This window comes from Prinia subflava, chromosome 3, assembly GCF_021018805.1.
Source record: "Prinia subflava isolate CZ2003 ecotype Zambia chromosome 3, Cam_Psub_1.2, whole genome shotgun sequence".
NCBI classification, from domain to species: Eukaryota; Metazoa; Chordata; class Aves; order Passeriformes; family Cisticolidae; genus Prinia; species Prinia subflava.
This window is the reverse complement of record NC_086249.1, coordinates 79167493-79239581: the sequence shown is the minus strand read 5'-3', so window position 1 is coordinate 79239581 and position 72089 is coordinate 79167493. Positions and strand designations below refer to the sequence as shown.

General features: G+C 38.7%; 1 protein-coding gene and 1 long non-coding RNA gene across 4 annotated transcripts; both read right to left on the bottom strand.

The window, feature by feature from the left end:
* Positions 1 to 12684: 12684 nt before the first annotated feature.
* On the bottom strand, positions 12685 to 46812 carry MRPS9 (mitochondrial ribosomal protein S9). 2 transcript variants are annotated; one of them, XM_063392652.1, is made up of 12 exons: positions 46702 to 46776; positions 46143 to 46310; positions 39713 to 39892; positions 31143 to 31205; positions 31023 to 31053; positions 28695 to 28774; positions 22351 to 22433; positions 19601 to 19676; positions 16769 to 16937; positions 15246 to 15354; positions 14267 to 14436; positions 12685 to 12889 (listed from the first exon to the last, which is right to left on the bottom strand). In XM_063392652.1, the coding sequence occupies exons 2-12, from the start codon at positions 46158 to 46160 to the stop codon at positions 12798 to 12800; spliced, it is 1071 nt and encodes a 356-aa protein (XP_063248722.1). In that variant the 5' UTR covers positions 46161 to 46310; positions 46702 to 46776; the 3' UTR covers positions 12685 to 12797. The 2 variants fall into 2 exon arrangements, with proteins under 2 accessions (XP_063248722.1, XP_063248721.1); XM_063392651.1 differs by lacking the exon at positions 46143 to 46310 and having other exon boundaries at positions 46702 to 46812.
* Positions 46813 to 58583: 11771 nt separating this feature from the next.
* LOC134548660 (uncharacterized) lies at positions 58584 to 64354 on the bottom strand. Of its 2 annotated transcripts, none has more exons than XR_010079855.1 (4): positions 64113 to 64354; positions 63559 to 63625; positions 62449 to 62759; positions 58584 to 61471 (listed from the first exon to the last, which is right to left on the bottom strand). It is a non-coding gene; the product is annotated as an uncharacterized LOC134548660 (long non-coding RNA). The 2 variants fall into 2 exon arrangements; XR_010079854.1 differs by having other exon boundaries at positions 63559 to 63622; positions 64113 to 64349.
* Between the last annotated feature and the right edge of the window lie 7735 nt (positions 64355 to 72089).

Here is a 72089-nt window from a genome sequence, read left to right as displayed (position 1 = left end):
AATTCTTATTCAAACAACTCAGTTAAGTTTCTGGAAGTGAATTAAGTTCACTTAGCTAGATTTACAACTAAATCCCCCTACTGTGAGCCATGATTTCTGTATATTTAGGGTTTCTGTGTGAATTAGTTGCTCTCTTCTTTCCAAGAAACAAGCTCTACTGAATCTTGGAAAATCTGCAGAAACTTTGCAGTTGCAAGCCATAGAAATTTTCAGGTAGTGTCTTGTCTTTTTGCTGGAAGATGTCAGACAGAAACATGCACGTTAAAAACAATTGAAAAGCAGGAAGAGATCTGCTGCAATTTGTGCAGTATTTGTTACGACAAAGATTTTTCTCAACTACTTCCCTATAATATCTTGCCAGACACAGTGAAGAACTGAGAATACATTGAATGCCAAAACATAAAGCTGAACAGTTCTTGTCACAGTACATTATGATATGATGATAGTGCTTTTTCTGAATTGTTCCATTAGAAAAGCTATTCTAAGGGGAAAAAAATCCGTGGTTAGCAGTCAAAATATTAGGAAGAATTCTTAGTAAATGCCTTTAAAAGTCTACTAGAATAGCTATGGAGATTGCACACATATGGAATGAAAAAAAACCAAAACCAAACAGTACTTGGGTTTGACTGAAAGATTCAACCTACATTAGTACTGCATAGGTGAACAGGAAAAAATATGTTTTCTAGAAATATTTATGGATTTGGGTTAAAGGTAACTAATAAAATGAATCTGTAACTGAGGATACATGCTTATACTGAGAAATATAAGTAGGCCCCACCCTAAAAATGAGAAGCTGTGGAAACATCAATCCAACTTCAGTCATAGCCATTGCATGGTCTGGAAACATGACCTGAGACAAATGTTTTACTCTAGGTTACAAATGAGTACAATGAATTTTAAAAACTCACACTACCTCATGCCCATAAGGAGGTATTTGGGTTGTGGTGACTGGTTTTACAGATACACAAGTCTCTGTTCCCTATTATCATAGCACCTGGCACTGAATTCAGAATCACAAATACTGAAGTTCAGTGGCAAAGAAAAATCAGATCCCAACAGGTTTCTCCACTAACTGCAGATAACCACTCCTTTCTGGAGAAAGGAAAGCAAAGCTGTACTGCCAGAGCCAGCACAAGATGGTTCTTGCCTGGAGAGGTACTGCAGGGCCAGATGTCAGGGAATCTGCAGACACCACCCCCTGCGTGGTGAATCCCTTGCCAGCTCTCATGGGGGCACTGCCAGGCTCAAAGTTAAGGTCTGGCAGGAGCTCCAAGGGAGTGAAACACCGATACCTGGAAAGTGAACATGGTGCTATCACAGGAGAGCCCTGTCCCACTGCTGTGGGGTGTTGCTGGTCAGACCATCGACCCTCTTCATTCAGGGTACTTCACGTGAGGGCAAGGAATCAGAATCCTGGTCATTACTTAGGGTCTGGGTATTTTCCCCATTTAACAAACCAACACCCTGTGTATGTGTGAATTGATTATGGTATCAATCTCAAATCTACAGTTAAGTCATTGTTATATTTGTAGTGAATCACTTTGTAAATGTTAAAGTACTCAATGATTAAGTGCTGCTAACCCCTTTTGCAACCTTTTCTTTGCATCCATCCCCTTGGCACACTCACCCCTTTTGCATTCCTAGCTTCCATGGAAATAATTCCTACAGGTACAACACATCTATATGATTTTTCATTTGCTTATATATATGCATATGCACCTATATGAATTGTCACTATTAATGACTGATGCCTACAGAGAAGCAAACTGGGCATCACATGGAGGTCTCATATAACTGTAACAAAGTTTTTCCAGATTTGGGGAGGGGGAAGAAGGGGAGAGGAGAGGGAAGGAAGAGAGAAACTGCACGTGAACATTTTTGCTTGGGGGGATTAAAGGCATTTAAGGGACCTTTACAAAAATCACATTTAAGAGACCTCTCGTTCATCTTGCAAATAGTACAAGAGCTTGCAGGAAATGATAATTATCTCCTACTACCACTTGCTGGTACACTATAAAATATTCTTTTAAAATATCTAATGCGTTGAGGTGTGTCAAGTAGCTTTTTCACCACATGATGTGTGATAAACAGGATATCTCTCGTAATCAGAAATCTAAAGCACGCGGGATGTAAAGTTTAAAAGAGCAGTGTTTTTCCTTAAATGAATGTAATCAATGTGCTTATTAGTTTGCTGCGGCAGAAGGAGGGAGTGGGTGGGTGTTTCAGAGTTGGCACATGTCTATTTGGCAACAGTGAATAGCCTGAGTGTTTATAGAGAGAGTTCTGTGGAATCCCTAGATTCTGCAGATTTTCTTACCAATTTTGTCTCAGATAATTAAGGATTTTAAATAATAAAAGAAAAAGTTAAAGAGGAAGTATGAGCTCCAGCTGGATCAAATAAAAAATAATAAAAAAGAAAGAAGGGTGTTTAAATTCTCAATATTGCCTTAAAACTAAAAATCAGCACTAAGGCACAATTTGGCTCTTAAAAGTAACTATGGAAAACTGGCACCTGCTTCCTTCAACAGATCTCCTCCCTGGGTCTATCCAGAGATATATCTTCTTAAACTAGCGATTTAAAAAAGTTTCTACAGCTGTTGGACCTGCAAGATACAACCCATAAATGGGACAGGACAGAGCTAGAGATGTCCTGGTCCATTCCTGGCTGAACTTCATCACTTCACTGACACTGCAAGCAACAACCCCAATGTCTCGAAATCCCACCTTCTCCTGAAAGTAAAGGATAAAATGTTACAGCAACCCTAAAATGAAAAAACACACCTAAGTTTGCACAAATGCAGCCGAGCTGCTCTCTGGTCATGGCAGGGAGTAACTGTGGCAGACCTCCAGGGGGACAAAGCTCCCCTTTCCTGCCTGACACAGGACAGCTGAAGCTTAGGCACAGCATCACCTGTGGGAGGAAACTTCTGGCTGCAACAAACTGGCCACGGTGTTAGTGCCTCTCTCATGCACACGAGAGCCAGCTTGGGCACCAGGGCTGGCATCAAGGACAGGGGAAGACACAGAGAAAGGATATAATTCAGTTCTGAGCAATGATACACTGCCACCCCAAGCAGTGGTCATTCATGGCACGTCCAGCATTGCTGACGACAGTGGAAACTAAAGGTCTGGCCTGGCCTCCTGTCCCACCTTTCCTCCTTTCTGTAGCTCAGCCTCTCATCCTAGAAACACAGTGCTCTTTCATCTACAGTTCCAAAAAGCCACAGGCCAGTTTTGGACACCAGCTAAAAGCTGTGCAGCCATAATAGGTTCAAGAAGTCCCAAAAGCCCGTTGAACTGAGCCCTTGGGGGTCTTGTGGCAAACTTGGAGCAGGTGAGGAGGCAGCGCTGCTGTTCTGTGAGAGCAGCATCTCTGGTACCATCAGACAGAAAGACAGCCCAGGACAGCACGAGTGCTGCAGCAGAAGCTGCAGGCTGCCTGACAGCAGCCATGAGGATGGACAGACAGGGCCAGGGTGTCTGACATTAGCATGCTCCTATCTGCATTCTCTTCTGAAAGCTTGGACACAGTAATGAGATAAATAGATCCCCTGTGCCATGGCCTCTGTTTAAGTACTACCAGATGTCTGCAGCTCATGGTCAGGCAGTGGGCAATTCCTCCACAGTCACATACAAGCTCTAGAAAGGAGCTCAACTACGTGCTCTCCCAACATCATAACAGCTTCTTAACTGCAACTTTATTCTGAATTGTTCCAGTCCTTGTAGCTAAGTCATAACCACAGCACAGTCAACAAATTGGCTCAAGGAATAATTTATTTATTTAAATCAGAAAGAACTATGTATCTTCCCTTGTTCTAATAGATACAAGTGTGTAATATTTGGATGCAAATGTGTGTTCATGTATAAATGCATACAATACACAGATCAAACATTATTATTAGGTGTTAGCATCTGGTTGACCCCAATCTGTTTCCTGCTACTGTGACTCAAAGAGATTGATACTCTCAGGCAAGCTATTATTTTGCCACTTATATTGAATTAAAAGCTAAGTCATATCAGCAGCAACTCAAAATGGGGGAAAATCTGTATATGGTAAAAATGTTGTATCTCATTTTGTCTAGTCAGTGACTAAATGAATTAGATTCTATTCAATAAAACAAAACATATTTCTTAAAATATATACCTACTAGGTGCACTTTGCCCTTTATTATTTTTAAAATTTAATATTCAAAAGTTAAACTGAGCACTAAACCATATAACACCAAGGTTATGTGTTATTTTAATTCACACATCACAGGTCTCTGCCAGACCCCCACTAGGGAGACTCCTTCTTTCATGAAGGCAGCTCATTCTCAAACACTGGCATCCTCCTCCTTCCCCACAAAAAGAAAGATCACGTGTTTTTATGCCCTCTCCAAGAGCCATGTTCATGCAGTGGTATCAGACCCAATGTCCAGTGCCAGTTTAAAATAATCTTTGCTTTAAAGCCATTGCACTGAGGCCTCCCTGCCTTAGGGGCACTCTCCCACCTGGCGAAACACTCTCAGAGCCCCAGCCAGGGACCCCAAAAGGCACAGCAAGGCTTGCAGCTCTCTCGAGGAGTTCAGCACTCGATGCTGCATCGAAATGGGCGGTCACAGCTTCAGAGGCTTTGCCCGCTCTTGGAGCCTCACCAGACTTTTCTGCTGCAGGGCATGGAGGAGCCTCTTGGCTCAAGACATTTCTCTCTGGTGGGATGCAGAGGGAGACGGGACAAATCTCCAGCTCATTCACTCTTCACTAGAAAATCTGAAGGAGTGCAGCCCATAAACCACACTGTGCCACAGGCATTGATGGGAGTTGATCACAGCGATCTCAAATTCTTAAAAATGTAAGGATCTGATGTAAATGTTTCCACTGACTTCAGATCAGTTCCTGAGTGTAGCACACAGTGGGATATTGTCCTTAGGCAAGTCCACAACAACACTCATCTGGAAGAGTCAGGCTGAGGAAAGAGGTGTTGCTCATCCTGAGCTGTGGGGTACAGCCAAAGCTCCATGCTGCATCCTTTCTCTGCACACATAGCATCTGGATTGAACACTTTAAACCATATCCTTCAAAGCACTTCCCCAACTATTCAGCTTTGGCAGTGACCATTTTCTCATGAGATTTTGATTACCCCTACCATTTCCATGACCATCTATTATAAATAATGGCCATGCACAGAACTGTGTAGGTGAAGCACATTAATTTTGATACCGCTTTGTGATGGGGGCATGTGAAGCTGCTTCTTTGGAAAGGTCCCTCCTCCCCTCCTAGTTTGATTTTTCTGCTTCTATACTTGATGACTAGCAATAAAAATGGGTAAACAGAGATCCAAGGGAAATGAAATTACATCTGCAGAACATTCAGAGCCAAAATACACAAGGTGGATAATTTGCATGCTGTATGTAAAAAGTAGTTATGCAGCTTTCTTCCTACTCTTTATATCTCCATAAAACATAATAATAGATTTCTAATTATACATCCAAATAATAGGCAAGCTGCAAGATGCTGGGAGAAAATTAGAAAGGGGGAAAGAAACTAACCAAAGGTACAGATGTAACGAGGGTAGTGACATTTCTATAAAGACGCTTTAATGGTTGTTAAGTAGTCATTTTGAAACAGAAATTTTTAAGTGTCCTAATAGGAGTTTTCATTTTCAAACAATTTGCTGTGCAGTTAAGTGATGTCAGACTACAAGCTGCAATCTACTACAATGACCAAAGAAGAGCTGTTTTCACACCCATCACAATATATAATTGATTCCTAAATTGGCTTTATAGAAAAGAAACCAATCAGATTTATGCCAAATTCAGGCAGTGGATGAAGTCTTGACTTTCGATGTTAAACATCTGATAAACTTTATGCAACATAATGTGCTATATTAAATGGTAAGTTCCTTAACATAAAAATAAACTCACAGTGGATCATGAAACACAGCCAGTGTCCCCTTTTTATTGGCAAGTAAAATCAGCTGCATTGCTGTAGGAAGGAGTACATCTGCCCAGGCACAATGTGAGAGTTCCAGCCAGCAGTTCCTCCTTCCCACAGTGAAACCCTTCCCAGACTTTGTCCTGCCAACCTGAGAGCAGCCCAGCTGCCAGGTGGGGGAGATCTGGAACCCCATCCTTCGTGAATGAAGGGTGATACCCCAAACAGTTGAAGCACTAGACACCATCACTCAATGAGTCCCAAAACTTCCACACTGAAGCAATTCACCACCAGAGGTGGCTCCTCTCCTGAGGTGGCTCCTTTCCTAGGGCTTCCCCAGACTTCAGCAGCTGGCAGGGTTGGCCTGGTGCTCTTGGAAGTTCAGTTGCCCCTGACCCTCTATAGCTGCTCTCAGCTGTTCTGCTTCCTGCCCAGTTTTTGTTTCATACTTTGGAGTATCTTCATGGGGCAGCTGTTTTGCCTGTTCCTGGTCTGAGGCACGAGCCTTTCAGAGGGTTACGTGTATGCCTCGCACACTCAGCCCATCAATATCAGCTCTATCAGCACACCAGCTATCCCTGATGAATTAAGGCAGAGATCAGACAGAAATCTGGCTGTTAGAGAAACAAAGAACAAATGGTTTTCTAATGAAATTCTCTAAATATTTTTTCCTTTCTCATTTTGCCTTGGTCAAATAAAATCATTAAGGGATCTTCACAACTTAAGTACAAATGAGTCTTTCAGCTTTGGAAGCATGACTTAGAGAAGAAAATAATCTGCCCATTTGTTAAACCTCTGAAATTATATAGAATTCAGAGATAATACAGGGGGAGGAATTAGAATAAGTCTCAAAGTGACTATCTCACAGGGAAGGAAACTCTTTGAGGGAAGCTGATTGTTCAACCTGTGTCAGCTCTCCTAGCAGAAGCAATAGCTACCAGAGATATCTAAGATGAAAGAATCAGGAGGGACCCCTATGGCCCTGGCTCAAAAGCATCCAAGAGATGCCAGCATGCAACTCAAGGTCTCACTAAAGAACAGGCATTTTAATTCCTAAGAATTTAACTGCAGCTGAGTGAGGAGAAAAGCAAATTCCTCACTGCCTTGCAGGTGACGTAATCCATGGGCAAATTTTTAACAAATAACAGATCCAAGATCTCTATTACATGAGCAGGGGCAGCCCTTGCCTCAGTTTTGCTGGGGTCCCTACCCACCAGAACACTGCAGCCTCAGTGAGATCTTTCTGAGCCTCCCTTCCCTCTCACAGCAAACCCAGACAGCAAACACACCAACAGCGTGCCCAAACTGCAACACACCCTGCAGCAGCTGCCTGGGGCTTTCCTCAGCTGTCCCCAGGGTTTATTACTGAGATGGGGGTATCCAGCTCGGGTTGAGCATGGCAGGTGACACGTAGCAGAAAGGTGTAAGATCCTGACAGCCCAGCTGCCCTATGATTTTATTTGTGAGCTAGCAGGGAGGATATTGTATAACCATGTGCTTGTGTTCTCCTTTTGCACTGAAGCTGAAGGAAGCAGATGCTTTGTCTCACACAGCACTGTCACTATTCATGTCACAGCCTTCTTAGGCATTGTTGTTCCTGCCTAAGAGCACTCATTGAGAATTTTGCTGGCTCACCTCACACTTGCAGAGATGGGCATGCCATACTCAGACCAAGTGTGAAAAGAGTTTTATAAGACAGAGACACATGGTCCTTTAAAAAGGAACGACCTCTTTCTCTGTTACGCAGTCTGTAACAATATTTTTATCATTTTATTGTTACAATGCATAATCTATACTCCTAATTGCTTTGTAAAATATTTTCCTCTAAAACCTCACTTAATGTTATATGAATACAAGTTTAAACAAACAAAAATATCCTGTTGTTGTATCCAGTACAAAAGCATCACAGCTGCCAATGCCTATATGCAATCTAGCACTCAAGGAATTAGGTATCTATGGCCAAAGTTTTAGTGGTGCCACCAATCTAAATCCTGCAGGGCTGCTCTGGGACTTGAAATAAGGACTGTACATGTAATACACGTAATTTTTAAAAAATAATTTCTTCCCTGGTACTGTTAATTCAATCAATTTTTTCTTAGCATTATGTCAGTTACAACAGTTACTAAGGTAAAGTATTACCAGAAAAGCAGGAAAAGTGTCAGGACTGGTTCTGGAAGCAAGGAGCGTTCGCTTTTGTTGACTTCAAAGGCAAATCAGCACTTTCAGAAAGGTTGAACCATCTTGTATCTCCTGCTAACTATCTCTCAGTCTGAAATTGCTTTTGTGATGTACTAGTCTGCTCAGGACATGTGACACACACACTGCTCTGCTTGCATTGTTTATCACCTCAGTATCATCAGCAACTGAATGTGACATTTATTGAAATGATGAAGAATAGTCAGGACACACCTTGAACCCCTCAAAAATTTAGTGTGTTGAAATACACTGGGCACTTGAGTGGAGCACTCAAGGTTTCCTCCTTCCTTCAAACTGAGCAAGTCCCTAGCAGAGCAGCAGAGTATCCATCACAGCTGATGTGGCTGGTAACTAGGAGACAAATGGCAGGTGCACTGGAATTGCCCACCAGAAAGACTTCAACATTTGGGTATTTAATACTGAGAACTAACAGTGAAGGTGATTTCTGACACAGTGGCTGAGGGCAGATGCTAAGCACCATGAAATCTAAACCCATTACTGCCCATTTGCTTGCTTGTTTCATTCTGCTCCCACACTGTTTACGTGGGCAGGTACAGAGGCAGTGATTTATGTTTACTTGTTTGTCTGGACATTTACTAAGATACCACAACCTATATCCACAGTGTGGTAGCACAGCATTAAAAAAATTGCTTCCAATTCCAGCCCATGAAATTTTATCCATATAAAATATCAGTGAATACTGGGAAAATTAAGTTCAATATTTACAAGAATTTTATGAAACTGTACAGATAAAATGCAGTTTCAACAACATCACCCTCCCCTAAGCCACAACTGATTTCTGGAATTTTATTTAAACAACTATATTTATTACGTTATGTATACGTTTGGTATGAGATTTCTAAGGGTAGATTTAGGATAGACATAAGGCAGAAATTCTTTACAATGAGGGTGGTAAGACACTGGAACAGGTTGCTCCAAAAAGCTATGGCTGCCCATCCCTGGAAGTGGTCAAGGCTGGGGCTTTGAGCCATTTGGTCTAGTGGGAGGTGTCCCTGCCCAGGGCAGGGAGAGTGGAAATAGATGACCTCTGAAGGTCCCTTGAACCCAAACCATTCTGTGATTTTTGATGACTGGCACAATTTTACAATATCATTTCCAAACTTCAAAGAGCAGCTGGTATTTCTTAGCATAATGCACTATTAATTTGAAGGTATTACTTCCACACAGAAATTAGATTGCTGAAAACTAGTATTAACTGACATTTATTACTTCTCACTAAAACCTTTTCTCTTGTCATGAGGAAAAAAAAAAAAAAGGTCCTGGAAAAATAATTCGATTATACCCTTTTGAAGCCAAATGCATTTATTCTCATATTACCCGCGGTTCTCCGGGCAGCGTTTCTGAGGAAGATTCCTCCTCTTTCCCAAGCAGCCGCATCCCACTCCCGGCTCTGCATTCTGTTGCGAGCTGCGCCACCTCGTGGCAGCGCGGCCGCACTGCCCGCACCGGGGACAGCCCCAGCATCCCCTGACCGAGGGAGCGGCACAAGGACCAGCGGCACAGACATCTTCCACTTGTCCCACGGGCAATTTCGGCATCTTAAACCAAAACCATCAATTTGGGAGGGAGGAAAAAAAAAGGAAAAAAAAAAAAAAGAGCCTGGATGAACCACAACATACACTGCCCAAAAAGCACGGAGAGCTTATTTCTTTTTGCCCGAGTTCAGCAAATATTTTAATGTTCAGTGTATAAGCACCTGTCACAAGACAATAAATTATGAAATCTTGTTGGCAAGGTAAGTTGGTCCACATTGCACGTGCTCAAAACGGAGACCTAAGAAGCTTGGCTTGAACACAGAAGCCAGGGTTCAGGGCTGCTTCTCTCAATAACTTTGGAAATGCAATGGAGTAAGAGGAGCGGGAAGTTAAAACAGATTATTCAAACTGATGAACTGATTCTACTGCTGTGTTGCTGTCACAAACAACAATTAACAACCATGCTGAATTCTCTTATATGGTTCTTCCACATGACAGTATGATAGCTGTTCTGATGTCTGCAAAAATGAGTGAAAAAATGGTAGTTTTCCCTTTTCATTAGCTTTAACACTACAGATATAGTAATCCTTCTTAATACAACTACTTAACTTCCTAACTCCTAAATGTTGGCACATATTACAGATGATTGAGAGGAACTTCATACAAATGAAAAATTAAAAAACCCCACCAAACTGTAGAATTTTGTGTTGGTTTTTTTCCCCCTTTTAAGAATGTTTTTCTCTTTTGGCTCACTTTCAGATAGCTATTAAGCAAGAGACCTGGCTGCATAGCACTACCTAGTATTCCTAGTGGCTTTCCTAAAAAGTTGTGGTAAATTCTGAAACTTTATCTCATTTTCTTTACTCAGTTAAAACATCAAAGGACATTTTTTGTAAAGTAAAACACTAATAATTCCTTTAAAACATGATAAAAGACTTTGCATGTTTTAAATGCTGATAGGCTATCGCACTTGTAGCTTCTTGTCTAGTAACAAGGAGGCAAGCAATGTGGCCAAACGGATCAATTCTCATTTGAAAAGATACTAAGATAAAAATTCTACTATTTATTCTTCTCCACAATCTTCTTCAGCCAGCACCTTCAAGACCATGTGATTATGTTCATTTCATTATGTGAGCACAGCAAAGGGATCCTTGGGTACCTGTCCCAGCACGGCTGAATGTTTCCATTACAAATCACAACTTCTACTGGCACATGACAGAGTTATTTTGCTAGACACAGGCAATTCAGATTTAAATTAAATGAAATGCTAGTTAAGCCTCTCTGTATTTGCCTTAGTGAAGACTCTCTCATGTAAAATGCCTGGTTGTTCTTCAGGGGGACAGGTGAATTGCCTCAGCTGTTGAATTCGATTTGACCAGTCACAGAATCTTCTGCACTGGAAGAGACCTCTAAATTCAGAGTGTGAGCATTTACCCAGTGGTGCCAAGTCCCCCACTAAACCATGTCCCCAAGCACCACATCTACATGTCTTACAAAGAGCCTCAGAGATGGAGACTTCACCGCTTCCCTGGACAGCCTGATCCAGTGCTAGACAATCCTTTAGGTGATGAAAGTTTTCGTAATATTCAATCTTAAACTCCCTGGCACAACTTCAGGTGGTTTCCTCTCATTCTATCACTTGCTACTTTGGAAAAGAGGCCAACACCCAACTTACTACAACGTCCTTTCAGGTAATTTTAGCCTCATGTATTCTGATTAAGATGAACCACCTTAGCAATGAGGAATCTTGTCCAAGTTTACAGAGTATTCTCATGGAACAGAAGTTAAAAAGAAGCAGAGACGTTGGGGAGCGGAATCACAAACATGTCAGTCAAGGATGCATACCCAGTTTCTGACCACTGTTTTGCTCAGCTGATGAAGTGCATTTATTTGTTGCCCCCTGAAAGCTGCTTGGGAAAATAATGACCTGTACACATCACTTATGGTTGCTTATCACCTGGAGTGACCTGCTGGCATTTTTTGTGACCTCTGAGGTGTAACTTTTGGTATGATCTACAGCAAGTAAGAAGCAAAGCAGATACCCTAGTACTTCAAAAAATCTGGGTGGGAGAAAGAATTCCAAGTACTGAAGTGTTCCAAATTAAAAGAAAGTTGGAAAGTGCCCTGTTGTTAAAACTACTGAGTTGTATTTTTCTGCTTTTCCTGGTGAGATAAACTTTATCTTCTTTTTTGCTGTGACCCACTTTCTACAGGACAGATGAAGGATATGCTCTTCCTTGAAAGTATTTGACCTCTGTCCCAGGAAGGAAGTTGGCAATAAACCAAAACCTTAAGCTTTTGGGTGAGCGCTGTAACCACTAATCTATTCTGGAAGGCTACAATTATAGACAGGAGGTGGGCAGCACTGTCATCACCTCCTGCTTCTGATTTTAAAACAGAAAAGTTATGACTGTATTTGGCAAAGAGTCCAATGCTATCTTTGTGCATTAGCCATATTCGGAACACGCCTCCTTGAACAGGCCCCTTGAGATTTAAGGGGTGGAGAAGAGTGTTCTAAAAGACAACTTCAGCTTAATCCCTCCAGCTCTTTCTGCATTTGGGGGAAGAACATAAAAACTGACTCCTCCAGAGGATGATTCAGAGAACCTAAATTTAGGTACTTGTTCTGAATCACTCCCTACTTAACCTGGGGAAGCATCCTGGAGAGAACTGATTCCACAGGCAAAGGTTATCCTCTGTGACAGTTCCTCTCTCAACATCCCCTCAATTGTCAGTACTATCCTCACTGGCTTCTCAACTTCACCACAGTTCAGGTAGGAAGTTGTTGCTTATCCTCAGATACCTGCGAGGCAGAAAGACAGGATATCCAAGTACCTGGTTAGGAGCTGCCTAACTTCAGAATTTAAACTGCCAAATCATTAAACAAACAGACTGATTTTTAGAAGTTATAATTCACCAATAGTTTTATAAATTGTTATTGACTTCACCGGAGTTAAAATGTAAAGTTGGCATTTGGGTGACTATTTTAGATTTAACGTTTTATCAAATTACACTATGATTTCCCACAATTTTAGATAAATTTAAGAGTTGTTTGTTGCTTTTTAAACAGAAGACGTAATTATAAAGAGAAAAAAAAGTCTTTATTACTAAATATATTCATACAACAGTTTTAAATCATAAATCAGTTTTGAAGTTTCGGTAGCACTTTGTCATTCTTTAAATACTCAAGACTCATCGCTTTTTCCAGGTGAATTTCCGTCTAGGTCCCTCTTGACCAGGCTTTTTTCGTTCCTTCACACGTGGGTCAACTGTTAGCAATCCAGCTACAAAACACAGGAAAGCACCCATTTATTTACTGCTATTAGTTAATATTACAGGTAACTACCTGTGAGGAAATAACTTTGAGTTCTACTAACAGTATGATCTGTATCATCTAGAGGGCAAAAGGTTCAGAACCACAAACCCTGAAAGGAGCATCATCAGATCCTGTAACTTTTTAACTTCCCTTTAATACCTGAACTTCATTCACATTTTCCTTTACACACCACTAAAATAACCACCCACTCTTTTTAATCTACCCATATTGCTTAAGCCCTTAAAGCAGTGGTCTCCAAACCTTTTTGATCATGCAGTCCTAATAGTATTTTTGAGCATGTATTCCCAAATATATGTATTTATTAACTTATGAATTATATGCAGCACATTCTTACTGAGTCCCAATGGATCAGTTGCACATTCCCCACTATGAAGACCATTGTTTTGTGGTATATTTATAAGTACGGACAAATATATACATATAAATATAATTAAAAGTATATTTGGCAATGTCCCAAACATGTTCAGAATTATGGCGATCTCAGTAAAGACACCAAACTCATTACAGTGTCTATTTACAAGGGTTTTCCTAGCAAGTCATACTTGCCACTGCTGAAAAGGTACAGTCAAAGAAACTTGTTGCAAAGTAGGAAGACAGTTTTGGTTTCATGGCTGGCAATAGAGTGAAAAAACCCCACAGCTGTTCTGCTACCAATACCAGCAGGTGTTCTTGCTACTAGTCCAGAAAGAGCATAGTTAAAAGCTCATCGTTCATAACTCTGCATTTGCTGAAACAGCATGGACATCTCATCACCGAGAAGCATCAAATCCTGCAGCTATCTAAATAAACTCTATCTTTTCCAAAGTAACTTGTAAACACAAAATAATGCAAGAGAGGAAAGAAGCTCCCTTGGTTTGGCTAGTTGCGCGCAGTACGTTTATGCTCATTACTCTCTTCATGCCAACCCTCCAGTGTTTATATTGGAGAAGAAAACTTTTAAAAACATGAACAAGACACAACCAGCCAAGTAAAACAAACCACAATCTCAGTATCTTACAGCTCACAAACGTCTGATCCAGATTTATTTAGTAGTGAATACACATTCATGTTTTGTGATTCTATGTCGAGGCAATATAAGCTGGTTAATAGACCTAAAAGAGGTCATGAACAGATGGAAAAACGCCTGAGAAGTCATCCAAAATGTACACAAAGGATGCTAGGAAACAAGTGAAAACAATCTATAAATAAACGCAGATCCCTTTCATACAATATACAAGGTTTCACTGGGATTATTTACTCAAATCTGATCCTTAATGATCCTTGTATTAATTCTGTTAATTACCAGAAACACATTAAGAAACATACAAATAATTTCAATTCCTACCTTGCCTCATGAATTCCACCTCCTTTTCTGTCACAAAACTCCTTAAAGCTTTTGCAGAGGCTAAACGTATTGCTCCAGCCTGTGCAGATCTTCCTCCACCAGAGACTGTGCAAACCGTATCATGTTTTCCAATTCTGCCAAGAAACTGGAAAGGGAACAACAACTGTTCCCTACGGGGGAAAAAAAAAGAAGAAAAATTAAAAAGATTCATGTGCATAAAGTTCCATGTTATGCACATTTCTTGTCATTGTATATACAAAGCCATAGTTAACTTTTGGGCAGAGATCCAGAAAGGCATTCATATCTCACTCAAATCAATAGGAAATTAGCAGCTAGGAGCACATTCCAACTGCCAATGGTAAGTACTTAAAGTTCAGCTTTACAACTACTTTTATTCCACTACTTCTCTAAGGAAGCCAGGATCCATCAGCTCTGGATATTGAAACTGAGCAACCTCTCCCTCTATTCCTGAGCTTAAAAATCCCAATATAAAAGAAAAATAAAAAGAAAAATCACATTAGGAATAGAAACTTTATGTCAGCCTAATGAGAAGACTTCTCTATCAGACTGCGCACATCCTCTAAAATCTGAAGCCTTAAATAAAGTCTCACCTTGTTTGCTTCTACTATGTTACTGTACTCTAGAGTAATTACACATGCATGCAATTTGCAAATCTCTTGCAAAACCCTTAGAGATAATGTTTATTTTTAAAATAAAATTCATGACCTTTCTAAGAGGGCCAAAATCTGAACTATTAGAACAGTCTGTGCTCTCAGTTTTTGCATCCCTTCAGAAAAGGTGAGGCAAGGAGCACAGAGGAACTCCTGAAAATTAGGAGGAAATGCAAGACATATTTTTATAAAACAGATAGTTATACAGAGACAAGAACACAGAATCAACACAGCATATAACTGTATGGTGTTACTTTTGCTGTAATAATTTAAGTACAGTAAAAGAAAGTGTTTCATAGTGCTCTCACCTGTCTTGCAGCACTGGGAAGTAATGTAAGATGTCTATTCCATTTACTGTAATTTTTCCAGTCCCATTGTCATAAACTACTGCAGTAGCTCTTGCAGTTTTTCTTCTACCTTAAAGGAATTAAACCAAATCTTTTATGAGACTTCAATATTCTACAGAACTTCAAGTGCCCAAGTAATTAAACAAATCTCAACACATTCATACAGCGCCAGCTGTTAGGTTTTACAGGCTGAGGTAACAAAAAAATGCAAACAAAGAACACTATCTTTCAATATATTTTAATCAAAGTCTATTAAGGAGGGGGAGAAGTGTGTGTTGGAAACCAATCTCCTTCATCACAAAGGAAGCAATCACTCTGATAAAGAAATTATGAAACAAATAAGCCATTCTTCTTCATTTTGAGGGTGATGGGGCACAAACAAGATGGGTTTTGAACTTATTAAACCTGGTGGCTTTTCTTAAATCACACAGTTTGCATGCTTATCAAACTTCATTAACTTCTGTTCTGAAGATACTACTGAAAACCAGTGCAAATTAAATCATGGTTTGGTGCTCTCACATCTCTGTTGTTGTGTAATTTGAAGACAACCCAGGTAAAGCAGAGCTCTCTAGCCATTTTGTCCCTCAAATTCTCTGTGACTTTTCATCTGCTGCCTGCTGTATAATACCCATCATCTCTAAGATTCCTCTTAAATGTACAGCATGAAGTGTGTGTGCACACATGCTTTGTCCAGAGAGACATCAGCCTTTCCTGTAATTGTTGTTGCCACCTTATTTTTTCTATGCAATCACTGATATTCTCTATTGTATTGTTCTCCAGCTGTGTGTCTCTCCAATGAAAATGTAACAGCCTGTGTTTAGAAGATACAAAGACCTTCATGGCTTTTCTCTAGCAGCCCCTCCATACCAGTATGAATGATCGATATCCCATTATCCATCTCTGTCCCATAACATTTAGAGATTCCCTCTTCACATTTTCCTAGGCTGTTTGTAAATATCCAAATGCCTTGCTATTTATTCTTTGCATCTTCGAAGTTCCCCTTTGCTGGACTGCCTACAAAAGTCATGATAAAGGTTACTCAGTAGTCTAAACATGCTGGTTTTATGTTAAGCAACAACATTGTTATATCCATGGAAATACTTATATGTGTTTGTGCTCCTGCAGTCCTCTAGTCTTTATGCTCAGCAGTCAGCTCTGGCAAATAATGAAAAGCCCTTTTGTATCCTATAACCTGTAACACAATGAGGTCCTTTCTATGGAGCTATCACTATATAGAAATACATATATAAAAAACAGATGACAGGAGTCCAGGCCTTGGACTTTCTTGTACTTGTACTTTCTGACCAGTCTGTGTTTTAACTTGGTGTTCCATAACATCACTAACAGCTATACATGCAGTATCCATACATATGAGCATATAAAATGAAGCAGTGACACTTTCAGCGGTGTTGTACACACTCTAAAGAAAGCAGTTTGAAGAGGAACAAAGTCTGCACTGTTACCAAGCAAATTGAAATGATTACCTTCCCCGGTGCTGAAGGCCACTCCTCGCTCATCATACTGCAAGGGCTCAATAACCACCTTCTGCAGCTGTGCAGGAACTTCTTTGGAAAACTTCTGGATGAACTCCTCCTCGATGTCAGCACATGGCAATGCTACCAATTTTTCTAAGAGTTGAATAAATCTTGAATACTGTAAGACAACAAGACCTCATTTAAGTATGCAAGTGTAATTGCATTTGCGAAAACTTTCTATTTTTATTTAATGGATCTTTCCTACTTCACCTTTATTGATGATTTCTGACAAGATGACATTTTTGCACCTACATGCTGATTTAAGAACAGCATGCAGTTGCATCATTTTCTGTGTGACTAAAGACATCTAGTTCGTTCTTCAGAAAACAGTGAAACTTTATCCCAAAGCATAACCAACCCCCTTTTAATTAAGGATTATTGAATTAGAATGAAGTTCATCTCACTTAAAAAAAAACCCAAAACACTGGAGGATGTCTTATTACTTTATTATTGTTTTATTAGAATAGGAATAGGGAAAGATTTTTACCTGTTTTTTAGTAAGTCAGCATATTCACTGATTTGGAAATAATTTTATTTCACTGAACTGAATCTCATAAATTATTATATTTCATAACATATACAAAAATGCCTATCTTTGGCTGTTCAAGCTGAATTACTTTAATGTTTATGATTTCCTTTAAAACTGAACAATCAAGGTATTTAAAAATTCAAGAGATACTTGACTTAAAGGGCAACCTCTTGAAATAAATTATCCTTCACTACTGTGTGGTTCTCCTTCCCCTTTATACTTCCCTCCAAAGTTCTTCAACATGTGATTAAAGAGTACCACCAGTGTGTTAACCCATTTGTGCCAAAAGCTGGGATGTCCTGTTACCAAGTGTTATTGGCAGGAGCTCCAGATGGCTGTTGCCAGACATAAAGGTATCATACCATCAAAAATGGATTTTTCATGTAGATACCATAACCTGGTTTTCTTTTTATTTTTTTTTTTTACTTACAAGCCATTATTGCAAGTATTTGCTCTTCTCTCTGTTACCAGAGTCTTCTCCAGCACAAAATGACTATTTTTCTTAATAACAGTCCCTGGAACTTTGACATCACTTGGAAACTATTTCTACCTAACAATATGACACAGACTTGTGGTAAAGCCTTAGAAGAGCAGTAATATGGAAATACAAAAATGTAGACATTATAGAGACTATAGAAGTAGAAAGCTTCCAACAGTTTTCATTTGGAGAGTGTAAAGGGGAAAATAATCAAGAGCTCTGATTTTGTTTAATAATATAAATACCACTGACATTTTTGTTGCAGTGGCAAAAGGTAAGAATTTTGAGCAGGAAAGACTGGCACCTTATACTGAAACATTTCAAATATATTTAAACAATGCTTTTTACTACAGTCTGAGGCTTTATGGTCTTACATGGGAGAGGCCCATATGTATAAGGGTTCGGTGTAGGTTTTTTGTTGGCTGGGGTTTTTTAAAGTTTATTGCAATGTACTTTTACAGATGTAGAATGTATTAAAACCAAGCAGTGGAGAACACCAAACTGTTTGGCTGTACAAGTAGACCTGACACTTGGAGGAAAAATAGCCATTCCAAATGTAGGAGCTACTGAAAATACTGGTCTTAATGGCTTCTACTGTGAGCAAGATAGAGAAGGTCTCCTGGGTATTATCAGGATGGAGAATTTACAACAACTACTTCTAACTTATGCTTATGGACCACAACCTGCTCGAGACCTTTTTACATTCCCCACAGACAAAGAAGCCATCACATGCCACTGTTCCAGATGACAACTGAGCAAAGGACATGTTTGTTGCTGTTATGGAATTTTTGCAAAGCTGTTGTTCACAGGACAGACGAGACTGAGGAACACTGCTCCTAGGTGAGAAAACACTTGGAATGTTCAGACAAATGGAGTTATATTCTCTGGTACTGTCATATTCAAGCTTCCAAAAGCTGGCCAGATAGACTGAACCTGCTGTTACAAAATCTAATGCTCTCCAGGGCACTGTAGGGAAAAGCTCTGAGTGAGAAGTGTATGACTATTAGGATGAATAGTCTTATATCTTATAGAGATAATAGTCTATATCTTATAGAGATAAATGTTGAGGATGACTCCAAACCTATACAGTGATACAGTTTGCAGGAAACTGCAAAACCCTCCTCTCTCCCACCTTATTCATACCAGGAGAATGTAACAGGAGATATCTGTATCAAACAGATCTACACAGCTTTGTGTCTTGTTTCTGCTATTTGATTTTGTAGCCAATTACTAAGAAAAAGTACTCTATTTCTAGTAAGCCCTCTGTGATTTTTCTATCATTACTACATCATCCTTAACATTAAATAACTCTGTGCAGGTTTACTATTGCACAAATCCACTGCATTTCCCCATGCTGAACATTCACCCCTTCTCCACAGTTAGTAACAGAACTTCTAGCCCTGTCTATTTTTCATTTTTAACTACAATAAATGACTATTTCTATAATAAATTCTTATACCCCATTCCTGACCACATAATTAGATAATGAACAAGTGCTCTAGGTCTCACAATGTTGCCAGGAAAAAAACTAAATTATGGTAGTAACAATGGAAAATTCTTAGGAGTTTTCTATTGTGCTAGATAAATATCAACACAAGTCACTTCAACATGAATGTGACAGTGCTGTGAATATATACAGACTTCATCAGAAGACAGAAAACTCTTTTGGAGAGCATCTGCTTCTGCGTAATACCTTCCAGTGTCCAAAAACGCACCCAGAGCCCATATTTTTAAGACACAAGCTTCCTTAGGATTGGGAAGATTAATTACTTACATCATCATCTGACAGTTTTTCTACCAACATTTCTTCCAATTCAATCTTAGTCAGCCATCTGCTGCCAGCCAGGTTTCTGTTTAAAATATCACATATATTCCTCCTTTAATTAACCATGCAATTAGAGTTACATTGCAAAAGACCACACATCCAGTCACTCCTCGTTCAGAAACACATTTTCCATTACAAATCAATGCAGATCACATTCCTATAGTAAACATGAGGAGGCCTACGTTGATTTAAAAAGATCTGCCTTTTGAAAGGTATGGTAACTTTATGTATTGAATTAACCACATGACCATTATGAGTATCAGCTATGCATTATTCATATTATTGAAGTCTGAGATTGAATTAAAGTAACACTGTAATAGGAAGTGATCTTCCCCTCAACTTATGACTTATTTTTAAAAGCCTGCTGCCAGGAAAAATTTGGTTTACTAGCAGCAAAGAGCAAAATCAAAGGGAGAATGTCAAAATCAAATTCTTTTGCCGCTGGTCTTTACTCTTCTGATCAATATAAAGAACAGCAGTAGCAGTAAGCATAGTCACAGTACTAATGTAGCAGCGACACCGTGTATTCTATCTGCTGTGTAATCTTGAGCTGCTCAGCACAGCGACTGCACTGATGGTGGCAAAAGCAGAAATTTCTAAGGAAACAGCCTCATACAGAGATGCTAATGCAAAGAAAAACCAATGCTTGAAGTAAACCTTTGAAATATATATGATATGAAGTTACCAACTAAACAGCCATAAATATACATACCAGCATTATCAAGTAAATTTATGGCAAAGATGTAACTATCTTCTTAACTCCTCAGGTTTTTTAGAAACAGTGTCTTCAGCAGCATTAAGGAAGCTGTGATCCACTAAAAAACACTCCTTCTGAAGGTGTTTTTAAAGAGTACTACTTCTCAAGCGTGCATTTTAATGCTTTTCTGAGTCAGGACACGAGAAAGGATTATTTAGAAACAATGCAGATTTTAAAAATGATTTTAAAAAGCTTCCCATTCTGACAGACTCAAGTATATACTTAAATTTACATATTGTTATTTGCTACTTCCACTGAAGCTGGAAAAAATTCCTTGCATGTAAAAAGCCATAAACCAGAAGTAGTTTAGATCAGGTCCTAACCCTATAGTTAATATTACATTCACAATAGACTATTTTCTGGGAAAAAAATCCCAAACCAAACCTCAGCAAACTCCATGCCTCTCAAACCAGAAAAACCAGCCCTTCCCACCAACCTGCTACCTACACTTAGGAGATAAATTATCCTATCCAGACTAATCTCAGAGGAAGTACCATACTCAGTGTGAGAAGTAAGTCTCAAAAATCCTTTAAATTCTCTGAGCTTTACAAACCTAACAGGGAAAAAAACCTTTCATCTCTGACTAGCTTTAGGTCATTTTTCACATCAGTAAATCCACTGGCTGAGCTCTGTAAGGAGTCAGGCTATTTTTCAGCAGCATGCAGCAAGAAACTAAATTCATTTGTTCTCTTGTCTGCTCAGAACCTAACACGAATCTATAATAAAACATTCTGTGGGTCAGAGAATGCTATTTATATCATGAAGAAACATGAACTTCTGTTATTTAAGAAACTGAAATAATCTCAGCAAATTAATACTTTCTCTTCCTAACGTAAATAATAAATGGCCGAAATGAAGAAGTGACAAACCAACACAATGTGCTCCAAGGATAAAAAGAACTTGGGACTGGGGAAAAAAGTAATAATACAGAAAAGCAGTAAATGCCTAAACCAAAACTTCCTGGCTATATCAATTTCTTTTTAACACTTGCTTAACCTAATTTTCTAATATAAAATCCTTGCAAGGAATCTCAAAATAAAAAAATCAAGACTACAGTCTAAGAGGAGCAAACAGCACTTAAAAGCACATCCCGACACTTAGAAACCAAAAACTACATTTCCCACAGCTTCTGGTTGACATGGATCTTTTCTGTCCAGTGGCTAACTAAATGAAGAGCTTGCTGTGCATACCAGAGAAGTTAAACAGAAAAAAGAGACACTAAATTCAATTACTAACAGTGGTGATACCTAAAGAAATACAGCCAAATGAGCTTTTCTAAAATTACTAGGTTTTGATGATTTTTGTTCTAAGCCATTAGAATAAAAATAGTGAATTTAAGTATTTTGAGACTCTTACATTTAAATATTGGTAAATTAAAATATTCAATAACTGTAATTAAAGACTATATGTAGAGCTCAGCCTTAGGTCTTGAGATTTTTAAAGCAGGAACAATGTAGTTGGTACTTTAAAAGCCCTTGTTTTCTTATAAAAAGTTTACTTCCTTTTTTCAAAATGCTTTAATAAAAGACATAATTAGAAAAATTAATACAGAATATATGTTTTATATATATAAAACATTCATATATATGAATATACATATGTTTCATACAGAAACATAGAATTCTGGATATTTTCAAATCACACTTCAGAACTTTTATGAAGCAAAGAATACTGAAAAGAGCAGAGGGAGATTAAAGAGTAAGAGATACAGATGGGGTTTCCCTACTCTAACAATGAGAAGTGAGTCCTCCGCGCATATCTGATAAAACTTTTCAACATGAAATTACCATACGAATATTAAACAAGGAATAGAGCAAAAGTCTGAAAATGTGTTTGTGGAATAGAAGGCATGTAGGGTGGGGAACTACCAGAAGTGCCAAAACAGAATATGAAAGCACATTAAGAAAACTACTACCAATATTCACTCTGATTGGAAGCTTACCTTTTTTCTTGCTGAAGAGGAAGGTCTTGAGCTATCAGTTGGTCTTCATGTTTCTGAACATTCAGCAATTTTTCATATGTTTCCTTAAATGTATATGGAAATGTATTTAAATAGATTCCTTTTCATTTAATATTAAAATTTTGCCACTTAAAATGCATGTTTATGTGGTTTTACTCTTCAAACACTTCAGACATAGCGGTCCATAAAACAAATAGAGCTCTGACAAAAAAATCGTGTGCAGTTCAAAATAACTGATTTTGAATTCTGTAACAGTGTTTTTTGCCTTCTAACATATGCTTGTAAAAAAATATTCAACTGTATACAGAAAGACAATTACATTTGTATAATGAATGCAACTCCAAAACATACTGCACAATAATTCCATCAGTGCATCCACTGATTTGACTGATTTGATCATTTTGGTCTGATTTCCTCAAAATACTAACAAGGTTAAAGACTTACCTAATTTTATTTAGTTAGGATTTTAGTTAGGTACGTGTTCATTTAGTTAGGTACATGTTGAAGTGTCGGATTTACTGGTGGTCTGTATCAGACTCAATTTCTTACCCTGACACAAAGTTGCACATTTACCATAGCAAGAATTTCTGTTCTCTCAACTGTGCACATGTACTTACTCTGAATTTTCAGTATTTTTAAATAGTTTTCTCAAAATTCTTATCTATGTTATTATTTTCAAACGATGGTGTGACAGTAATTTAGCACTTCAGGAAAAAGAGAAAAAAAAAACCAAAAGGGAAAAATAGTCAAAAAAGTCACAGTAAAAATATTACACAAGAAACACATTTTAAATAAAGTATTTTTAAGATTTTTTTTCAGTTCAGAAACTTATGAAGACTATTTGTTCTAAAATATAACATCTAATACTCTTAATTACAACAGTGATCCAAATGCAAAGGTAAATAGGAGCATTTGGAGAAATAATTATAAATTGTATTGAAACAAGAGCACAGTTGTACTACAACGAAGTACTTCTATGCCAAATAATTTACTTTCATTTACAAGTGAAATAGAAAGCTTACAGTCATTTTCCTATACCGTACTATTATGAGTTTTAGCAAATACTAGAGAAAAACAACAACATAAGAATTTGTGGGGACAGGAAACAATGGTTTGAGGTTTTTTAATTTGTATTACTTACAAAAAAAACAGTAAAGGAAGAAACAGGAGACAGCTCTGTGCTGTCACATATTAACTAATGAAATACTAATTCTTCATATAAAACTGGGATTTATAACAGGATGAAGCAAAATTTCTGGGTTAAAAACAACCCAAAAATAGAAGCTCCTTGCTTAGTTATAAACACCTACTGTTCAAGCTGATTTTTTCACTAATATAAAATACACCTGCACATACACTAAAAATATTTGTACTTAAAACGTATGAACAAAGAACAGATTGTTATCTGAGCTGCACTCAAAGCATTTAAATAGGGACAACTCACTGAAGTCTCTGACGCAGGTCACTGATGACATTTTTAAAGGCATAGTGGAACAAAATATTTTTAAAATAATTCCTCAGTTAAAAACTTTGAAGTACAAAACCATCTCTTTTCAGACAGCATGAGAATTCATATATTATAATAGCAAGCCTTTCAGAAACCCTTTATGTTTCATGAGATAATTGTATCAGATAAGAACTAGGAAAAATTTTCAACTTAAAATTTTATTTATCCTCCAACACAAGCAACATTACACAAAAGAGCAGATATCCTATTTTCAAGTATTTCCAAACCTCACAAATATAACTGTAAAGAAACTCTAAGTAAACGAGATGTGGTAACACTACTGTGGGCAATATTTATGTCACATCACTCTAGTAATCTTAACTCCATTCAGAGTTGACCATTAGGCATCAAAATTATTGCCTATACATTAAAAGAACAGTATGGGTTAAAGAGCATGAGGTGTACCTGCACCAAGCAATCTTTACGTATCTGTAGCTAAGACATGCAAAAGAATGAATATGGGAGCTTCTGCTTGGGACCATAGAGCAAGAGAAGAGAAGGGGAAGGAGGGCTGTGTCAGTCCCTCAGCAAGCTGGGGAGAGCTCAGCTGCAACAGTCTTAGAGATTGAATCTGATGAGCTCCATGAGTTTTTGCATTTGGAAGAAGTCAAACCAGGCATAAAGATGGTATTTTGGTGTCAGATGTTTGGAAGAGGTAGGTACTGGGTTATTAGGTCTTATAAATGCATAAGGAAGTTTTCCACCTTCCTGCTACTCTTGACTAACCTCTTGCCATCAAAGGCAGAGGTAACCACTCTACCTGCAAAAGCAGACTTCTGTCTGCCTCCTCACATACTCCCATCCTCCTCCAACACATTCTGGCATACATATTTATTTATTAGTATTTATTAGCATGGTCAGCAAAAACACATAAACAGGAGCTCAACACAGCTACAACACAGTTCCTTAAAAAAGGACACAGGGAGGTAATCACAGTTGTGACCTTAAGACAGACTGACTACAGTCAGAATTGCTTCTAAACAGCAACTCAAGTATTTTCAAGTGACACAAGTTAAAAGAAAACTTAGGGATTTTGTCATATTTGGAAACTATTGATAAACACAGGCAAATCAAGTGAGATATGGGTCACCACCTACCACTTTTTAGCCTCAGAAATTGTCAGTTACAATGACAAAAAGTTTTAGAACAGCTGCAACAATAAAATTTTCCTGAAGACCCCCCTTGGTAATCCCAAAGAACACCAACACTCCACAGCCCGTTTAAATTCTAAGAACATGCATTTGTAAGAATTAAAATGATCTCTTTAAACTGTTCTGGTTAAATTGCAGCAATCATGTCTATTCAGACAAAGAACCCTTCACACGGGAGATGAAGTCAAGCAACATTGAAAAGTAGCATTTTAAAGTAATTCCAAGTGTAAGGGAAATGTTAAATATAATGTCCTACATATTTCTGGCAATGAAAGTGGACTTGCAAGTCTTATAAAATTTTGGTCTGAAGTACTAAAAAAAAAAAATTGATGCATGTATCTAATCTCTGTATAGAGATAAAGCCAACAGACTGAAAGAACCACTCACGTGTGAAGCAAAGTATGTGGATGAGCCTTTGCAAAATCAGGAATCACATGTAATGCCCAATAATTTATCTGACAAATCTTCACTCCCCAACGGCTAAAGAAAGCTTCTGAAGAAACACTTGCTTTTTCAAAGCTGGCAGGTGAAGATTTTACTAATCACTTGAGGATTCAATAGTCCAATTCATGACTGTACACATCTGTGTGTCTTGTAAACTCAGCTTTTACACAATCAAAATAGCTGATTTTACAAGATTGACTATGTACTGAAACGCTTCCATTTCTAATAGAGCGATCAAATTTCAGATCTCTAAAAGGACACTTAAAATAATAAAAAAAAATTTACTCTGCATTAAAAAATAGGGAGGAGATCAGCAAATGAAACCCTAAAAGAGGTTTTTACAGGGAAAAAAATTCTATTAACATTAGAGCTAAGACACGCTGCAGAGACCACCTTTTACCTCAGTTTGCACTTTACTTTGTTTCTTGTGCTTTGAGTTCAGCATACACTACGAAGGGTTTTAAGTTTTGGAATATTTTTGAGAGTTAAAATGCTCAATTGTTAGAGCATTTACCTCAATCCACAAGCCCTGATATTTCTAAAAAAACGTACAAGCATGATTACATGGAATTACTATTTTCCTGTAGAAAATGCTATGAAGATACCATTTTGTCTTGCTCTACACATTACAAAAATGGTATTATTCTAAAAAACTTGTAAGTTAAATGTTGATCAAAGGTGCTATCAAACATTTGTGAAATGATGCTTCAGGCAATAACATTCTTTTGTGTACCAGGACAAAAACAAATTGTCCTTTTCCCTACAGCTGAACTTTATTCAACAAGCAGAACAAAAACAATAACATGTAACAAATATCTTGTATGGTAGTTCATTCCACATTGAAAGCCAACATGTATATTGGCAGTTATAATACATACAAAGATAGTTTATTTTCAGTGAGTGGACAATATTATTTATTAGCACTAACTAAACAATAATGCTATGCTCAGTTATATAACTAACAAGTAATACAATTCAAGTGCCACATGAGCTTACATAGTAATTAATGGCATACAAGTTTAAGCTAAATATTATGTTTATCCTGTTTATTAGATTTAATGTAGCAATTTAAAAGACGTCCTCAAATCACATTGATTACTTACACTAGGCTGTATTAACATAAAACTCTTTTCTGAACAAATTAATTAGCTTTGAGACTTAAGAATACATTTTGTTAAATACATTTTAGTTTAAGAAGTGGTTAAAACAACGTTAGGAATTTCATGCAGAGTTTGGCTTTCATTTGGCCGACTTAAAAAACCCCTGTGAAATCTCCCTTAATGGATTTACATTTATAGAAGCCTATTTAACAGAAATATTCAGAAACAGTTGAAGAACATTCAAGTTTCCTATACTAATGAAAAATGCCTTTGTCAAGGCCATTTGTTTGAAGGTGGTTGCCGCGTTCTTAGAAACAAAATGCGCACTATACTTTCAGAGATTTCCAAGGCAAGCTTACATACTCTAACTGCTAGGAAGAGCTAAAAATAAACTTGAGCTCCTTGTAAAATTTGTAATTTCTTCATTATGATGGAATGCAACAAAACATCTTGCCCTTGGGTTGCTCTGTTTCAGCCAAAACAAATGCAAATGGCTTGTCAGATGACAGCTGTTTGATAAGGCTCCTCTACAAGACCTGCATGCTTTACTTTTTTCCGTGAAACTTGGGATGAAAGGCAGAAGGCAGGAAGAGAATTAATGTAGCATACAGTCTAAAGGCAATGCTACAACCGTGATTAAGTAGAAAAGTTAAAAGGCACAGATTTTCCACAGCCTTGCTGCGTGCAACCCATCCGTGTAACAAGTTGACAGGCCTAGCGCGTCAGCTCCATCATCCTCTCCGACAGCTAAAACGCAGCATTGCATCCCTTTTCAGAGAAAATTTGCGTCTGCACCATGAAGCGTTGTACATTATTTCTTAGCACTGCAGGGGGCTCAAGTCCATATGGAACCTTCACAAATATTACCACAGATCAAACCAGCGGCGTTTCGAGGCAGATTTGACATACCTATTTAAATGAACAGCAGGGGTCCTCGGGCTGCCTCGGGCTGTGCAGGAGAAAACCTCTGTGGAGAGCCTATGCTGCAGCTCCATTACTCAGCAAAGACACTCTCTACATTTATCATTCATTTCATTTCTGCCAGGGCAAGAAGCTCATTTGCCCAAGGTCAACAAAAAAAGAAAAAAAAGAAAAAAGAAAAAAAAGTGGGGGTGTTTTTTATTCTCCCAAAGAAATAAATGTACCTGACAAGAGGGGATTTTGTCCTTTGGGTACACAGAACGCAAGTAAATATCAGATCATTCTAATAAAAGCACTATACTCAGTAAAGCTGTGCACTGAATTTGTGACCATAAAGTTTGTTTTTCTGACAACTGACTAACCACAGAACTAACTCCTTAAAATTATCTAATGAGGAAACAAATTCTGGCATGAATACTCAATCAAATATTTCTTCATTATTACATTATATGCTATTAATGCTTTTGTCTCCTATAAGTACATGTAAGAAACATGAATGTCTTTCCATAGACTCCTCTAAAGATGCAGATAATGCTTGTGCTACTGATGGTCACAGATATAGCTGGTCTGTTCATAACCCATATCAAGACACAGAGTCTAGTGGTGTTCTATTAGATACAGCTTTTTTCATGAAGGTAAAAGATGCAGATCCTTTACTCCTGGAACCATATTAATCAGAAAAAGCCTTAAGTTTGCATGAATGGAACCAGCTAAGAAAAATCAATTAAGCAGTTTAAATGCAAATTTTCTTCACACTAAATGTCAGCACAAATAACATTTCCTATAGCTTTGCCCTTCACAGAGGAAAAAAAAAGAACTGTTTTTTTGTTCTACAATGAACTTTGCTAGAACTAGCCGTTTTTGATGTATGTGCATTCTCCACTACTAATCTTTTGCTACCAACTAGATACAGCCTACAGGAAAGTGTTCAGACTATTCAAAACCAGTCCATACACAAAACTGTAAAATGAACCAAAAATTAAAGGAAGAACTATTACGTAGTATGTTCTCTTAAATGTGACATAAAAATGCTCATAATAATGAATATTGTGACACAAAAATATACATTGCATGTAGCTTCAGTTGTGATTTTACGGCCTACTGTGAAAACATAACTAAACTCAGGAGCTGCTGAGTGGCACCTCTAGAATAACGTGCACTTGACTGGGAGCTGGCATTATTTATTACAGATAACATACTTACGTGCATTAATGAATAATATGATTGCTTGCCAGTATAAAAGAGGAAGTGAAATGGTCGGCCATCTTCTCCCCACTGGATTTCTAACGGAAGGCAAGATTAGACAAGAAAGCCATATATAATTACTAAAATAAAAATCCCTTGTATTAAACTGCAATTACAAACATCTCTCATAATACTGATTGTCTTTTTGAATATCAGAGAACAAAGACATTTTCCAGGTGTTCAAGCTGCCTGGAAATTTAACAGTTTACACAATCTTTTTTAAAGCTAATCTCCCTCTGCAATGATAATAAAATATTTAACATTATAGCTGTAAATAACATTTTACATAAGGAAATGCCTTGTGCACAACTCTAAAAGACTGTGTAGGTATTACAAATAGAAGTATACATTTTAGAGTAAAAAGAAGTACACAGTAAGAGACAACTGAAATCTATATTGAGAAGTGAAAGATAAAAGATTAGCAGCTCTGGAAAAAACAGTGCTATAACAAAGGGGGGTTTTATTAGCATAATATATCTAAGCTAAACTAAGTATGTGTACAACTGTGTTTTGTGAGCAACAACCACATTCAAGAACTTGGGTGATTTTAGAACTTGTGTTATTACAACTGGGATATTTAAATACAAAGACCCATCCTACAGTTTACATAATTATTTCAGCAAGAAAACAAATGTTCCATATTAATTCAGCATATCCAGTGTGTTTTATTCATTACAAAATATTATTTAAAGGCAAATAAATTTCAACTTCGGGAAAAAAAAAAGCCAACTTAGATAACATAACAAAGATCTCTTTCAAATAAAGAAATATTACAAACATAAAAACCTTTTTCCAAATTGAACTGTAGAGAAAGTCTTAGCCATTTTATCCAGTGAAGTTAATTCAAGCCATCTATAAACTAAAGGCAAAGACAAAGACTCCAAAAACCTGTCTGATATGCACAATATACATTGGATCAGAACATCAAGACATAATACAGCAGAAGTTGAACGTAAAGATGCAAAACTTAACAGAAAAGAAAAAATACAGGGAATCTTTACCCTCATATACTACTAGTGAACTGTGTGATTTTCCATGTATACAGTTGTGAAAGCATATTTTATTGAAAAAACTGTTTTGGAAACTTTCCAAAGTATAAATTTAATTTTTTGTACTTCAAAGTTATCAAAGATGCAACACATAGACAAGACAAAGCTGCCTTAAGAGATACTTATTGAAAATGTTATTTTTAGATGTAAATACAAAATACACATTTATACTAATTTGTTCTTACAGTCCTCAGGATATAGCTAGCATTTCAAAGAATTCTTTAGTCCTGAAAGCATATAGAGTAGTAGCTTAGTTCTTCCATAAAACAGCCCTTGGATTTTAAAACTACCTTATGATTAACTCTCTCCTACCTTCTCACTTTCTACTTTTTTTACTTCACAAAACAGGGAAGTTAAAAAATAAGGCATGATGCCATTTGAAAGCCGATATTCCAGAATTTCAGATAGTTTAGACAGCTTTCCAAAGACAGGAAGTCTCCCAAAAAACAAGTATCAATTATTCCAGCAGCAGGAAAAAGGAAGGAAAATTGTAAGATTTTAATAAGAGTCAGAAATGTTTATTTGAGACTTGATAGCTCAGTGAATGTAGAATTGCACACCCATGCTACTAGTTCATACCAAATACTAGTCAAAAACACATAACGTGTTTTGATCTTATCTTTTAAATGTTCTATGTAGAATTAAATTGTTGATTTTAGTGACCAACATACTGGCATATCTCTGACAATCTGCGACTTTACACAGTGTCTCAGGAGCAAGACCAAAGACAGTATGGACAGAGTTAGGACATCAAGGTCAAAGAATGGATTAGGAGAGGTTCCACTTTGCCTATTATTTAAAAAAAAAAATCAAACCTGTAATTTCTGATCTTCTAGAACACCAAAGTTACAAAGAAAACTTTTGGTTTAAAATAGTATTGATGGATATTTTATGGAGGTGACAGACAGCCCTGACAAAAAGCTACTGAATTTAACAAAAGGTTTTCCCATGACTTCAAGAGATGCTATGCATCATTCTATTTATTGCTTATTTTTAAACAATGAAAAACATTTATCTTAGCCAGTTGATGCAATTTCTGAGAAGATCAGTGGTACTCTGGAATAGACCAATAATTTTTATCCTAAACCACAGAATATCAGAATAGACTTTTACTGCTCACATCTAAGCAGTCATTAGGAACATAGTGAAAAGAGCCAATCCAAAAAATTAAGAAATTCTCCATATGCAACAATTCTAATACTTAGAAATAATAAAACAAGTATCTAAGAGCACTTACTTCTCTGCTCTGGAAAAACTTCAGTAGGATGCTGTAAATAAATAAAAAATATCAGCAAAAGGAAAAAATTGCTCAAATTATCATGCTACAGTTATACAAAAATGTAACAAGAAATCCTACCTTCATCATAGGTCTGGCTTGTTTGTCGAATAAGCCAGAAGGAAAGAGATAGGCAATAGCTCTCTGAAAACAAGAAGAAAGATCTTGTATGTGACTTTTTTCCCACAAAAGTTTTGTTTCATCAAAACATTTCTTATGTATTTTCTTATGCAAAAAATAGCATAACTTTTGTACAGTAGGCAACCAAATCAGTAAGACAATATGACACATATATAATGTGCTGAAAAGAAAAGGACGTAATTTCCTCTAGAATCCTCAGAAGAAAAACCTCATTCTAAAGGCTGTACTCTACTGCATCTGAATGAATGAACTTTCTTCTGCCAAGTTTAGGTTTTATAGAATGTATTTATCATAACTTAGCAGAACTATTCAAGTGCAAAGACCACCTTTATACACAGTGATTTTCCAGTAAAACTTCAAGTGCTGTAGCTTCCAGAGGAAATCACAACACTTATCTATTTAGCTTTCTGAAAGTATCAGTGCTTGCTAACAGTGCCTACTGGCAGACCAAGCATAGAAATTTTATTTAAGGCAACAGGAAAAAGCCAAATTTTAAACATGTGGAATCCCAGTTTCTAAAATTTCCAGACAGTTTCCTCAAGTCTAAAAAGCTATGTTTATTGTGGCAGTAATAACTATTTTATATAGCCTAAATAAGCATTTCATTGATCACTGCATTTGGAAAGAACAAAAACAACAAAAGATTTTGTGTGAATCACAAAATCTTTGCTGAACTTGAACTGCCCAGAGAAGAATGATTCAAGTGATATCTTTTCTCCTTAGATACCTCAAGGTTTGCTAAAACACTTTAGCAAAATATATGACATTCATTACACACTCGTTGCTTACTGTTTTCACTGAATACAAGGTACATAGTTTATTTCTAATTAATTGATATTTACCAGTATTTATGTGATATATAAAATGTGTATTATTTGCCTGCAAGAAATGAAGTTAGAGTACCAATATTCCAAGTCATTCTGGCCAAAATGTAAAGCAAAGCACCTTACAAAGTTAAGCCCTATAACACAAAGCATCTTACAGCATCTTACTCTCCCTCTTTAATGTAACTAGACAATAATATAAAAACATGCATTTGTCAGAGCTGTTTATTTCCAGTTGTATGAAAAAAACAAACCAGAAAAAGCTAGCCACTGAAAGCTCCCAGATGTATGAGTCTGGCATGTGTAGCCAACTTCAGACAGTGGGCAGTGGAGCTTCAGACAAAAATACTGTGCTTGTACAGTAAAATGGATCAACCAAATAAACCCTTCTGGCAGTGGTCTCATTAATATTTCCACTAGACAGTAGAGAAAAGTAGAATTACAATAAAATCTGAGTTTAAAATCTTCTCCCAAGAAGAATGGCTCCTTGTTAGTTAGGCTACCTTAGGGCTATTACTCACTGATAATTTTTTCCATAGACTTGGAGTGGTTTGTCAGTGCTGAAAACAGATTTAATATGCATGGAGTGTAAAAAGCCCTAACCTATTACTTTCATTAATCCCCTACTGGCATTCTGAACAGAATTTTCAGAATTCTGAAGCAAACAAAAGGCTTAACTTGATTTTATAAAATGGTAATTTTGTTTCTCTTAGTGACTACTGTATTCCCATTTGTTAGTCAATGGGCATTTTATGCATACACACTGTAGGTGAACACCTATTTATGAACAAATGGGGATTAATTATGATGGCAAGAGAGAAATCTACTGTGAGCCAAATGATGTTAAACCAACACCTTATATAATATATTAAAAGAAATTATTACAGGGTCCTGAGATTGACTGTGTGTGTACTTAAGACATAATCTTTATACAAGCATTTCCAGAATCTCAGCCAAAGCAGTTACTGTAACTACGACACCTTAATAAATGCCAAATATAACAATTTAACATTTACAATGAAAAAAAAAGTAGCTGCCATCTGAGACCTTCTGCTTCTTGGAAAGTTTATTTTATTGCTAAGTATATAATCATGTCTTTCAAACTGCAGCATGAACATACCCTGTATTAAGAAAACCTAACATCTACTCTCGGATCTCCACACAACAACTAACCAAAGAGGAATGGCTCATTTTATAAGCTTATTTTTTGTGGTCACAAAATGGAAAGAAATTGTCTTCCTGAGTTCTCTGTTTTTATGGAAGAGTAATCAAGGATGAACTAACCTGGAATGCAACAGATTCCAGTTCAGCTTTATTCAGAAGTTTCTTCTTAATTTTACATAGCTAGGTCCTGAGGCTGTACTTTACCAACTACGCAGAAAGTCAGGCTGCCTCTTGGGAACTTCATCTACAAAAGCTGATTTTGTCTATTCAAATGTTTCATTTTTGTAGAAAAGAAATCTTTTTAAAAAGCCCTGTACTAGCAATATAAAAAGATGGTGGATCAGTCTGAGGAATTACATCAGAATTAGTCTCTCCAAACTGCAGCTGAAGCACATAACCATGAAATTATTTTCCTGAAATCTTTTTAAAATGTCTTCAGATATGGAACACAGGTTTCCTTTCAGGAATCTCAAGGTCTCGAACTAAAATTCCATAGAGAATTAACTGCACATGTTGCATTTTCCTGAACAGAAAAAGCAGGCAAATGCCCCTCTTAAAACTTTATAATCAAGGTGTAAATGCTAGTAGCAGTAAAGTTGCCAAGAAACCTTTAACTGCAGTTTCCCATTCCAGAATTTCCCATCTCATCCCATTCCCCCAAGGGTCCTAGCCCATACTGGTTTTTTAGTGCTTATTTGGACTTGAACTCCAGATTAAAGAAACTGTTGTGCTCAATATGAAGAACTGCTTTCTCAGTGTCATCATGTGGGCTACAGAAGATACATTCCCCCCACTCCAGACTCCACAGGTTCTGGGGCTGCTATTTCATATTCTGTTCGTTAAATCACACTGTTGCCATTGTCTTTGGAAATAAACCACAACTTTCTAAAAATGAAACACCCATAATTATTTTCAGCAGAATCACAATTAAAAATCCTGGTACCTAATAATACAAGAATGTTTCCAAAAATAATTACATAAATTACTTGAAAAAAGTGGAATGGGTACAGTCTGCTTCTGCTATAAGTTACTAAAAAAATTGAGTTGTGTCTTTTAAGGATTTGAAAATCTTTGTTTTTGAATTTCACTGTTGATCCACACAGAGAAGAGGAAAATACCCAGTAGTCACATCTTTAAAAACAGCAGATTGTAATGAACACATTAGTGAAAAGATAGTTTGTATCTGACATTTCTTAAACTGCACTTAAGTTGATCAACTCAACTTTCCTGTACCAAACTAACAGAAATCCTATTATATTATTTTTGTGGGATCAGAAGAGTCAATATACTGCCCACACGACCAAAGTGTCTTTAACTTGCAGCTTTAAATTTGAACTCAAGGCAGTTGGCATAAGGAGTACAACCTTCCATCCCTATTAAGAAAAAAACAAAAACCAAACCAGAGAAACCCAGAAAGTCCAGCAGTCCTTCAGACATGCAAACCAATTAGTTAAATAACCTGTCCAGCACTGCATGTGTATGTTGTGTAAATTCAGTGTACCTGCCACAGCCTCACCCTTCCTCTTCCCTGTGGATGTTGCATATCCTGACGTCTGATCCTCCTTCCCTTCCCACCACCTCTCTACAAGCCAAGAAGTTTTGCTCGCTCATTTTCTCTCATGTCAGAGACTAACTCTGAATCAAGCAACTTCAGCTGGGTCGGTAAGAGTTACTTTTTCTTTTACTTTTTTTCCTCCAGTGTCTTGAGAAATGAAGAATTTAATACTTTAATTCAAAGAGAGTTGACTGAGTCATACTGGGATAGGAGACTTCAGTAGATCAGTTCTTCAATTGATTTTGCCCATTTTTACTGAAGCTCAAACACAAAACATTCCACTAATTCCCATTGCTCAAAACATGTGCAAAGATAGTTATCTAAGCAACATCCAGTGAGGAAAGGTATTTTAGGGAAAAGGAAAGAAGAAAAAAAATTTTAAAAATCAAACAAAAACCACCTCTACCCTGGGGCTCCTTTGCAGCAGCATCCTTTTTGGCAGCAGGCTCAAGAATCCAGCTCATTCCTTTTCAAATATACACGAAATTTTAATCATCAAAACACTGAAGTGAGAAGTGACACTTTATGCCATAACATTTTAATGAAACACCTGAGCAAAAGCTGTTTCAGCTTCCATTCCTCAACTTGATCACACGAGAGCCACTTCCCTTCTTTAACTGTGCCTCTTGAATCACATCATTTAGTCACTGTACTTCATCACCTCTCAGACCGAGATGTTTTCTGGAACAGCTGTTTTCCTTCTAACCACACTAGCAGTATTCTTTAACAGTTTTCAGCACCCAAAATCCAGCATATATCTGGGGTAAACCCAGGAAGGAATGAAACAAAAATGGGACACAAAATATTAACTCTGAAATATTTTTTTTTTATTTAACAAGACAGAAAAGGTTAAGAACAAAACAAACCACAACCACCTCCCTAAAAATTGACACACTAAGTTTATACTGCAAAACAAACCCCTCTTCTAAAAACGAACTACTAAAATTTATTGAAACCACTCCCATCACTATTCATCTAAGGGCAAGTTCTAGCTTGTACAAAAAGAAGTTTCAAGTCCAAAGTGACATACTATTTAAACTCTATCACTTGAAAGAAAAAAAAAAAAAACAAGCAAAACAATCCACTGTCATTATATGAAAAATCTCAGCTTCATTTAATATTACATTATTTTTATGCTATGTAATCATTTTCAAAATGAAAATTAATATCTTGTCATGAGGTTGCAGGACAAAAAAACCCCAAAAATCTGTTGAAAGGAATAGTCTTTATTTCTATCTTCATTTGATTTTTTTCAAAATACGGAACAGTATTAGAAAGAATAAAAAAAAAATATAGCAGTCATCAGCTCTGATTGATGCAGAAGTAAAAAAAAAAAACAAAACTGATGCAGAGTTTGCTTCCACTGGGAAAAAAATTAAAAAGACTTGATAAAAGCATTCTAGCTTCAACTATTTAAATAAGTCTAAAATCCATTATTTTTTGTAAGAACAACGCTGGACAAGACACTCTTCTTGCAGACAACAGGCAGTTCAGAAACACATTTTGTTCTGAATAACATTTCTGACATTTCACATTTGCCAATATTCACTCATTTTTAATAGTCTGTATTGCTAAAATTTGAACATTATGTAGAAATGAGATGTGTCGAGTCACCTTTAAAAGCAACTGAATAAAAGCAATTTTTCATGAAAGAAGCCTTAATTTTTTGAAAGAAACCTTATGAGGAATTAAGTTTTTTAACATTTAACATTTTCACTGTTAACTATCTTATTGGTATTTTTCCAACAGTATAAATGCTAGTAGAAGAAAACATATATTTTATGTTCAAATTATTCCATCTGCTTGACAACAATCTATTAGGTCAGAAGACAGACAACAAGCAAAAACGAATGCAGATCTTTAGCTTTTGAGTTTTACTAACTCTTACAAGGAAAAAGTATTGCTTTATGATGAGCTTGTATCTGAGGGAGCATTTAGTGACTGCATAAAAATGAATAATAAAAATACTGGCATATAAATAGGTCATGAAGCTTAAGACACTCTTCTTGTATTAATCTTACTTAGATTTCTGGGCTTTAAAGTGGAATATCACAGAACTGACAGTGGAAAATGACTGTGGGCTGTTTACTACAACTGTAAGTTAAAAGTTAAATCACAAAATAAAAGGCTTACAGACTCAAATGGGGAAAAGCACTAGGTCAGGACTGCAATCTCTATTAATTAGGTATCCCAGCTGGGCAGTGGGTATGCAGCTGTTAACTTGATCAATGACTTACCTAAATGTCATCTCTACTGATTCGCTTATAAATTACCAGCAAGTGAGACTAATGTACAGGTGCTAATTTATTTAAACTGTTCTCTGCAGTTCTACATAGCTTTATAAACTGCATCTGGCACCTAATGTTAGCTGTCAGTTGTACTTAGACATGCCTGTCCTAACGACTCTGTTCATTAGAAATGAGCACAAATTATGAAATATTGTGAAAAATGATACATCAAATGGAATGGGCAAAGCAAATCAATTAGAAAAACTTCATAGCATATACTCACACATAGGAGTATAAAACAACCTAGCTTCAGAGTGAGGTCTATAATACCAATTAAAAAGCAATTGGTACACTTGTGCAGAGTTATATATCAATTTGCTGGATTTTTTTTTCTCCTCCAGAAATACTGTTGTAATACACAGCTTAACTTTTCATTCCTAAATAAAAGCATCAGTAAGAGGCAATTCTGCTTCCACAACATCCGAGGATTAGCAAGTAAGTCAACTTATTTTCCTGTTTTAAAACTTCACAAGGTTTAGCTTTTATTAAACTCTACCTAAAACTCCAGTGAAGGACAGAATCCTAGGATGTCTACTTTTGAAATACACTGCAAAGACTGATTAACGGCAGAAGACATGGAGGTATATAAGCACTCATCAGAAAGAATTATTGCTGTTCAAAATGTAAAGCTTGGTAATTCTCCTGCCAGTGCTTAAGGAGCTTTTATATTTTTATAACAGAAATTTAATTATGCATAGAAGACACTATTAGACACTCTAATTATTTCTCCACACCTAACAGAATATGAAGAAATCAAACCACAGATACTTGGTATCACCAAACAAAACACTACTCTTTTGGCTCCACTTCTCCATCATTTCAGGAACAGTCTGCAAAGCAGTCCCATACTTGTCACCTGCACTGCATTTGTAGAAGCTAATTTCCAGAATGAATCTGCTTTTACTAATGGTGGAGCTTAGTTAATGTGGTGCAAATTATCGTAGTGCTGTGGATTTATAAAGGAGAAACCACTACATAAATATGCTCATTTTGCATTTCTTGCAGTCTTGCTTTTTAGAAGCCTTCTTCCTACACCCTGTCAAGGAAGGAAGGAAGGAAGACTACAGATTAATGCATTCCCCTGCCATTAACCTTTCAGGCAAACTGAACTACCAGCATCATCCCTGTACTGTATGAACATGGAAGGTATCCCAATGGTAGATTGGTGCACGTTTAGTTCACAAGAAAGTAACTCAAAAAAATAAAGATCATTAGAGGGAAGAAAAAAAAAAACCTGAAAAACACATGGAAAGGAAATTTTATAGTTTGCAGAGAAATAAAATAGCCAATGTAAAGAAACAGCCTGGTATTACTGCTGACCTCAGTGAATACTTTTCCTGTTGACCTTACCCACTTACACTTAGACTGGCAGGGTCTCTGCACTGGCACTTGATGGCAGAGGAGCAGAGTGATTCCTGCACCTCTGCATGGAAGTGCATGCAGCATCAGTGCGTAGCTTTGCACTCACAAAGCTTGATTTCCTATGGATTTGTGACCTGGACTTAAGCCGCCTTTATGGATTTTCTGATACCTGATAAAACTCAAGTCTCATTTCAGCCTTTTTCTCAACAGGCCATTACTCTGGATTACTTTACCTTGCCGCCTATTTTTAGAACTTAGTTTTGAAGCCCGTCAAATGTTTGAAATGAGCCTAGATCACAACCTACAAATTACTTCTTGGCATAAGTACCAAAACCTCTCAAAAAGACACAGCATGCAGACAGAATTTTGCCACTGAGAGCGGCAACAAACAAAACTCCTCACCCTGAAAGAAACGAAACCATGGACAGCTCTTGCTTTGCACTTACCACATCACTACCTCTATCCTAAGGGCCCTGTTGGCACACTGGGCTGCCTTGGCTACAGCAGTAGTGCTGCTACTGTGCAAAGAAAACTTCATCCATGAGACTTCATGCAGCTTCACCTAAGAGTGAATGTCACCAAAGGACATTTCTCCTTCCTACCTCTGATCTACAATAAAATAAGACAGATATGACAGAAGTGAAGGCCAGGTGAGACATAAAAAAAAAGAAAAAGACAAAAATTTGAAAAATCCATGCAACAAAACATTTTTCTGAGTGAAAGGGAGCTTATCTTTACATGAGCCTAAATGACAAAGAGAACGAGGAGGCCACCCATCTGCCAGTCATGAGAGGGAATGACAATAAACCAGGATGTTTGTAGATACTGTAGATACGAATTAAAATTCACACCTACATTAAAATCCTCAAGCTAAACCAGTGCACTGGTTATAAAATATCCTATAAAATTTAATATACGTTAACAGAAACCACAGTATCACACAAGAAAACCCTAAATATACACAGCTGGTCAAATTGTGAGTAAACATTTTGAAATGCTACATAAACCTTTACAGTGCCTCTTACAACCTCAGATCAAGGGGATTATCCATTAGCGCTTTTAAAAAGAACCTACTGTGCTTTAACAAGATATAGTATACAGCTCTATACTGGGATGTCTGACCTCACACGGTAGCAGAAGTAAAATGTCTATTCACAGTCACAGTTGCAATGTTTGCAATGTATAGTAGCATTCCTGCTTATTCTGACAGTTTGATTAAAATTCACAGAGAGCTGAGGGGCTCATGCTGAAATAAAGTGCTTTCAATATCTGAAACTCTACAGTAAATTACTTCTCCAACAGAGCAACTGTACTTACATCAATATCCTCTTGGGTAAAAGTTTCTGGATCTTCTCCCATCATGTTGGCTAAATGTCTCTTTCCTAGGTTGAACTCTTCAATCTGTTTTTTAATAAATGCCTCTGTGTACTTCTCAGGTCCTGAGGCCCCTACATTTTTCCTCTGCACTGCTGTAGTGGTACAGATCAGCCTTGATGTCTAACAGAAAAATAAAAAAGAAAAGAAAAAAACCCACAAAAAGTGAGAGATTTATTTTACATTTCTGGCATCGTGAGCTCTAAATAAAATGCATACATGAATACTATAGCAAGCTATTCATACCTATAATGAGATTCAACACATCACAAGAATAAGTTAGCAAAAGCATTATTATTCATTAAACCATTTTCTTCCAATGGTTTAACGTCCATGAACAGATCAACACATGCTAAAACCTTCACATTTTCACACATTACAATTCATTTAGAAGATTTTTTGATGGAAAGAAACATAGTATATCCTAAGTCAGGAACATCCAGGAAAAGCAACAAACAGCACTGATCAACAGATCCCATCATAAATCAAAATCCAACAGCAAATAAGCAGGTTTTGCCTTCACCTAAAGGTATCCCACAACAAAGTATGATAAGAATATGCAGGGCAGCTCCCTAGTGGCTTTTCAGAAACCACTGACCAAATACTGCTAAAAGCTCTGGAAAGGCCAAGGCGTGCTCCCTCCTTGTTCGTGGTGCCAGAATGGTTCTTAAGCTACTTCACTGTCTCAAGTAGACCAATTAGGAAACTAGTAGGGTAGTCCAGCAGTCAACACTACAGAGCACTGTATCAGCTCAGGTCATAACTCAGAGGGCAGTTACCTTCTGATCTTTGCAGCACACAGGTTTGGTCTCACTTCTAACTACACAATCAGCTGATGAGTGATTTCACTGATGCTCTCTGCCAGACAAATAGGAGCTCCACTGACAGAGCTGTAATGTCTGAATTCTGGCCTACTGTCAATATTATGCACTATTTTGGCTCTCCAACATTAGTATTAAAGTTCTCTGCAGCTTAATTACTCTAAGAACTGAATAAGAACTGATTATTTGTGTGGTCTTCTGTGGGTGGGGGGAGGGAGGGAATCACAAGAAAGCAATGTGAGACAGAAAAGCAAAGACAGAAAAAGAATCACTTCTGATTCAGAAAAATGCCAAATTTTGTTCATCACATAGTACCCTGAAAGACTTCACTCCCATTCCTTCAATATGCTGTGGCTAGGCTTTGTGAGGAGACAGTGCAGCCTCACTAGGCAGAGAGCACCCATCTCACAGTTCACCCCTGCCAGCATCCTGTCCTCTACTCCCTTAACTCGCCCTGTGCCAGCTGTGGCACACGACTCCTCTGCAAGCCAACTCAGCTGCCTACATGTGGCAGAACACTAACTTCTGCTTCATCCCAACAAGCACGCAATTCTCAGCCAAGCTGGTAAGTCTGAGCAGTTCAGAGATCACTTTGAGAATTGCCAAAGCTGGAAAAAGAAGGTGGCTGAAACTCAACGGAGAGGAAGAAAAGTAGAGGGGGAGTCTTTACCTTTATTTCCTTGAGCATATTATTAAATTGCCCCTGATACTCTGGGAGCTGCAGCCTCGGTCTACTTTCAGCAAAATATTAAAAAACAAATCCATGCAGCAATGTGAACTAGTTAGGGCTCTGATTACAAGGAACAGAACAAAGGTAGTATTTAGAATTATTCAATGTTCTCCAAGAGAATTGTCTTCTTCAGAGCACAGTTTAGACAAGCTGAGCATTTTGATGGATTTCACCCTTCTGAGTACAGCTAATATAAATAAAACACTTGCTACCTTCTTGTAACGAACACAAATACAACAGTAATCTCAAAAGCCAGTTATAACCACAACAATACAAACACGTCTCATCAAAGCAAGATTACATAAATGTATTTGCAAGGGAAACAGGAAAGCAGATCAAACTTGCACCTTCTGTTAGCAATGTCAGCTTACCAGAACCTCTTCTGTGACAAGAAGCTTTTGGTATTCTGCATTAAATGGTCAAGTCCTACATTAACAGGAAATGAAACACAGCTTTTCTTGGTACTTTCACAGAGCCCAGTTGGTATTTTGGACATCTGGAAGTTCAGGATAGACTGATCCAACTTATCTATTTTGCTGCACATATGTAAAGCTATTAATGACCAATTTACCCATCCATGCCTGTGTCAGTGTTCTATACACAAAATGTAACAATTCCACTTCAATTTCAATTTGAAATGAAGACCACAATATACTGCCTTAAACCTCTATACAGCCCATGCCTGGGCTGCGAGACAGATCCTATGAATTCAAACAGGTTTGATATAGAAGGTAAAGTATCTTTGAATAAGATCACGTGTGAGAAAGGACTGACCCTCGATGCTTTTACCTGACAGACAAAGATTTGCCCCTCAGGGTATGAACCTCAGGAAAGTAACACAGACCTCAGCAAGAAAACATTTAAAAACAGGTCTAAAGTAGAATTTGGTGCTGAAGAGCCTGTTGCTGCTTCATTTTCTCCACAGCTTATATATATTGCATGCAGCTCTAATCCTGGTTTGTCTCTTCCCTTTTCTTTTCTTTTCAATATTCATGTTTCCTGTAGGGAAACATTGACATACACAGAATTAAAAGAAAAATAATCAAAATTTTAAATGTACACATTTTCCAAAGGCAAGGCTCTGGTGATTTTCTTATAAAGCAGCGAGGAAAGCAAGGGTATCTCCACGTATTCCCTATTCTTCTCTCCCAGTCATTCCTCAGGAAAGAATTCAATTCATCTTCTGTCGAACTTGTCTTAATAGTAACTAATTATTTGTAATTCTTGTTAATGAACATATGATTCCTTATTACTTAGCCCAAAATAGCTTTCTCTCTGGTATGCTTTAAACAGAATACTTTAAAAAAGATTGCCTTCATCTTATTCCTGTCAATTTCTATTGTAATTTTCTCATTTTTGTCCTTCTTCCCTCAAGCTATTCATATTGTTCCCTAGTTTCAATTCGTCACTAATCAAAAGTCCCTGGACACACAAACTGTTCATAATTAGAAAACAGCCTCTTATGTAAATTAATATCTATTGTATTGGGTACCTCTTCTGGGATAAGAGCACTATTTCATGGGTGGCACAGGCAGAAACTGCAAAGCACAGCTAAATGCTTCTGGCATTTCAGTCAAACAAGAAAGCACGCTCCTCTGCTTTGTAGAAGAAACCACAGAGGTTTGCATTCACTTCTCACACATTTCATATAGCATTACTGAAGACAGCAGCCTCACCATTTTTAAAATAACAGTAATGCTTATTAACATTATTAGCAATGCTCATGAAACAATATGCTCTTGCACCAGAAAATGGGAGAAGGGAAAGCCCTTACTTCTGGACACAACTCATTGTGATTAACCCTTTCTTCCCAACTCCTTTCTGAGCAACCTAGAATTAAAACTGTTTGGCAAATCCTGATTTTACAGGGAGACCATAGACTTACAGAAAATCAGCTTAGGTTAAATTTGCCTTAGGAAAAAAATTGGCATTTTCCGACAACTTCAATTTCTCTGGCCTATTTTGTTGCAACAAGAGAAGTAAGTAGGACTATGTTTAATCGTCCTGTTCATTTTGCTCCACTGGAGTTACACAGATATAAACCAAACCAACTAAAAGAGAAGTCAAGTTCCTGTAGTTTTGGAATGGGAGGAAAAGTGGACTGGCACCAGAAGATTTAAATTCAAGCCCAGAAGTTGTTCATTTTACGAGACATAGTTACAGAGGCAGAAGATGACACCAAATGACATGGCACACATACTGTTGCACCATCATCATGATTCTTCCATGCTCTCAGCTGGCAGCCTTCCACCACCTCCTTTTCAAAAACCACACAGTGCACAAACAAATCTGTACCAAGGAATCACCTCTGGGATAGCACTTCACTAAGAGATGTGGAACTGGAGCTGTATAACCACATCAATATGCAGGACTAAAGCTGCCCAGTGTCCAATACTCCAGCTACTGGCACAGCTGCTGCTCCTGAACCCAGTAGACATGCAAGACAGTCCTCTGTTTACTTGTTGAGCAAGAAAAAACATTTTTTACATAGCAATTATACAGAATATAAATGCTCAGAGCCATCCCAATTTCTAACAAATTGCTTTTTCTCAATAAGCTAGTTTTGGATTTCTAGAGTGCTGTTTCACAAAAATGTGTTTTAATTGATTTATTTAAAACAACATTGATATAATCTTAGATTTCAGTTGGCCTACACACTAATTACATGAACCAGTATCAGATTTATGCCTCAGAAACATTTTGCAAAACACATCGGAAAGCATCACAAGATGTCAGCAAATATGCATAAGTGATTTGATGTTATTTTTTATACCTGATTTCATGAAGTATTTCATTAGAAGAAACTTTTTTTTTTTTTTTTAATTAAGTCCCTTGGCAGGTAACCATCAAACTGCATCTCATCTGGTCAGAAAACCTACCTTCTGTGCATGTTTGACCAAATCTACATATTAAGTTTTGCTGTACACTAGGGAAGTAAAAAATAGCTCTAAATGTATTGATGCATGGCAAAAGTCAGATGTGTATAACAGGGAACAGAATTCAGATCTGGTTGTTTTTAGGCTCAAGTTTTCAGGTACTAAGAGGCTTTTCAACTGCATTTTAATTAGTAACTGCAAAAAAGGTTTCTCATATTTCAAGCAGGTAGTTGAAAGTCTGTCACCAAAGTACTATCACCTCTTTCTGGTATTGGTACATATAACATCCACAGTGATTTAGATAAAGCACTCAACCCAATCAAATTAAATAGGAACTCTGAACTCTTCTGCTGAGAATAGCTATTCAATCACATCAGAGTGAATGATAGATAGTAACTAAGCTCCTAGATACCTTTTTCTTTATAAATAGCACTACATCTCTGCCATTTGCTTATGGGAAGAATAGGAAACTACACCTGTTGCTCAGTCAATGCTAAATTGAATTACAAAGTTCCTTTTCCATTTTTCCTCTCAATGCCAGAAACTTTAAAGTTAAGAAATTACACATTTTCTCCCACTAAGACAAGAAGTTATAAACTAAAAAGCTGCAAGGGATTTTTAGGACAAGTATAATAAAAAAAATCCGAACAGTCAGGACAGATAAGTGTTTAAATGTAAGAAATTGTTCTAGCAGGTGATGAGAAGATGGATACATCAACTTATACCCTGTTCTCAAACACAGCATGTATCAGAGGCACAAGAACAGGACAAACTGGTAGTGGTAATTTTCCCAGGGCACCTGCCCGGTTGCCAGCAATCTGCAGTTCAGGCATGCTGGTATCTTGTTTTTAATGGTGCTCATTGGAATTTTCTTCCAAGTTTCTCAACTTGCTTTTTATAGTCACATAAATGCTTACCATCCTGAACATTCTGACCAAACAGCTCCAACAAGTTAACTGCACCTAATGGAAAGAAGAGTCTCCAAGGTTTCTGGGCCCTGTCTCCCATTAGCTCTCTTCATATCCCTTGGCTCACAGACAGCTAGACAACTTGTGTATAGCCACAGGCTTAGGTACTGATCCCCTCTCTGGGGATGAGAGGAACAGATAAATGATCCCTCAAGGCCTCTTCCAGTCCTACCTCCCTCTGTGACTCCTTCTTTGAGAACATTCTCTGATTTACAATACAAACCATTTTCAGCTAAAACTCAAGGATGTGCCCTGCCAGGAGAACCATGTTATTGTCATAATCATACTTTTGACACAAGATAACCAAAGGAACACAAACTATTTCAACTGAGAATGAAGGCAAGTATTAGAACACTTTCAGCTTTATTATCTTTGTCATTCCTTGCACACCTTAAGAGCATGTATTCCTGACTGCTGCATAAAGAACTACCCACATGGGTACGAAGCCTTTATCCCAAAGGGGTAAAGTTAATCTAGATGTAACCAATATAAATAGCTCAAATTGCTCCTTCCCGTATTACATTTCATTTCCTTACTGCACCTTTCTTCTGTTACCCCATGGTTTGGTTTAGTTCAGTCACCAACAGTTCTTCAGCCCATATTATCCTAAATTACTTTGTAACTTGGAAGTGTTACCAGCAGGCCTTTTTATCCACTTGCTGGTCACTGATTAAATATATATAGAGGTGTATCAAATACCACAGCACAAACAATACTGACAGCAACTAAGCTTTTTAATTAAATGGCAATAAGCTGAACACTGCTACCCCATAAAATAGAATGATTCTGTTTAATCAGAAGTTACCTTACTTGTGGAGCACATTTCTCTCTCCACTGCAGGTATTCAGAGACTTGCCCTGTGCAGCCTGGTCTAGCGGGACTTGCCCCTGTCTATGGCAGGGGGTTGGAACTAGATGGTCTCTAAGGTCCTTTCTGACCCAAATCTTTCCGTGCCTCCATGGTTCATGATCTACTCACCTGTTGACCGAACACCATTCACAGAATCACAGCATTGTCAGGGCTGGAAGAGACCTCTGGAGATCATCCAGGCCAATCCCCCTACCAAGGCAAGGTCACCTAGCGCAGGTAACACAGGAATGCTTCCAGGTGGGTTTGGAATGTCCCCAGGAAGGGAGGCTCCAGTCCCTGCCAACATCAATGTAAAGAAGTTCTCCTTCGTGTTGAGGTAGAACTTCTTGTGTTTTAGCTTATCACTCAAAATTATCAGCCTAAAATCTGCCATCTTTTGCGCTGGCTTTGCTCTGTGTACCGCTCTGTTAATTCTACGCTTAACCAAGCTTCTGCTTCACATCAAGGGAAACAAACACGGCTCACGGAAAGGACGACTTGAACGCGGCGCCAGCCCTCGACACTTCCCACGCAGGGCTGCCTCAGCCCCGCCGGCCCAGGAGCAGGGGCAGCACCACACCGGGGCCTCCCAGGCCATGTCCCCCCTTTGGGAACCCCATTCCCGGCGGGGACATTCCCGGCGGGACGCGCACCGCGTCCCCTCACCGCCCGCCCGCCCGCCTCTCACCTGCGCGCACGGCCCCGCGCCCCAGCGGCGGCACAGCCGCAGCACGCGCGCCACGGCCGCCGCCATCACCGCGGCGCTCCGCCCTCCGCTGGCGGGCGGGGCCGGGGCCGGGGCCGGGCCGCGCCTGCGCGCTGCTCCGCCCGCTGAGCCTGCGGCCGGGCTCGGCGCCGGGGCTCCCTCAGCGGCGGCTGGGCTTACCTGAAATGCAGCCCCGTCGGGAGAGTGGTGGGTTATACCTGGAGTTACATTCACGGTGCCCATCAGGTCAGCAGGAGACCCCCGGCGCGGTCTCCTGTCTGGGAAGGACAGAGCTGAAAGCAGCCCTTCTGTTTGTGTACGCAGCGCTGGGACTTGCAGCATGTCTGGGGCGACAGCACTGCTCTGGAGATTTGTGGCAAAAGCCATATTTCAGTTTAGCACTGGTTTGTTTGGGTTTTTTCCCATGGGGGAAAAAAAATAAATCAAGGAATCACAGAATCAACGAGGCTGGAAAACACCTGTGAGATCATCGAGTCCAACCTCGTGCTATGTCACCTAGACCATGGCACTGAGTGCCACGTCCAGTGTGTGCTTAAACACCTCCAGGGATGGTGACTCCAACACCACCGTGGACAGCCCATTCCAATGTTTAATCGCCCTTTCTGTGCAGAAATTCTTCCTAATGTGCAATCTAAACCTCTCCTGGTGCAGCTTCAGTTCATGTCCTCTTGTCCTGGCGCTGGCAGAAGAGACTGATTCCCACCTGGCTGCAGCCTCCTTTCAGGTGGTTGTAAAGAATGATAAGGTCTCCCTGAGCAGCCTCTTCTCCAGGGCTAAACAACCCCAGCCTCCTCAGGTGCCTCTCATAGGGCTTGTGCTCTAGCCTTTTCACCAGCTCTGCATCCCTTCTCTGTATGACATATTTTAGAGACATAGCAGTCGTCTCTTGCTGAGAGGAGGCTGGTGTCAATCCTGTCATCTCCCAAGGTGATGTCAGTGTCTCTGGATGCTGAACCTTGGGAGTCTGAGAGTGTTCCTAGTTTCTGTGAGTTATTTAGGATATACCCTTATAGGTGACTGGATATTGTCAGTAGTTTTTTTACCATGGGAAAAGTGGAAATAAATTAGAAACTGAATTTTAGGAAGCTTTTCTTTAGACTTATTTTGACCTTCTTTTTAAGAGGAGTTGCTATTTGAGAGGAAATTCTGGAAATGAATCTCTGCTTTTCTAGGTTTATTTTTCTGTTAAGTTTTTCCATGAGTGGCCCTTGTTTCCACCCCTGCAGATACAAGTATGATTTCCTCTCTGGGTTATAAAAGAGGATATAAGAAAACTGGCCATGGGCAAAGGAAGTCATCTGTGCAGGGAGATCAAGGAGAAGCTGCCTGGAAAGGTGCGTCCATTCTTGCAGTTGCCAGCTGTGAAAGTGAAAACATAAGCAGTTTTGCTGACATGGATATGTGCAAATGATTGTCATGAGCACTGCACTGACAGAGAGCAGTGAAGTGTCTCTCCTGGGCACACCTGGCCAAGCACTGGGAACTGCAGCCATGCTTTCCATCACAGGGTATGTTGGGATGGCATTTAGTTGCTAGCTGTTTCTCTGGAAGAGAAAAAGGGGGTTGGCTTAGGGTCACAGCCCCACTGACCCACCTTCTGGAGCAGCCAGCAGAGCTGAACGGGTGGAGAATGCCAGCGATGAGTATGGCCTCTTCGCAGCCTATGGTGAATCTCATCTGCCATCTGTCGCCCCACAGCTTGGCTTTGTTCAGCAGCAGAGGAGCTCTTCAGTCCTCACTGTGCTGAGCAATTGTTACTTCTCACCCCTGTCAGCTCTACAGAAACAAAGCACCACTGGAGTGAATGGTTTTTATTCCCCACATATAATTAATCATCAATTAAGCTTGAGGAGCAGGCCACTTATACAATATTGCCCACTTATTCCTGGTAACTAGTTGATCTAAAAACAACTTTCTTGATTTCCTACATTTTTCTACTCCTGTCCTCACTGTGAAAAAATCCTAAATGCATTTGCAATCTGGAGTATGATTTCAAAGACATTGGGGTTCATACAGCCCATGGTTTCAGTGAAGGTTACAGAATCACTCTTTATATTGCTGAATAGAGACTGTGGTGTATGTGAAGTCCAGCAGTTAAGGGCTATGTTGTGTTTCTCTTGGATGATTAGGGCTGTCAACCCTGTTGCCCTGGTTTTTCTGAGTTTTTCTAAAGTCTTCTACTTGTTCATAAGATGGAGTCAGTTCTTTAGCTTCTGTACAATATTAAGGATCAGTTTTTCATTTTCTCACACTTTGGAACATAAACAACCTTTCTTGGTTTTGATCACTGTCCTTTGTTTACATATTTCTAGCCTGAAAATAATGTTGGTTGACAGCTGGTCTGGCCAGTGGGGTGAAGGGGTAGTAACCCCAGAAGCCAATCCACAACCAGACCCACAAGTGTATAAAAATGAAAGGAATAAACAGGCTTGTCCTCTTTTTGGGAGAGCAGCTTTTCACTGCAGACCTCTTGCCTCCATGTTGTTGTTTGCGTGCCACACACAACCTTTAGAAACTGATAGCTGCCCCTTCAAGATGGAAGATTTTTGCACAAATTTCAGGTATATTTCCCAGCCATCCTGCTTCTGCCAAGGAGTTTACCTGTGCTTGCTTGCCCCTAGGAGACACCTGTACAGAGATTCCTGAGCAATCATTTTCTAGACTGATCAGGAGTGCATATATTTATTACTTGGGATGCTTTGAAGGAATTGTACTTCTCTGGCTGGCATGTTCCAGAAAGATTCCTTCTAGCGGAAAGATTGCCACTTTGCTTGGGTGGCAGGAGTCTGGGTTTGCCAGTTCAAAATCAGTTTTTAGCACAAATGAAGGTAGGATAAAAATGAGCAGAGGTTATTTACATGTTCAACCACCTGCACCCCATCCCTCTGTCAAAATTTGTTAAGATAGGGGTGGAAGGAAATGCAAGAAAACCATGTTTAATCTACTTATCCCAAGATTAACTCCAAAGGGCCTCTCAGTCTCTGTGTTTAGTTGACAGACTGTAGATGCTTACCTAATCCATGCAAACTACCCCAATGCTTCACTAAGCCCTCTGAGGAATTTTAGTCGCTTGTGTGGCAGAGATGTACTTTTTGAGCCCAGCTGGGCAATGTTCTGATCTGAGGAGCTGTTTTTATTGTGAGCCTGATTACCCATATCCTCGTGTAACCTGCTATTCATGCTCTGTGCAATCACAGAACTGGGGACTGTTGCCTGCAGCACATTACCTACTTTTGTTTTTAGACTTAGATAATGAGAGTTAAGCATATAATTTGGGATGATTTAAAGCTTTGGCATGCTGTCTTTGAGGATGGCCTGACATAAGAAAAAGGTGCCTCTGTGTGGGGCTTCAGGTTTCTGAAGTGAAAAATCACTGAAAGCAGAATAAGGAAACCAGGCTGAGCCTGTCACATGTATGGGTTGGGGACTGCTGGAGGGGCACATCTGTAGTACATGCAAATTCTTAAACACAAACCTAATGCTGAGCTCCAGTCCAAAGTTGCTGATTGCTTATGTTACCACCCCACATGCAGACAATCCTGAAGTGAGATTTGGGGTGTTCTTTTGTAATCAGAGATGGGATCTGTAGGTAACATGAGTTGAGGTTACGAGTGTGGGTTGTTGCTTGAGGAACAGGTGTCCCGGTGGCAGTGCTGGAGATGTATGGCTCTCCAGCTCACTGCCTCACAGAAGCAGTCTGAAAATTGGCAAGGATCTGGGGCAGCGCAAAGATCCACTGAGCCTGATGGCTTCACTCTGCCAGTGATACGTGCTTATAGGAGCACAGAATATGTTATGTTGGAAGGGACACATCAGGATCATCAAGTCTGACTCCTGGTTCTCCACAGGACCATCCCCAAGAATCACACCATGTGCCTGAGAGCATTGTCCAAATCTTGAACTCTGTCAGGCTTGGTGCTGGGGCCACTTCCCTGGGGTGTTCCAGTGCCCAGCCACCTAAGGGGGAATAACCTTTTCCTAATAGCCAACCTAACCCTCCCCTGGCACAATTTGAGGCTGTTCCCTCCAATCTTGTCACTGATCACCAGAGAGAAGAGATCGGTGCCTGCCCCTCCTCGTCCCCTCACAAGGAAGTTGTATACTGTAATGTGGTATAAAGACAGGGCGGATATACGGAGAAAAAGCCTCCTCATCGGTAATGAGCTGAAGAGTTTCTCTTAGGCTTAGATATAAGAGAAACTCGCACAGGAGAGGAGCTCAGAACGATAAAGGATTTAGCAAGATCTGCCCTGCATCAGAACAAGCTAACCTGCAGCAGAGGTGGGATACTCCATCCATCAGAAGACAAAGAAAATAGTTGTAGAAGGGTTAAAACTTCACAGGATGCTCTAATCCAAATCCGTTTTTGAAGAGATGCTTAAATTTTTATGTTTTCTCTAAACAGAAATAAAAGAGTAGATTTGTTTTGGAATTCTGAACTAAAGTTGTTCCTCTTATAAAGCGTTTTCTGTTCTCTTTCCCCTGTGCCTTTCTTCCTTAATCTGTATGTACTTTGGCTGAAATTGTGGGGCACATGTGCCAAAAGGGACAGCAATCAAAAGGGGCTGACTGGGTGACAGAATCTCAGGATGTTACAGTATCCACATGCCAAGAGCATTTCTTAGAGCCTAACCAGGAGCACTTTCTGGATTGTCTTCGGGCCCAGGGACGTTTAGAAACACCAAGGTCCAGCTCTGAATAAAAGAGTTTTTGTTTAGGGAGAGCATTGGAGAAGAGTGGCTTGATAGAAAGCTTTGTGTTTCAGAAGCTGATCAGTATGTGTTTGAAAAACTACAAAATGTATGTTAAAAATGCAGACAATTCAGCAGTATTTTAAACTCTGTTCCAGTTAAGTAATTTCCAGATATTTTATGTGTGTGCTTTTTGACACAAAAATTGTTTTGCATTGATCTTTCTCATCACTATTGAAAGGCTTGAGTCTGATATATCCAGAAGTCATGCTTTCTTTAATGCAAACACATAAATTCTATTTTAAAAGGCTAATAATAACAACAGCTATTTCATTGCACCTACTTTTCTTCAAATGTGGAACGAGCACACTTCATTTCATGGACTGCATATGCCAGCTACCTAAGGGTTGTCAATTATGTTACGCTATAAAAGGCGCAGCACTTAGGGGGCTGTCAGTCAAGTCTATAGTGAGAGAGATTTCAAGAATCTTTATTTCAAGACTATCAAATATAAAAATGGAGCAAATTTACCTGACAACACCAAATACAGAGGCATTCTGTTTCATTTTATAGTGAAAATGGTTTGGAGTGAGCATAGACTTAGGAAAAGTGAAACGAGAGTAGCCAGAGACCTTTACTTATAAAGCAGTGCTCCCTGTTTTGTTCCTTACCACAACTTTCCTTCTCCATGAAAGAAAGTGTTGCCCAGTTTTTCACTGCACTTTGGATCACAGCCCTGCATCTGTTTTGTCTTTTCTTCATGGTCTGAGGGTTGCTGGTTGGGTTTTTTTCCCCACAGTTTGTGGGTATCATTGAGCACTGCAAGGCATTTTGGGGAGCATTCTTTTCTGCAGTAGGATGTTCCAGCTCTGCCATAATTTATGTGCTTGGATAGACCCGATGAATTTACAAACAGCTCCAAGAAAGAAAGAGAACTTATATGGATGTAATTTGGAGGCATCTGAAGATAGTTTTATTCCACATGAATGCCAGAGTCAGCCCAAAGAGATATAAATGCAGTGTCTATGCCTATTTTTAGTTGGCAAGTACTTTTAGACTATGTAATGTGTCTTTGTCATTTGTCTACCATACACTTTGCCTCCATATGTTTATCACTGTTGCTATTGCTGATTCAGTATTTCAATGATAGAATCATTTGGAGCTGCTCTTTAGACTAGGGTTTGCATCAGACGTTTTTGTCTCAGTATGATCAGACTAATGTCATTGCTGATCCTAGTAGCTTCTTTTGAGTCAGAGGTGACATTATATCCAGAAGCTGTGCCTATGATTCTAAATAAAAGAGTCCTGAGGACTGGCCTAGAGATAAATTGACCTCAATCAAGTCAAGTCAGCATTACTTAGGGCCACCCTTCCCTGTATAGCACAGCTGCTTGGAAGACCCCAAAACAGAACCAGAAATACAATAATCTCCCTTATCTAGACACAGAGCAGTAGTAGTTTTATCCCTTCATCCCACAGAAGGAAATATATTACTATTCTCATTACTGAACCTGTCCAGATTTATAAACTTTTCATTGTTGATTCTTTTAAGGGCTAGGTACAAACATATATTAAGAATAAATAGGTGAAAACAGTAGTTTTTCAGATTATGTATGCTTCCCAAGATTCATTTGTAGGCAGGGAGTAGACACTGTCTTGTCTGCCTCACCAGATAATCAGAAAATACATCTCAGAGCATGCCCTCCTGGGACAACATGAGGAATTGGCCATTTTACAATTTATGGATGCTGCTGGAGGTTGTGAGCTCCATCTGTATCTTTGTCAGACTGCAAGCTCTCTTTGGTTTTGAAGATTGGAATGTCTTCCTGTGGCCTCACCTCTTTCCTGCTGGATTAAAATTCATGCAGGTGCATGATGGTCAATGACCAAGCACTGTCCCATGGAGTGCTGTGGTTCCAGCACTAAGTTGATCCTGCTGAGCAGACCAGGTTGTGGAACCTGTGACTACCTTGGCCACAAACTATTCTAACAGAAGACTGCATTCACCTTCTGAGAACTGGATGGGAGCTGAAAAGTTAGAGAACAGAAGTGGTCCTCTCAGTGTCTTTGCAGCTCAGGAAATGGCAGATCCAGCACCTTGCACTTTTCCGTGCTTCTTGGAGATGTTCTAAAGAAGGATCAAGTGGTTATTCAGAACTAAATTTCTTCTCCTTTCAAAATGAAACTAGTGACCTAAATATCATCCAATTCAGAGCTGAAAAGGAAGCTGTAACTTTACATTAATATGCTTTGAACCAGTCTCTGAAATAATGAAGTACAGGAAACTGGGACTTAAATGATTTCAGGTTTTAAAACAGCCGTAGCAACAGAAGCTTCTGAGTCATCAGGGCTTCCACAAAAAATCTAATGAAATAAATACAATACATCTTTACCAGAAATAACAAGGAAAGAGAATGACAAATTGAATCTAGATTAAGGAAAAAAACCCAACAAAAACCCACAAATCACTGCTCTTACTATCTGACCATTATATTAAAATACCGAAGAAAATAATTTGCAGTTGTCTGCTGTAAAACTCTTTACAGAAACAAGCAAATCATGTGCCTGTATTGAATCTATGTCAAGACCATGGAGTGTCCAGCAAAACCACCTATCTAACATATTGCAGATGTCTTTCCCAGTTGTTCTAAGTAAAGAACTGATAATTTTTGGCTGCTCTCTTATTGCAGCAACAAAGCACTACCAACAGTCTGACCTGTGGGTGCTAGTACTGAAAACCCAGTCAATGTGACACCTGGAAGTTGTTCTGCTGCACAAGTAAAGATGTTAATCCGCAATAATCTTGTGTGGGTATGATTGGAGAGGGAAGTAAGCATGGCAAACTTCTTTAGGATTCACATCAGTGCAAGAGATAACCCAACTGCAGAAATAGTACTCTGCTGTTGGAGAACTAAGCTGGCATGTGGAAAGTAGTTTTACTTACAGATGTTTTATGCCTGCCTGGAGAACCTGTCAGACAGTGACCACTTTGAGCCAAGTTCCAACTGTGGGAAATTATCCTGAGGAGAAGAGTAGGAAGCACTAATGAATACTTTCTCTTCTCAACCTGACCTACAGGCAGTTCCTGTTTTAACATCTTTTGCTCTGCCATCTTCAGCCATCAAAGAAAGCACTTAAGAGGGTAAATGATACAGTTTGGAGCTCACTCATGAAATAGCACACGTAATTGAGATTATTATAAGTATCACTAGAAACTGTCTGAATCATCATCTCCTTACGTGTGAGAATCTAATGCTGCATGTCAGCCTAAATCTGAACATCTGCAGCAAGCAACTGTATTTCTCATATTATGATAACTGTTTCAAAATGGGAGGTGAAACAGAAGAGTAAGCTGGCAGATTCTGAGGGGGAAAAGAGAAAGAATCTCCAACTTCTGTGACCATAGTCACAAGCTGACTGATTTACTTACTTATTGATGACATAAGTCATGTATCATTTATAATGTGCTGCCGCAGTCCAGCCAGACATGGTTGGCTGGCAGCATATTATCCTGAACCTTGTGGAGGTAAATCGGCTCCAGCATATTTTAAAGATGCCAGACATTTTGTCTCTTTGGCCAAGCCTTCTCAGTAATTTATAAAGTTACATGGAAAGGTCAATCTGTACTTATAGATACAATATGATTTAATCAGATTACATTATTTCCATTTACTTAAAAAATAAATAGTTTTTTTAAAGCTCAGCAAAATGAATAAGCTTGTTAAATATCTCTTGAGAAAGGTCTTCACTGTCCCCTGGGATATGACTGCTAGTTTTCCACTCTTCTGAATACATTAAACAAAGTTAATCAGACTGGAATTTCAGTAAGAAATTCTGTTGGAATATAGAGGTTCTGAGCAAATATAGTATTTTAAATGCAAGAAGCCTTCAGAAAAAAGTCTACTTCTGGGTGAAATTGTCAGGGAAGATGTGATATCTTTCAAAATAAAAACTATGGTTTCAAACATTAAAAATAAAAGGGGAGATGAGTCAACTACATGTAATTCTTCTGTTGCATGAAATTAAATGAGGAATTATTTGGTAAAGTACATTCAGGATAATGCTCAAATCACATTTTAAACACCTTATTGGAGCCTGAAAATAATTGGTGTTGCAATGAGGAACAGGTTTGAGGAAACAAAATTTGTTTTGCCTTTTTCCATTTTAAATTTTCTGCAAATGATATGTAGTTTAATTATTATTTTAAATTGCCTATTTTGGTTTATTGAAAGAGGTTTTTCACTCTAATGGCATATGATTGTTAAGCACTTTCTAATTATTTTACGAATGTTTGCAAACTCACATTGGTCTTCAGATTTTTTTCTCAGATTCATGCAAATATTTGATGTACAAAATTGGAATAATTTGAAACTCTTTAGAAAAATAAAAATTTTGTCTTCTCATGTTCATGCTGAAAATTAGATGATGTTTTGCATCTTCACTCCAGTAGTAGAACAAATCCAACAAAACAAATCAACGTATCTGAATTAGTCTTCTGCTTTCAAATATTAGAGGACTTTCACAAATTCTCAAACCTTCTATGCAATATTCAGGTAATCTCTCAGTTAAGGTTGAATTCTTGATGGTGGTGTGTTTTAGCTGATAGAATACATAGAATAGCTTTCACTATCACTGAGTGACAGTGCTGTGACTGATCAGGAACACGGTATTCAGATACACGTAAAATTTAGGAATCCTCAGAAGTTAAGGTCAGTGAAGCAAATTAATGGGAATGTAGAGTGGAAGATTATAAGAAAATTAAATGTAAATAGCACCGCATTTTTTGAACCTGGACATATTTGTAAAAATGGGAGGATTCCTTTCTCTTGAAATTCATTTTAGAACTGAGCCAAGGCCAGGACTCTGCTGCCATATGTCTTTAAAGAACTTCTTACCTGGTGAACAAAGCTGTTGCCATTAATGGCCTGCTATTCAATGCCGTGCACCACAAGAAGGAATTTCAAAACCAGGTCCTAAGAATGTCCATGATCAATTAATGGAATTTTTTCAGGCCAGGGACTTTCAGCTTGAGGTAGAAGATTTCAGCTCTGCCATGCTGAGGTACCATCCTCAGGAGCCCTGGAGATTGGCCTTTTCCCCTGTGTCTGATGCCTGCCTTGCCAGCAGACAATCATCAGGTGCTTTGTCAGGATGGCAAGCACACTTGTGATTAAGTGTTAGATCTACCTACTGGTGGGTGCTGGCCAATAAATAGTTGAAGTTATGTACACACAGCTTGCAGCATTTTTAAACCCTGCTGAAGTTGTCTGAATGAGCTGATGCAAAAGAGGAGCTGGAAAAGGAGGTGGGCAGGGAAATATCTGCTTTTTCCTTAAAAGTATTCTCCTTAAACCAATATATATTCTGTTTGTTTATACTAAAACAAGATCATATCCATAAATCAAAGAAAAGAATAAAAAGAGTAATTAATATTCTCTCTTTTGTACCTATTCTCTGTTTTCTTTATAACTTGTAGCAGATGGAAGCCAAATGTTTTTAAAGAATCAAAACTAATTTTATAATGAGATGGTTATCTTTTCAAAATAGCTTCTCCTTAAAATACCAGTTATCTTTTTGATTTTAATCTATAAAAACATTGCTGTTGGAATATGATAATATTTTAGTAGCTCCAAGTGAATCAACATTCTTGAGCTTTCTTCCATAATCCATATATAAAGATTCTTTCTTTTCACCACTACCTCATTGTTTTACTTGTCTTTAGAAAAATCTAGAAACCTTTGTGTCACAGCAATATTCTCACTGTCTGCTAACAAGCTGTTATGGTTCTATTTGTGGTAGATTTTCTTGATTTAAAACAAAATCTGTTTTTCAAAAATTTATGTTATTGCATGGGCATATACAGTACAATATGAGAAATTCTAACACAAACCAATAAAGAAGTCTGTCTTTTTTCTTACTTAAGATATAAGGAATTTCTAAGTCAATATTTAAAGAAATGTAAATGAAGATATGTAAAGAAAATAAACAGAACTGAGTAAAGTAGAACAGAGAAGGACGTTGGCAAAATATGCTTTCTCTTAAGTGACAATTCCAAATGTTCATTTAGGAGTAAAAATAAATGGATGATGGTGGTGGGACAGAAGCCTGTGGAAGAAAGGGTAGATGTGTCTAAAGCACTTAAATAAACAAGATTGAGAATAAAAGCTCTTATTCTTAAATGCACAGGAAAAAAAAACTTAAATACATCCTTAGGTTGCTTAACCAAGGATTCAAAGCATCTAATATAAAAAGTATCAAATACAGATGAATTGTTTTTAATTAAAAATGCAACTCAACATTTCAAGTGGCAAGATTATCTTGAAATTTCTTAAAACTATGATCTATACTGATCTTTCCTCAAGTAACTATCTAGAAAAACTTCTGAAGAAACCCAAGAAGAATAAGTATATTCACATAGTGAATTTCTGAGGTAACTTATCAGGTAAGTAGGCTACCACAGCAGAGAAAGCATTCTTTCTTGGAAAGCATTTAATACATCATTATTGCTGGGAATAGCCCTGCTATGTCAGCGTATTGTAACAGAGACAGCTCCTACCTCTCAAAGGTGAGGAGAAAGTCAGGCAAGTTGAACAAATGTCTCTGTAGATACGAGACTTGTTTCAGAATTTTTTATACACTTAATCTCTAAAAGACAAGTTTACAAACTATCCTGTTGAGTTCAGAAATTTCTCCAGGAATTTTTCTAAAAATTGAATGTACAGTTTTTGAATGGTTGCTGTAATGGAGGAAAGGTTTATAGCAAGTAGTTTTGAAGCAAAGAATTGTTTTCTCTTACTTTAGCAACAGAGAAGAATGGCTAATGCTAATGCAATTCCATGTCAAAAGTATGAAAAGTGCACAGATCTAGGAGCTAGGTGATGCTGCTCTTAAGCTGTGAAGGAAGGCACATCATGCCTACTTTGCACTTCACATTTTATGATGCCAGAAGTTAAATGCATAATATAAAATTTGCAGGAGCTGAACTATATGATAATTATGATAATTGGGGACATTTCTCTCCAGGGAGTGAACTCTAATAGTTAAGGAGTGAGTTGATGTTAAAATAAAAATCTCACTGTGCATTGATTAATTAAATAAAAGGTATTGAGAAGGTTTATTGCATAGTAGCAAGGGACATGATTTGTACTTTCTATGGGCCACAGTATGCATTTATTAAAAACCATATCTCTGTTTACTGGAAGTTAAGACTGCAACAGGACATACCCTTTCATCTGAAAATTACAATTGTGGAAATGAACACCTAGGTGGGAAGATGTATAAGCATTTTCATTTTTTATATTGCCTATAACAGCAGCAAACCTGTGGTTTGTGGTGCTTCCATTTCCATTTCTGATAGCCATGAAAAGCAATACTTGCCTCACTTTCATCCACAGATGTACCTCAGGCTAACAGCAGCACACATGGACAAGGTATTGCTCTCCAAAGGTGTGTTAGAGAATGCCCTGGAGTTCTGAGGGTGACTGAAGTGGTCCAGTTCATCATCCATTCTCTCAATGTCTCCAAACCTTTGGAAAATGCCTCACATGTGGTCCTGAATTTGTGAAGAGGGCAAATATGTCTTCATCTGGCAAGTGCTTAAACTGTGTTTGGTGTTTAGCAAAGCATTCTGGGGCCCTGTTCTGGCACTAAGACCATGGAGTGGCTTGCAACTGCAATAATAAAGTCTCACCCTTCAGCAAAGGGCATCCACATCCACACCACCTGTTGGAAGTGGTGCCAGGGCTCTACTAATTCTTGAACCATGGCTGGTGAAGTCCTATATGGCAAGACCAAAGCTGTGCCTGCAACTATTCTAAGCTATTCTAAAAACTGTAGTTTTACAATAGAGCTGGTGGACTTCTCCTACCCAAGAACTCTGCCTGACACTGTTTAACTTAGCAATCTATAGCCCTAGAGACTGGATCAGTAAGAGAGTGCCAAGGATCACATAGACATAGGCTGATTTCTATGCCCTAGCTTCAGGACATTTAGGAGAAAACCTCTACTGATTTTAAGACTCATGATGACACTGAGATCCCTGTGCACAGGTGTTGCCCCTGCTTGGAGATGTTGTCCCCATGCTGCAGGCTGGGTGGGCTGGGCTTAGAAGGGAATGACAGTCTCCCTTAAAGGGCTGAGGTGGTTAACGCTAAATAAGGTGACATTTGCCCTGAACTGTGGAGAGCTGTGAGACAACACACACTTCCAGAGCTCCTATTCAGATGAGATCCAAGTTAATTTCTCAGTATGCAGCTACTAGACACTTTTGATCTTGGGCTCAATCCTTTTATCTGTATATGTAGGCAGAATACTATAGATTTAGAATTAGATCAGTTAAACTGCTTCTCCTCAGGAACATGTGTTTTTTGATCAGTGCTGAGTCACCTTAGGTAGCAGGTCAGAGTGTTTTCCACATGAATTTTGGGCTGAGAATACTGCTGTAGCTTTTAGATTCTGGATGTACTAGGTGATGTTTCTAGTTAAAAAGGGGCTTTTTCAGAGCCTTGTTGTCAGGTCTAGTAGAACAGCTAGCTTCTGAAATCTGTAAGGACAGACTCAGATGAAAAAAGCCTAGATAAACCAATTGGTACAGGGAATGGTTTCCAAAATCAGGATAACTCCTCTGAAATTCAGCCCCTTCAAGGCTTCTCCTTTTTAAAGAAGAGACTTCTAGCACAAGTCCCTCTGCCTGTTCTGGCTGATGCATTGTGACATGTGGCAAGCAGTTTAAATGTCAAGGTAGTTGATCTGATGTGCACAGAGTGACATTGAAAAAGAAAACTCAGGTGTTTTTATTCTGAAATCATGTTGTTAACTGACTCATCAAAGTTATTTTTGTTTTGTTAGGTTAGAGAAATATGATGATGACATAGTGATAAAGCCTTTTTCTCCTAAACAGCCTACCCATGATATTTGTTTGTTGCCTTTGTAATTACATTCTATTAATGGCATATATTTTTACTACGTAGGTGATGCAATGTTAGAAGTTGCTTTCCACAAGTTTAATCTGAGATTGTATGCCATAACATTGCTTACATTGATATGAATACTACTTGAGCTTACAGTGTCAGAGATAGCTATCTCAACAGGGCAGTAAAACAGCTGATTACTTCCTGAAGCACCTTTTAAAATTAGGAATCCTCACAATAAAATGCCTTTTAAGAATCCTTTTAATATTAGAGCATTTAATAGTTAATCATCTTCAAAACCTGTAAGGTGCCATGGTAAAAGGAGGAAAATGTCCTTCCTCTTTCCACAGGTACTTTATCCTTGTTTGAAAATTAAATGCAGCTTCGGTTTATTATTTTTAAATGCCTTCATTTAATAATGAATTCAAAAAGGTTTTTTTTGCAAAGTTGAGTAGAAAATAGGAATGCTGAAAGCCTCCTCTCAGTCTAGACTGCTATTTTTTGTGTACAGATGCAAAATGTTTGATGTCTTTCCTGAATAATATTCAGGATTGTTTTATCCATCAGAGTTATCCAAATACAAGCAAAGGGCAACTCCATATTTCAGTGACCTGACTAGTCCCTTTGTTGAATGGCCAGCTCCACTTAGCTGCAGATGGTCATATGATAGAAAAGTATAAGATATCACAAAAAGGGGTGCAGTAAGCTCTGGAATCTATTTTTGCAGTCTTTGCTCATATTTTCTATTACACAGGGTTTTGTCCTCAATAGAAAAGTTCCAAAAGTTTACATAATTAATTTTATTTGATCTATGTAAACTAGAAGAAAATCCATGAGGCTGACACTTTGAATCCAGTTCAAACTTGCTTAGATTAACTTCTCTTAATTAGCAACCTAAGTGAAAGCAAAGCAAGAGTAAAACCACTTCCTGTGCACCACTGATGGATGTGTCTTCAGTGAAGAGTTAACATGAATTATCCGTGCATGAATTACTCTGTTTGTGTGAGCTCTGCTTGCATGACAGCAACCACACTGTGAAATAACACTAGAGTTTGTTTTGTCCACGCTATGCTTGTATGTAACACTAACAGTTGTGGATGGGCATCCTATGGATTTCTTTACTGGAGCAAGCTGCAAAACAAAACAAAACAAAACATCCCCAGTTAATTGTTTATAAGAAAAGGCTGACCTCTTTAGATGAGCAGAAGGCACTGAAGGACTGTATACCCTTGAAGTTTTCCCATGGAGCAAACATATGTCCCTGCTACAGGGGGATCAATTGTTACACTGCATCCATTAGTGGGCCAGTTAGAGCCACAGGCTTCACCACACCGAAGTTGGGATCCTGGTTAAACTTGGGCAACATTTAAGCTAAAGTTAGCTTTGCAGAGATGTTCTTGCATTTGGGATTTGCACTCCTTCACAGTAAGATGCAGGTCTGGTATAGCAAGATTTCCTTATATTGCTCAGATCTGCTTAGTGACAGTAATATGTCAGATTCAGGATGAGCTTGCCTGGCACTGTGCCTGCTGCTTTTGAGGTCAGGTGCCTGCTCAGAGTAACAGTCTGCATATTTTCCTGATCCTTTTTCTGTGATATACCCCATTCTATCTATCCTCTGACATATGTATAAAACTTAGTCATTACACTAAAGATGTATCTTCTCTACTCCAAAGTTTGAAAATAAGAACGAAGGTAACAGTTTTCAGGACAGGTTACTGAGGATGACACTTGACTGTTGAGGGGAATTGAAAACAATAGTCAGCTATTCCAAATAAAAAAAATCCATTTGGGAATCTAAATGCATATTTGCTCACTTAAATGAATGGCCTGACTTTTGGAGGTGCTAAGTTGATCCAAACTTAGAATGTTTTCCATCCTCAAAAATCTGGCCAATTGCTTTCATGTCTCTCTGTGGAATGTAGTCACCCAAGTCTGACAGTTTTGGCTCTAAGGTTTAACTTGAGTGAAAACAAACTGGCTTCAAAACTGTAGAGGAGGTTAGCAGCAGCTGCTCAAACCTATGTATCCAAGAAAGAAAATCTTAAAATGTCAAATGGATTTCTTCTCATGAAGTCAACCAGCAATAAACAGGAACAGAAACATACCTGGAAGGGTACAACCAGACCTCAGTCTGCTATTTCTTGCTCACATGATGTTTCTGAGCAGCCCTGCCTGGGGTCAGGGGCTCAGGTGAACTGTTGTACAGGAACCTGAGGCTTATCATTTTCATAATGATGTCTATAATTTAGACACTGCTCTCTTCAGTTCTCACTGGAGGATCTGTGAGCTGGCACAATTATAACTTCCATACCATTCTTCTTCAAAATAAATGAATAATCTTGCGGGAAACAAGAGCTGCCCAGGCTGTGGCAGACTGGTAGAGAATGCTGTAAGATGTTTGCAATGCTTTGTGCATCTGCAAATAAAATGAAGTTCAAGGTAGACAGAAAAAGGTAGTTAGGAAACTTTCCAATTGAATTTGAAACTCAAACTGAGATCAAAAGCTGAGACCAGAATTAGTGAACCTCTTGGTTTTAGTATTTGAAATTCTAGCATAAAATTATCTTTCAGTAATGGAAAAAAATAGAAATTAATACTGAAATGATTCTGCATTCAAGAAGTGCAAATCTGTCTTCAAGTTCACTTAGCAAAGTGACATTTAAATTACTATGAAGAATTGTGTGTGCTATATGTTATTTGTAATTTCATAAAATGTTGGGATGAGATTGTCCTGGGATCAGCATATGATTAAACTGATTATATACCTTATAAACATGGTATGCTTCTTTTTCAGTCACAATCAAAATACAACCTTCTTTTATTAAGATAATGATTTCGATGTCATAACTGAAATCTCAGTTAAATATTTTTTAATTTCTATTCACAGACTTTTATTCTCTATTATCACACTCTTCCCTCTCACCTAAAAAAAGATTCTACTTTTCCCATCACCACGATGGCTGGCATCTGCTAGGATGACCCTCTGCCCCTCGCAGCAAAGCACTGCTATGTAGAAATGGACGACAGACAGATGCTCTTCTCCTCATTCTAAAGAACTTTAAAAATACGGATGGGTGCAGAAGAGGGCACCAAATACTAACTGTCAAAGCAGACAGTGTTTTTCTCTCCTTAACACCCATGCTGAGTATTTTTCTTTTCCTCACTCCCAACCCCCATATATGCATATGTGTCTTAATACTCAAAATAAATCTTACTATTTTATTTTGAGTCTAGGAACACTTCCCTCCAGTTTCCTTCAGGCCTGTTGATCTTCCTTTTCTGCTGTGAAAACAAGGGTGTGAGTGGCAGAAAACTAAAGAATATGCTACTGTAACCCATGCTGGCACTCTGTGTCTCTCCTGACTGCCATCTTTAAGCTCAGGCAGCAGAGGGTAAAGTCACTAAGCTCAGAAAGAAACCCACGTTTCCGTTCCTGCTACACTTGCTGTGCCACCCTAGGTGTTATACAAGGAGGACTCTTAATGTAAAGTGAAGGCTGCATAGTTAAAATTACCTCAGGAAATTCCAAAATTAAGATTTCAAGTGTGATATGTTAATGGGGCTATATTACTCAGATAGCACCTTCTGCATTTTTATTGCTTTTTTAGTTAAAGCTTATTATCTGTTATACATGCATTCTGACCCAGTTCTTCAAAATCCATTGAAATCAAAATAGTCGTTTCATCACTGCAATCCAGAGGTAACTGAAGAATTACATGCTGATGATAATGTGCAGGGACAGAGCAGAAGGCAGAAATTATGGCTTTACCCAGTTCTAGTGTTCCTGTTGTCCCAGGACCGTGGAATCAAACTCCTCCATCATTGTTCTCTTCTCCTGTAGATGTAGTTTACACATTTTTCCTCATTGTGGCTGAATATCTGTAGCCTGGTCCATACACAACTCCAATAGAAAACAGGAATTCCAAATTAAAATCCTTTTGGAGTTGGGCAAGAGTAATTTTCTTCAGGATTAGTAGAGCATTGAACTATGTGGCAACTGAATGCCCAGTTAGTGATGTATGAGAGCAAAGCTCTTGAGCACGTACTGAAGAATGCTTTGTTTTGGTGTCCAGGAAACTTTGTGGCTGAAAGAAAAAAGCAGTGATGGATATTGGACATATGAAAGGCAATTATGCTGTGCTTGTTCACAGACTCGAGAAACAACCAGAGGTTGGTGTGAAAGAACAGAAAAAATTATGAATCGGTGAATTAAAAAAAAGATATTATAGAAATATGTATTATTTTACTGACGGTAGAATATTCCCAACATACAATGTGTTGAATGATTTATTTTTAATTATTTGTCTTTCAGACTATCTGCTAATAATACATGAGCTCAAAGAGACACAGAAAAATTTATCCACACATTTCCATACATGGGGTAGGAATTCTGTAAAATACCCTTTCATCAGAGCTGTGTATCACTATGCACACTCATAACTCAAGCTTTGCAAAAACTTGGGAAACAACATGGGTGCTAGTAGCTCAAAGTCAGAGTCTCTAAAAATCTAGAAAAGGTATAAAATGGAGACTCCTCTGTAGACTGATGGTGACTCTCAGACCACCAATGCTGAAAAACACAGTAAGAAGTAGCTATCTCTGTGTGTTAGTTCCAGGTACTTCTCTATCAGGTCACTGAAGGATTTCGTAGGGTATATTCCAGGTTTGAGAAGGGAAAGGAGCCTTGGAAAATAGCTATAAGCATCATAGTCAAATTATGGAAGGAAAGATGAGTGCCACAAAAACCTATTTTGACTTCTACTGAAAAAAATTGTTCTTCTAGACTGCATATTGACTTAGTGATTTTGCTTCTCTCTTCTGGTTTCCATCTTGGTTCCTGATATAAACTGCTTGTTACCAATTTCTTGGATCTTCACTGCCTAGTATTGTTTTGAATCTTACATCCTTGTCCCATGAAAGCACAGTTATTACCCACTTATAGCACTTCCAAATAAGTACTTTCACCCCTTCGCTCAACTTTCTCTTGGGAAGAATTCCCAGCAGATGTCTGTAAACTTACCTCATTCCCTGCTTTAAAAGCATCTCAAGGCCTGCAATGCATGCAGCAACAGTCAGGCTGCTGGCCATGATGCTGAACAATGTCAGTTCTCTCTTCCTTCATGTTTCCCTCTAAGTGTCCATGTTCCCAATGCTGTCTCTAGTTTCATTCTTAGACTTTCTCCTCTTGCAGGTGAGAGGACCTTTTGTGAGTTGCTGGTGCAGCACCTTTTCTTGCAGTAAACTCTGGGCTCCAGGTGAGAGTATAAATCAACACACTGGGGCAATCACTGTATTCCACTGTGCAGATTGTCTGTCAGTTCCTCTACTGGATCTTCGAGATGCTGGTAGAGGAGGAGAGGGATAGTTCAGGTGATCCTTCTGACCCAAACTGCTGATGAAGGATTCTCCAGAGCAGATGGAAGTGAAGGCTGAGTCGGGTCAGGTCCCTCTTTCTCACTGTTATAATGGCCCTTTGGTCTGCAGGGGAAGTTAAAGCTGCTTTCCACAGCTTTTATTTGGAAACCACTGCCTGGCAATCTGCCCCATCTGCTTCATCCAGGCAGTGAATCAAGCCTGTCTTACTTAAACCATTGACCCCTACTCTGAGAAATACCAGAGAAGAATAGACTTTAACTAAATCTTTCAGTAGCACCCTCTGCCCTTATTTTTCTCCCTCCTTCCCATTGTTTTGAAGCCACGTCACTTTTTGTTTGCTGGAGGAAGATTAAACAAAGGAAGCCACCGGTGGCGCTGGGGTTTTTTGCCACACGTGCTGTCTGTATCCCTCGGCAGCCTTCCAGCAGGTATGCCCGTACAGCTGCAGGGCCATTCACTGCTGGGCCATAAAACTGCTGGCAGGTCTCACCATCTGTGAGGAAGATTGTGTGAGAACTTCTCGCTGTAACTGGGTGGCTTTCAAGACAAATGTCAGTGCTGACCCCATTAAGATAGCCAACATTTTAGAAATGTCATGATGTATTGCAAGGCTGTTCTCTTTCTGTGTCCCGGTAGGCTGAGTCATGAAGTTTTGTAGATGTTCTCACATGAAAAAATACTTGAATTGTTATGTCATTTTAACACCATGAAACACTGAGCAGTTGTGAAACTCTTCCCATTGAGTGTCTGACAATATAGCAAAGATTAGGGTGGAAATTGTGGAATTTTAAGGTATGCTGCCACCATTACAGGAAAAAAAATGGAAGAAGGAAGGAAAACAACCTAAGAGCTAGCACTCAGAACTTTGGTAGCCTGGCACAGTCTGTAGACAAAAAGAACAGTGGCTCTGTATCTAGTCCATCATCCACAGGTTTCAGCCTTGCTGTTCACAGGATAAAAATGCTTTTTTGCATAAAGCCATTTAAAACAACTGTCCTGTCCAACAGTGTATTAATTTCATTTCTAGCTGATTATGAAAGATATTGAAATAAAAGTAATTTGAAATGGTACCTGACTGTTGCAATGCAAGTACCTGTAGCTAAGCCCAGGGCCTTATTACAAGTTATTGTTTCAGGTACCTCATAATGATATGGAGCAAAAAGATATATTTCTTCTCTGTCTGATCAGTATTTGGATTACAACCTCTGTTACCCAAACTTCTTGCTTTATGGGAAAAAGTACATTGGAGTTTGAAAAGCCAAGTCTTTTCATACAAAGGAGCAAATAAGCATCTGTAATCAATATGGACCAGGAGAAATTACCACTAGGCTCCTACTTCAAGGCCACAAAAATGAGAGACGTCTTCCCTTGCCTTCAGTGGATCTTGGATCATATCCCAAACAATGGCCTCTGACTTGACAATAATTAGCCTTTTGTTCGCTTTGTGCTTAATTATGCTTAATGAACATGACTAAGGCATGTTTGAGCAGTCCTAGGATGGTGTGAGCAGTTGATTTAAAGAGGCAAAAGTTATCTGGCATTTTTTGAAGATTAACTCACACCCTTCAAACTTTTTAATCCAGATGCAGCTAGCTGTTACGGTTGTGTTAGCCATCTGGTACTATAGTCTTTGGCTGAAAACAGAAGCAATATGTATCACCACTGCTTTTTGTTTCCAGAAAAAAGGAACACTGGTTTTATGATCATCCATTCATTTGGTATCAAGCACATTTCACACATGAGTTAACTGGAGACCTGCAGTTGATACATTCTGTGGTAAGAAGAAGGGCTTTTTATGGCTGATGGTAGAAACAGAGATGCAGAGGGAAGGGTTGCAGTTTCAGAGTAACTGAATATAATGTCATTGGGTTTTTTAGCTCTCCCTTCACAAAAAGATTCTTTTAGGGACACATCTCAAATAACAAAAGGGATTGTGCTTTCAGGTTTTGCAGTTCAAAGCAAATAACATCTTCAGCTATATTTTGCTAAGCATAAAATTAAAAATACATAAAATTTGTAATTGCCTTCCAGTAATCTTCCCAGCAAACTACAAGCAACTTGATTTTATATACTTACTTGAAAACATTTTATTTGGTTCAAATAACAGATGCAAAAAATTTACCAGCAATAGAGAGCAGAAAGGAAACTGCTAAGGCAAAGAACATGGTGGCTGCTTAAAAATGTTATTCTTGGTATACAACAGTATCAATTTATATCACCCAAGGAACCTCCTGATTTCTCATTGCAGGGGATTTAACTAGATGACTTTTTAAGGTCCTTTGCAACCAAACTCTTTTATAATTCTGTGATTCTCTCCAAGGAGTCTCAAAGTCTTTTTGAGAATAAAGGGAATGCTGCTGTCACACCATGCAGTAAAGCACACCAAGGACTGCTGTATCATCTATATCCTGGAGATAAAAGTAGAGCTGGAGCAGGTCTGTTACCTCAGGTTTCTCTATGTCTCCTAGAAAAAAAATTAACGCTCAAAAGGATGGAAGAAGATAACAAATCCTGGCTTCATAGTTAGTGACTTTGTGTGACCAGTGCACAAAGTCAGGAAGCGATACGGCCCAAAAGCCCACTCAGCTATTGCCTATCTGGCAGCAGTTGCAACCGTTTTTGAAGAATACAGTATAGCTTCCTGACAGGTTGTCATTAAAAATGCCCCGACTATTTCAATGAAACAAACCCTTATTTCTACCAGGTTGATGTGTGGGTCCCTTCTTTCCTCTCAGTTACACCCGAACTGACCTGCACTGCTCTCTGTACCATGCCTCTGTATCTGCACAAGAAATTTCACATACCCAAGCATGTAACAAAATACCTGTCAACATTTACTGCCTGACAATTTTACTCTAGGGCTATTGGTGACCAGGAGATACCTAGGAGTGGCCTTTTCCTGAGCTGTCCCTCAGCTGAAGATGATCCTGCATCCTACAGCATTCAAACACCCATCTTTACCGTATGCATGTCATCCAGCTATTGCATATTTTAGATACCTGTCATCTCAGTATCTAAATCCCAAAAGAACAACTTCAGCAACTGAGGGGAAGCTGGAACTGGGGGCAGATTTCAGTGAAAGCTACTCATCTAACCCGCTGAGATGTCTGAAACACTTCCACTGAGATATATATATATATATAGATATATAAATATTTGAATAGCTTAAAGGATCCAGGCTTAAGTGCTGATGTGGCTGTTGAAAATGGCTCCTACATCATATATGCTTTACTGAAAAAATTAAGTTTTAAATACAGAGAAGCTTCAGAAATGCTGTAAATATATATGTATGTATGTGAAATATATATATATATATGTATGTGTGTATAGACAGAGATGCACATTCTTCTCTGAGCAACAGCAAGTTACACCAACTAGTATAGCCACTCATGTCTGCAAGAATAAACAGTTCAGGAGGCCCAGATTTCTTGGCCCAACAACCCAGATTCCTAAAAAGGCACTGGAAAAATATTTTAAGTGATAGGAGCTAACATTAAAAAAATGGGAATTTATTCTTGGGATTACAAGGGCCCACCACATTGAAGGCAGATTATCAAGCAAGTGGATTCATCCTGTCTGTTAAGATCTAGCCAGACATTCTGTTTTTTAATAAGTCTAGCTTTATAAATCTGGTCTTCAAAATGGTCTTGGGAAGTGCTCTGCATGGGCAAGCTCTGCTAAGGCTGAAACACAGGGCTATGCCTGTGCTTCTCTGAACCAGCGAGCTGCAGCACAGAGGGTAAGTGCTGCTCTTTGCCGTTTGCCTACTGCCCACTCCCAGTCCAGCTGACTGCCGTGCAGACAGGCTCTCTGGCATGTCTGAACATCCCCAGGAATATGGCTTTCCATATGATCTGAAACACCATGCGGCAGCCGTGCCTGCAATCCTGCAGTTGGCGCAGCATGCAGGGCTGATCTTGAGGGCAGACTTTGGCAAGCAGGAGAGACATCCCCTGGAGGGAACCTCCATGTGTTTCATTGAAAAGGGAGCTGGCAAGCATGGCTTTTACACTGTCTTGCTACTGCCATTTACAGTTGGTGAGCAGTGAGGGTCAGGCTGCCTGCTTGCAGTGTACCTGTAGTCGTAAAACATCGTATTTTCTTTGCTATTTTTCTGTCTGTATCTATATTTGTGTTGTGTGAGTCCACTGCTCTTGCCTGAGGAGCAGTATCATGAGCTGTACCTGCCTGCTAGCAGTATCAGGATTGAAAAGAATCTCCAGCCTGTCCTCTGGCAGACAGAGCTGGAAACCTCCTCCCACAACTGCCTGTGTCTTGCACTTAAGCGAAGCAGCAGCTAAATCTTGTGCCTCATCCTCGAAGTGCCCATCAATTTTTCTGTCTCTGGAAACAGCAACACAGACAATTTAAAGAGGAGGAAAGGGAGGAAGAAAAGAATGAGTGAAGAAATGAGCAATGTCCAAAGCAAATAAGGAAAGTAAAGGCATAAGGGGAGGCAGCGGGTGAGCTCCTCTGCCCTGCTCTACTCAGGGCCTCATCCATCCTCTCACCACCACAAACTGGCATAGGAATGTAATGGGGAGACAGACACATTTTGAGGGTAATATACATCCTCCATCCTCCCCATCACAGCTGCATCTGGCCCTGCGGTGGGTTATCCTCTCTCTCCAAATGTTCAAGTCATTATCAGTTTGACAAATCCAATATATATAGAAAGATCTCCAGGCAAAATCTGTATTTCCAGAAAACGAGATTCCTATACCATCTGCAGCTAATTGTTTCATACCATATTCGTCTCAGACCTGCTGAGCCCACTCTAGGCCTGCTGAGCCCATCACTTACCCTGGTTTTACACAGGAGGAGCTCCACTGTCTTCAGTGGATTAATGCGATTAACACTTTGTGTATGAGAGCAGAATTCAGGGCTGAAGGAGCATCCGCCACTGCCTCAGATCAGCCTCGTCATCACCTTAACACTGACAGGCATGTGCTTTGGTGGTAGGCAGTGAGTCTGGTTTTCAGGGGAAAGGGAAAGGAGGCAGCCAGCCAAAGCTGGCTGTGGTGAGGAAGGGAAAGAGGAGTTGCTGCCTCTGAAATCAGATCCAAACAACTGGGCAGGGAGATGCCGGCTGCAAAGGGTTGCAGCCATGGCCCTGCGCTCGCCTCTTGCCTGGGGTGATTGGCAGCATTTTCCCTCATTCAAAATTAGAGAAAACAACAGAGCTCAGCAGTAATCTTGATTCTAGAGCCTTGTTGAAACTCTAGACACACATATCTGACAGATACAACAGAGATTAATGAGCCATGACCAAAAGTTTGATTTTTCTGTCAAGTGCTCCCATCCGTTTTTAATAAACAGGGGAACAACATAAACTCCAGCGTCTGCTCTCCACTGTTTAAACTGGGCAGGTTGCTTTTGGTACCATGCGTGTCTGTGCTGAGTTATGACTGTAACCACTGAAAAATGCTGAGGTTTTGCTGGGTATTTTTTTTTCCCTGTTGGCCCTTTTGTGGCTCCTTTTTTGATGAGTTCTTCTCCTTCCATATTGTTTCTTTTCTCTTCAGCATGGACTGTCTGGTATTTTACCACTGGAAGCTGTCAAATGTAATATCATGTTTACAGCTAAATGAGTTCAATTTAGTGTCATTGGTATATTATCTGGACCACATAAGTGCCTAAAAAGCCCACTGCTTTGTTTTAAACAGCGCTCCGCTTTATTTTTTTATTGGGTTTTGGAACATGGTTTCCTCATCCCTTCCAAGTACAACAGGCTGAGCCAGCTAGAGTGGAGCCCGAGGAACATGCCATAGTCTCTTCATGCTTCTGGTTTCTTACATTATAAAAGTCAGGCATTGCTCTCATAAAATAGTAATCAGTACATAGACATCTGAATTTGTCAGGAATTCATGGTAAAGCAGTCCCTAAGGATTCTATGCCACAAAATGTGTTTGAGAATTCCTTTATATTTATTTCTCACAAACTGTTAGAAGCCACAAATGAAACAAAAGAGGATGGTTTATACCCCGAGGTATTTATGGGATGGGAAAAAGAGTGAGGAAATGCTGCCATAAATCTAACTGGCCACAGAATGTCACTCTTGCTCCATGCAAATAAAACTGAAAAGAAATTTACCTGGTAATATAAAACCCGAGTCTTAAGGAAGGCAACTCAGGGAAGCTGTTGCCTGTAGACAGATGAAGTATGGCTGTGCAGACATGAATGAGTGGGCACACAAACCCTCTCCTACAGGGAACCCAATGACATGCCTGAATCAAATGCCTTTGCAAACCTCTGATCTGGGTCTGCATATGAAGTCAAATCCTGCTGGTGACTCTTCTCCCAAAGAGTCTTGCCAACAGGTGGGTTGGGGGCTTTAGAGGGAGAAAACCCCTGGATCTTAAAAACTCTT

Coding starts and splice junctions, on each gene's coding strand:
- MRPS9 (XM_063392651.1), bottom strand. CDS start 46,767: ATGGCGGCGGCCGTGGCGCGCGTGCTGCGGCTGTGCCGCCGCTGGGGC. Junction 31,206..39,712: donor TTACCCAAGAGGATATTGAT/GTAAGTACAGTT, acceptor TCTTGTTTTCAG/AGAGCTATTGCCTATCTCTT. Junction 16,938..19,600: donor AAAAACTGTCAGATGATGAT/GTAAGTAATTAA, acceptor GTTGTCTTACAG/TATTCAAGATTTATTCAACT.